Source organism: Panicum virgatum, chromosome 1N, assembly GCF_016808335.1.
Source record: "Panicum virgatum strain AP13 chromosome 1N, P.virgatum_v5, whole genome shotgun sequence".
Classification (NCBI taxonomy): domain Eukaryota; kingdom Viridiplantae; phylum Streptophyta; class Magnoliopsida; order Poales; family Poaceae; genus Panicum; species Panicum virgatum.
In genome coordinates, this window is record NC_053145.1 from 46,423,679 (window position 1) to 46,495,012 (window position 71,334).

A 71,334-nucleotide genomic window follows, 5' to 3' on the forward strand; every position below is an offset into this window, starting at 1 on the left:
ATCTAGCTACAGCAGGCTTCCCAGGAAGCCAAGAAGTGTGCGTGCAGACCAGAGTCGTTTGTAAAGTTATGTAAGAAAAAGAACTTGAGTTGTAATATCGAGTAGTTGTACTGTGTCGAGTATTTTTCCTTGTTCTGAAATGTAATCCCAATTAAGGAAAGGAAAGTCGAGTAGTTGACTAGGGATGTGAGTTTTTTCTTTTTCCAGAATGTAATCTCAGAAAAAGGAATAACTCTTTAAAAATCCCATTTTTTCCGTGATTTGCAATGGACTGTTGGCCTGTTTGGGTGTTTTTACCATGCTGTCATCGCCATTATAAAATGAAACGGTAACTTAGGTTTTACCCCACCGGCCGCCATTTGCTTTTACTGGCTTTAGATCTGACTTTTGCTCTCCATCCCCCAAATCTAGAGTTCTTGCTCCCCTTTGCTCCCCACTTTCGCCCTAGGGTTTCCGCCAGTTTATGCGCGTGAAGCGGTCCATGGATTTTCGAATGACACCCAAGAAGGCGACCAAGGGGAAGGGTGCGGCCGCAGAGCCAAGCCGCGATGAAGGCTGGAACACAAGTGCTCCCAATCTGACCTTGAAGCTCTAGTGTCGCACAATCTTTTGGTTCCCAGATCTACTATCCAATGACATCCTGCCTTGGGGAGAGATCATCCGTATGAAAATACGGGGGAAATCGTTGCTTTCACCCCTTTCTTGGAGTGAAGATTGGGGTTTCCCTGTTCTTCTTTCTTGTCTGGGCTCTTGCGCTACTACAGGATCCAGTTACATCATCTGACCCCCAATTCCTTTGTTCATATGTCTATCTTTGTCCATTTGTGCGAAGCTTCTTTCTTGTCTGGGCTCCTGCGCTACTACAGGATCTAGTTACATCATCTGACCCCCAATTCCTTTGTTCATATGTCTATCTTTGTCCATTTGTGCGAAGCTTTTATGGGCATCGAGCCCCATTTTGAGCTCTTTCGCTATCTTTTCCATTTGAAGCCGCAGCCCGACTCCTTTGTTTTAGCTGTAGTAGGAGGTGCGGGTCTCCAACTTAGGCAAAGAAAGGATAGAGAATACATTTCTTATAGTCTTAGCAATAAAGTAATCGAATGGAAGCCCAAGTGGTTTTATGTTGAGAACCTATCGGGAAGATTTCCACCCATTACTCCAGGCCCTCCTATCCAATGGCCTGAATAGAATAAGAAACCAGTCGACGAGAGTCAGGTCTCTGAACTACTCGAGCGAATTGCCGTTTTAAGGCAAAATATGTTGACTGGAGAAGCAGTCGTACTCGACTGGATGAGGAGAAGGATCCAGCCGTTACAGGCTCGGGAAATGCTTGGATTTAAGTACCAAGGGACAGCTGATCCGTCAAGATACTCGAAGGAAAAGATCTCGGATGATGTAGCTTTTAGTCGAGTACAACGACTGATGAGGAACGTAAAGAAAATTCCAATTGTCCCTGATACTTTTTCTGCTGCGAATCCACCGAAGCAGGTACTTGTCAAAAGTAGTCGATGCATAGAAATCGAGTACTGTACCATAGCACAAATCTGATAGGATTTTGCTTTCTGTAGGAGGACGTGGAGCACTTTAAAAGTAGTCCTTCACTACCAGGCATTTATTCGCCCTTTTGATCTTCCAAGCCTTTCGATCTGCTAACCAAGTCTGAGTATGTTCATATGAAGTTTCATACAAGCAATACTTATGCCTAATTTTGGTTGTGCAGATGAAGAAGAAGCTGGGGGGAGGAGTGATAGGGAGCTCAGCCCTACTCGAAGTACCGATACCCAATACTGGGCATCCCAGGGGTACTCGATCTGCGGCGAGGAAGCGTCGTAGCTCCTCCCAGACTACTAGCAATAGGTAAGTAGCTAGTTGTTTTTTTTAGAATCGAGTACTTTTGATATCGATTTGCTGATTTGTGTTTTCCTTTTCAAGTCCGGTGGCCAAAGTGCCACGGATATCCTCATCTAGGGATGATACTGCGGTGGGGCAGACTGTCCCCTTCACCACAGTGGACCCGTCAAGTGGGGCCGGGGCTACTCCTTCGGCGAGTAGTTCCGATGTAAATGTTGCCGGTGATGCGGGTAAGCAGGCTATGATTGTAAAGCCTGCCCGCAAATTTGGCATCAAGGGGCTTACTCTGATAAGAGCTCCTATGTAAGTTCCTTGGAACTTGTATGTATAGGATCTGTTTTTGTGTCTAGTAGTTTTTAACTACTTTGTCTTTGCAGAGATGCAATCTTGGATGAGAACGTGGAGGCTGAGAGCCACTCAGCTTCCCAATCGGGGGAGGAGAAGCCCCCGAGCACTCCAGACATAAGTGCTCAAGATGCGGAGGCGATGGCCAACTCCATGCTTCGGGATTCTCCTTTGCCCAATCCTGAGAGGGCCAATGAGGAGATCCCAGAGGATGGCGGAAGTGGCAAGCTTCCAGAAGGAGGAGAAGGCAAGAAGCTTCCTGAGGGAGGCAATGATAAACAGCCCGAGAAGCCCCCTGCAGGTAAGCTTGTAACACCTTGTAGGAAAGGTATTTTTTTGTTGCACTTAATGTGATTAAGTAGCATGTACTTCCTTTAGATTCCCAAATCGCAGGAAATATTGTAGGGAGGATTGGAGATGTGCCCAAGAGGGCCGTAGCTGAGGTGCTGGCGAGTACTTCCTAGGTCACGTCGGGAAGTGTCTTGCCATGAGAGAAGGTGGAGCTTGCTGCCAAACTGCTTGATGTAAGTAGTCGAATACTTCGAGTACTTTTTGTAGTAGATCGAGTAGTATACTGATCTTTTTGTTTTTGTAGAAAGCGCTGTGACGGAAGGGTGGCCAGTCCCAGGATGAGGCAGAGCTGAATGCCCTGAAAGAGAGGGTTAAGACGCTCTCGTCTGAGAAGACTGCTCTTGAGGGGAAGCTGAAGAAGCTTTCCCAGTCTAAGAAAGGTTAGTCTTTTAGCATTTGGTATGCATTCGACTAGTAGATCTGCTTAGTGTTTATAAGATTTTCTTTCTATCGAGTACACAACTTGTGCAGAATCTTTAAAGATTCAAGAAAGCTTGGTACTAGATCTAAAGATTCTTATGTACCGCAACGCAGATAAAATAGAGAAGCTCAAGAAGATCAAGGAGGACTCTGATCGGGAGGCGGCGTCGACTCTCCAGCAGCTCAAGACCCTGTCGGAGTCACGAGACTCGATGCATCGAGAACTCGTGGGGCTGAGAGAGGTCAGGGATGCCGCCCTAGAGGTGGCCGAGGCCATGGAAATCCTACAAAAGGATGGAGATGAACCGCTCACGCTGGCTGGGAGGCTTTGCAGAGTGCCCGGGGCCTTTGAGAGGTTTGTCTCCACCATCACCCGCCAGTACGTAGGTCACGTACTTGGTCTACTGAAATCTTAATGGCCAACCACTCGCCTGGACGCGCTTGGACAAGGGGCCAAAGCTGAGTGTACGGATGATCAATTCCGTCAGTATTTGGCGGAGACTTCGCGAGTGGCCAATCAAATTTTGGAGTCCTTGAGCAAGGCATAGTCTCCTTGAACTTTTCTTGTAATTGAGTTGTCTTGTGGGCTAGGAGTATGATGAGGACATGACCAATACGCATATGACCAAGGCCCAAGCGAAGATAGAGTTCAAAGCCCAATCCACATTGAAGTCCGATTTATTCGCGAGTCCGGTTCGGACTGCAGGAGCAGGCCTCACGAAAATGGACGCCCAGGCCACATATGGTCTCCGTTTTGGGCGTTCTATACATCGTTGGAAATCTAAGGAGATAAGCTTTCCAACCCAACTGATCCCATATCAAAATATGCTCAGAGTCGATGGAAATCGTCGAAACAACAAGATGACCAGAATCTGCCTGGATGCAGCGACACCAGTTTTTTGGCCCGAAGGCCTTGTACTCCCTAGGGTTGCCCGGCCACCCCCTTGGCCACCCCCCTAGCCTCTCTCTTCTATATACACAGTAGCTGCCATTAGGTTACTGGGGTTTTGCTTAGATTATTCTGTCGAGAACAGTTTCGCCGCCGTGTCGGTTTGTGAGACCCCAATTTTGAGATTAATCTTTCATCTGCAGAGTCACTTCAATTGAGCTGCGTTCTTTCGAGTTCTTGCTTGTGTTTTTCATTACGCTTGCAGGGATTAGCCTTCTTGGCGAGGTCAACCGGGTTGTGACACGGTTGATAACCAGAGGAGTTGTGGTGCTAAGATTGCTAGATTCGGGTCTTAGGATATGAAGCCGAATCGGTGTGTCTCGCTCCGCCTACAACGAGAGTTATCCAGAACCTGACGGAAGATCGGGAACCCACGTCCCCATTATTTGGTATTCAGAGACTCAGGTTTACTGTTAGGTTTCACATCTATCTTTAGTTTCATCAATTTCGCCATTGTCCCACAGTCCACCAAAAAGCCCTAGAAAATTTTGTGTTTGTGCTGTTTTCCCATCCCGTTAGCCCTTTTAAGCCATTGCATATTTTGATATCGGAGTCCGCATCATTGAGTTTGTGTCCATAGTCGTGGTCTTGTTGCTGGTTTAGATCGAGTTCTTAGATTGGTTTGAGTTTTGCATCGTGTCACCGTGTCCTTTTCCATCCCATCATCACGTCCGGTTCGGACTTGTCTCTGTCCAGTTCGGTATTTTATTGATATCTCTCGCATACGAACTCAGATTTTTGTGTTCTAGTACTTTCTGGAAAGCTTGTGAAATTATCTACAACTTTATCAATTGTGAGAATTCCATAAAACGTAGTTATCTGCGCCTAATCTGTATTGGAAGTCAATCTGTTGGTGACCCAGAAATTTCTGAGTAGTCTGTATTTTGGGGTCAATATCTTCTACTTCCTTTATCCAAAAGAGACTTTCCATATATCGCAAAGAAAGAGAAAAGGAGGATCTACAACTTTCGTGTTGTAAGTTTTCGTGTTTGAGGTCTCTAAATTTGTCAAACAGCCTGTATAAGTTTGTGTAGCAAATCTGTAATTTACAGACAATAATTTTGTGATAGTGTGGAGTTGTCTCTTGCTCTTGTGGCACTTTTGAATAGAAAAAGAAAGAAAGAAAAAGGCAAGTGCATAAAAAAGAGCCGCAAAAAAAAAACAATAAGAAGTGCTTGCATCCTTTTGTGTCCTTTGTGCTTGGTATACGTCGCTTGCTTGCTTGAACTAGTTCTAGGAACACGTTTAGGCCAGCAACATTGATAAGTACTTTGGATATTTATTCAATTTTTGCTATCTGATTTTCAATTGTTCTAATCCTTGCTACTAAATAAAGCCCCCGAAGCTCCACATATTACTTCAGATCAGTACACCCAGAGGATCTTGCAATCTTGGTACCACTTCCTCACAGGTATCACGAACCAGCCACCGGTTGTACCATCCTCTGCTTTGCATTGGTAAGAACACTTGTAAGAGCTTGATAAGACGTGCGAGATTGTGTTTCCCCCATCCACATCCACATATAGTAGTTGATAGGGATAACCTTTTGTGTTTTATCTTGTCTACTTACTAACAATGTCAGAAAACACTGAGATTGCTCAACGAGTGTTGAGTTCTCAAATGGAGAAAGTGGAGCAAAATCAATTCAACAATTTGTTCCAGACTTTCTTTGCCGTGATGGAACGACGTTGCCGAGTCATCATTGATGGTGAGACTTGCAACAACCTTGCAAGTTTAGAGCTGGTCGAGAAGCTTGGTCTGACCACAAAGCCACATCCACATCCATACTACATGCAATGGGTAAATTCTTACGATAAGATTAAGGTAACTGAATTTGCACATATTGAATTTAGCATTGGTTTTTACAAGAGTAGTGCTGATTTTTATATAGTACCCATGCAAGCATGTCATTTATTGCTAGGAACGCCATGGATTAATATAAATGATGTGGTACATAAAAAGGTTGCAAATAGATATTCTTTCAACTACAATGAAAGAAAAATTACAATTAAATCTATGACCGCAACTGAAATTTTAGAAGCCGATCTTGAAAGAGCAGAGAGAAGAAAGTATGAGCCTTTTAGAACAGAATGGTTTATTTCAGATGTTACAGTGCCTTCCTCTAAATCTGATTTTGTACAAATTAAAGATATCGCTTTGTCTTCTGTTGGACCTCATATTTTGCAGCATGTATCTAAAACAGAAGACAAGGTGATAGAGAATGAACATGTAATTGTCTCAGGTAAGAGCTCTCTTGATGTGTTGAAATTGTTCACCACTCATGCTATAATAGAGCAACATTTAGTGGACACCAAATCTGAATTGACTTTGTCACATGATAAATATTCTACTGATTTTTGTGATAAAGAAGAGTTGTGTGATAGTTCTATGTTTATCCATGTGCCACAACTTGTGAAGGAAACTGATCCTTTTGTTTTGGAACCAAAGACTTATGCTAAAAATAAACATTTGATTCCAATTGCTACAGAAAAGGATGAAAGGAAATTGGTGTCTTCTTTAAATACTTTGGGTTATATAGAGTTTGATACTTTGTGTGCACTTAGTAGTTTGGAGGAGAAATTTAAATGTGTTAGATTGCCATGGTTATCTCGGTGTACATATCACTTTATTGGCAATTATAATTGTAAAGGAGAGTACATGGTGCATCGTGTTTATATGTGTTCAAATCTGAAATCTCCTTTTGTTGTGCAACAATTTGATGAAAAAGAGGGCTATTTTAAGACTAATCCTATCACGCAGAGTTCCTCTTGTTCTTCTTTGTTTGTTTTGTCACAACATGTTCAATTTCAAGAAGGGGAGCAACGCAGGATCATGTCAAGAATGAGAACAACTACTTCCGCAAGCATCAGCGACTTTGTGTCGAGGAAGACTCAAAACCAAGAAGGGGAGAATGATGAGGACATGACCAATACGCATATGACCAAGGCCCAAGCGAAGATAGAGTTCAAAGCCCAATCCACATTGAAGTCCGATTTATTCGCGAGTCCGGTTCGGACTGCAGGAGCAGGCCTCACGAAAACGGACGCCCAGGCCACATACGGTCTCCGTTTTGGGCGTTCTATACATCGTTGGAAAGCTAAGGAGATAAGATTTCCAACCCAACTGATCCCATATCAAAATACGCTCGGAGTCGATGGGAATCGTCAAAACAACAAGACGACCAGAATCTGCCTAGATGCAGCGATGCCAGTTTTTGGCCCGAAGGCCTTGTACTCCCTAGGGTTGCCCGGCCACCCCCTTGGCCGCCCCCCTAGCCTCTCTCTTCTATATACACAGCAGCCGCCATTACGTTACTGGGGTTTTGCTTAGATTATTCTGTCGAGAACAGTTTCGCCGCCGTGTCGGTTTGTGAGACCCCAATTTTGAGATTAATCTTTCATCTGCAGAGTCACTTCAATTGAGCTGCATTCTTTCGAGTTCTTGCTTGTGTTTTTCGTTGCGCTTGCAGGGATTAGCCTTCTTGGCGAGGTCAACCGGGTTGTGACATGGTTGATAACCAGAGGAGTTGTGGTGCTAAGATTGCTGGATTCGGGTCTTAGGATCTGAAGCCGGATCGGTGTGTCTCGCTCCGCCTACAACGAGAGTTATCCAGAACTTGACGGAAGATCGGGAACCCACGTCCCCATTAGAGTACTTTTGAACAAATATTGAATATTTGTGTAATGTTAAGTACCCATTTTATATTTGGATTTGTGGAATCCTTTGATATGTCGAGTAGTTGTACTCGAAGATCCTGAGTGTAGGCAGCATCGGGCCCACTCAGTCAGGGTAGTATATACAAGAAATTGTATCCGTAAGTGCCTTAGGAGGCAGAGTATTCTCGAATAAAGTCGAGTTTGAATGGTTCTGAATTATAACCATAGTGCTGACTGGTTAGGATTGAATCCCGTAGGATTAACCGAGTGGGAATAGCACTACAAGGGTGTAAAAGCCGTAGCTTATTGTAGATTTCCTTTATGAAGGAAATTCTTTGTTAGCGCACAGCTGCTATGGATTTTGTTGTCCAATCGGAGGAAGAACTCTTGTCGAGTATTTAGAGGCTATAAGATGTTTCTTGATAGATAGGAGGATAGTCAGCTCTCGACAACTACTCAGAGTGCTAAGGGAAAACAGAACTTCTTTTTGTATCTCGAGCAAGCGAGTAGCACCCGTCAAGTACTCGAGGCAAAAAGATTCTGTAGCAAAAATTCCCATAGTAAACTGGGCAAGCGGGAAACTTGTGTCAACCTATTTTATAGTATCAAGAACTTATCTGTACTCCTTGAGGGGTTTTCATAGTTGACCAGTTAGGATAGACCTTGTTTGGTCACCCAGATAGTATGCCACTGTTTGCGAAAATATCCCAAACTACTCGATCGTATCGAGTAATATGTCCTATTAATGGACTGGATTGATTTCTAGAATAGGACTATTAGAATTGAACTCCGTCGAGTTAACCAAGATGTGAATATTCTAAAAACATCCCAAACTTACTCGAGCAAGGTGAGTAAGGTGTCCTACCTGAGGACTGGAGTAACTCTGGGGCAAGTCTATTAGGTACTAACCCCGTCGGGTTGTCCAAGACGAAGGTGCCGAAAGAGTATCCAAAACCTACTCGAGCTGGCGAGTAGGGTGTCCTTTAACAAGGACTAGAGTCATCTTTAAGACTGAACTGTTAGGTACGAACCCTGTCGGGTTGCCCAAGACGTAAATGTCGGAAAGATATCCAAAACTTACTCGAGCGAGGCGAGTAAGGTATCCTCTTAACCAAGGACTGGAGTAATCCGTAAGACATAACTGTTAGGTACGAACCTGGTCGGGTTGCCCAAGACATAAATGTCGAAGGGATATTCAAAACTTACTCAAGCGAGGCGAGTAAGGTGTCCTTTTAACCAAGGACTGGAGTAATCCGTAAGACAGAACGGTTAGGTACGAATCCCGTTGGGTTACCCAAGACGTAAATGTCGAAGGGATACCCAAAACTTACTTGAGCGAGGCGAGTAAGGTGTCCTTTTAACTAAGGACTGGAGTAATCTGTAAGACAGAACTGTTAGGTACGAACCCTGTCGGGTTGCCCAAGACGTAAATGTCGAAGGGATATCCAAGACCTACTCGAGCAGGGCGAGTAGGGCGTCCATAACGTGGACTGGAGTGACTTTTAGGACAGAACTGTTAGGTACGAGCCCCGTTGAGTTGCCCAAGACGTAAATGTCAAAGAAGCACTCGAGTGTAAACCGTGAAAACTACTCGATAGTTGCTCTAATGCTGAGCGTAACTGTCGAGACGGGGTTTTGGTCGTGTGAGCGAAAGCCAAGTAGTCTATTTATAGGAGAAATCAACTTTTATTTGGATATGTCGAAATTACATAACTGTAAGGTGACAGACTCTGACTCTCAAGATCTACCCCTTGCTCGTTGGACGTGAGCAATGGTTTACAAGACTGAATAAAACTTATTCGAAGAAGAAACTTAGTCGATGTGATGGTCGACTAAATTCGAGGTAGAACTAGTCGGTGCAAGGGTCGACTAGATTATTGGTAAGGTCTCCTTCAGGAGAGGTGCCCCAAGGGACTTGCGGAGTGAGTCACACTGAAAGATCGTGTGAGAGCTCTTTGGGTGGATGAAGCACTTGCGTAGCAGTACTTTGTTGATCCTGTTTCTGCTCTGAGACGATTCTCCTTGATGCGGGGTGCGCGGTTTACCCTGAGGACGGGTACCGATGGTTGCCGGCTTGTGCTTTTTGAAGGATGCAGAAGCCTTTGGCGGGATGCAGTAGTTGGAAGAAGGGTTGTAAGCCTCGACTTCCTTGCATTCCTTTCTCCTTGAGATGATGATATTGCGCGCCTCGCGCCCAACATTGATTACGCTGCGGAGGTCGCTGTTGGAGTAGTCATAGTTGTCACCCTGTTGTTCTTGTAGGTTGTTAGTGAGGCGCTGGTGCCTGAACGCCCTTTTCTGATTGAACAGGCGACGATGCTCATAGAGGTCTTCCGGTGGATGCTGCTCTTCCAGTTGGACAGTATCTGTCACTGCTGGAGGAGGAGCGGGTGTGTCCTCCTTGGTGGTAGCTTGGGCTTCGGTGATTGTGGGAGGAGTAGTTTCCATGTTGTCGGAAAGGTACTCGTCGAAATTATCAGAGCTGTAGTCGTAAGGTTGAGACGCTCCGTGGGATCACCCTCAGGTTCTTCGGAGATGCGAACCATGAGGATTTCACGGCAAAGATCTTGAACTTCTTGGTCGTGTTTGCTTGAGGACGGGTGTAGTGGAGTGCTTTGTTGGTAAGGCAGATCCGCTAGTTTGGAACCGGAGGTGTTGGGATCTTGTTTCTTCCCTAGGTGCACTGTCCGTCCTTGCGGGGTTGCATATATGACCAAGTTAGGGAAGGAGTTCTGATCGGACTTGGAGTTCTTGGCCGAGTTGAACTCGACTTGCTTGCTGTACGGGATTGGATTATCCAGCTCACGCTCCGAGTTGGAAGAGTACTCAGATTCGGAATCGGTTAGTCCACCAATTTTGGAATATGTATGCTTTGGGTGAGCAAGAAGCGGGATGCCCATCTCTACATGGAGGGCATTCTCGTTCATCCAATGTAGCCATGATTGGGTGGGAGTCAGCCCATCAGGCTCGTTGATCCAGGGTTTGTCAAAAATTGAATCGCTGGATTGTTCTGGAGCCTTGGCTTTTCCCTTTTTAAGCTTGGTCGGTTCCCAAAGAGCGTCAGCATGTTCGGTTGGTTTGGCCAAAGCTTTCATGAACAGTTCGACGTTATCAGACCAATCCTTGAGATCATCGAAAGGTTCAGAGTTCTCGAGGCCGTTCATGAAGTGATCAAAGTCCTGATCAAATGAGGACTCGACCGTTTCCGGAGTCCGAATGTGGGCAGGTTTCGGTGAAGGGCACTGGGGTATCTTGGAGATAGACGGTCCCATCCGAACAATCCAGGGGTTTATCTTACCAGATCCCCTGCAGATTCCTCCTCCCATTTTCTGCCCTTTGTTTTGCAGAGTGCTTTCGGCTACTTTGATGCAGTCGGCGATCTTTGAATTTACCTGATCGATCCCTGAAAGCATATTAACCGACCTTTCTTGTGGTGGGCTTAACGCTTTAGAGTTCTGCTGTGTCGCGGATGAACCGAGAGCAGTTTCTGCAAGCTTGATACAACCCTCAATTGATCGTGAAACTTGATCCACTCCTGCGAGTAATTCTAAATTTTTGATCGTAGGGCGTTTGATGGTCTTGAGATGAGTCAAGTATTTTCCAAGAGTTTTGGAAAAGTGAGGTTTTTTGGAGTTAAAATTTGTGTCGAACTCGACTGAACCGAGAGTTCGGGTCGGAGTTGACACATTTCTTGGGTTATCCGAGTCGAGTTCGGGTAGAACTCTTTCTTCGTCGAGATCCATAGAATTGCGGGTGTCGGCGACTTGGGAGCTGGTTTTTGGTTTAGGCGAATTAGGCGTGACAAGGTGGCTGGAGAAGCCTCCCGTTCCGTCAGCCGTGCAAGTCTAGGAACCAAAAACGAGGGTTGTGCCTTCCGGCACATTGTTGGCGTCGCTTGATCCGGCCATCGAATTCGTTGGTGAACTCACCGAATCCCCTACCTGGCGCGCCAGCTATCGTTGTTTACCGCCAAGCCTACTCAGGGATACCCTTAGCAATAGGGTTTGTAAGTAGGGATCGACTGCTCTAGAACTCGATGGTACAAGGAACAAAGATTTAGACAGGTTCGGACTGCGAGTTTGCGTAATACCCTACGTCCTGTGTAGTTTGTATTGCCTTAGGTGTTGATGATTGTTTTGGAGGGGGTCCCTGCCCGCCCTTATATATCCGGGTGGACAGGGTTACATGGACTAGCTGAGTACAGTTGGAATCCTACTACAACATAATCGGGTAGTTTCCTTTGTACTGAAGCTAGTTCTACACCTATGCGAGTAGTTATAAAAGAGGCAAGGTACATCCATGAACTATCCCTTACTAACATTCTATGCCTATAAGCAGTCCCGCTGCCCCGGGTCTAACAGAAAGTACTCTTGTATTGCCCGGCATCTTGAGGAGCAGGTACACATAGTGTGGTACTTGTGTCAGAACCACCTGAATTATCCCGGCTCAAGTGCGCAGGGCATCACCATAAAGGCAACACTAGCTCAAACGCACTTCAAACGGAACAATTCTTGGTCTGTCGGGTAACGTCCCGATACAACCACCGGTTCTCGGATCGAACAAGCATACCCCGCACGAAGGCGAGTCCAGAGATATTACAACCACAAGTTTTGCATCACAGGCATAAAAGTTATTACAAACTAGTTCTAAAACATTATTACAAGTACAAACTTTAAAAAGCCGTTATACAAACCATAACTTTAACTTCAGAGTTTGAAAGCAGCGGAAAGAGACAACGACGGCTACAACACATCGCAAAAGTATACCAAGCTAGCCCAAGCAAGGTATCACTCGTCATGGTCATTGCCGGCCGAAGACAAATCCCACTCTACAGACCAGCCAGGAGGCAAAGAGCAGGGATAGGTCAAACTAGCGACCTGGTTCTCAAGACTCATACCTGAAAAAGGGGTTTCAACAGCAAGGCTGAGTATTCTAATACTCAGCAAGACTTAACCGTCAACGGTATAAGTAGCCCACCTTAACTAGACTATGCAAGGATTTGTGAGGCTCTGGTTTTCCTTTTTGCTGAAAAGCAATAAAGAGTAGATCCTTACTTTCAAGTTTTAGCTTTCAAGATTCTAGTTGATTAACCATTCTATGTAAGCAACTACTATCCAATCATGGTAGAACTCTAAGCAAACATCAAGATTGATCATAATATTGTTGCTCTTATTACTCTGTGTGGCAAAGAGATCAAGCAGTCTCATTTCATCGTGAGAGGCAGACGATTCTGAATCGAAATTCAACCTTGCAAGGATAAACCTAACACACACGCTTGAAGCACCATCGAGTCACTTCCAAGCAACCGTTGACCTTTCTTTCCGGCTTGTGGATAGGATCACTCTCCCCGACTACAGGGCTCCAAGGTCCACCCGTGCCCGGTCCACCCTTGTCCCTTGAAGTCGTAGCATTGATCAACAATAACATTTAAAAACCTACCTCTAAAGAGAGAGTGAAAGGTATATCCACTCCCCGGTCCAATCGGCTACTAGGCTTGCCGCGTACCATATTTACGGCATGTGGCTAGTACTTTCAAAAACTTAACCAGCACTACCACACACCGTGACCTTAGCAAGTTCATCGACACAAACGGGGTCTCACCAAAGGTCATGATATCGAACATGACCCCGTCCGTCGTCCTTATATTGATAACAGAAAGTAAACAAGCAATTCCTATAAAGCTCGCGAATGACAGGCAATCACTCGACTTTTACCGGTCCTATAAGCTTAGCAAGTAGTCGAACATAGATCTAGTGTTCATTACATAGGTTCCTAGGATCATGCATCTAGGGTTTCAATTCAAATCCTAAGAACTGTAAATGCACAAGTAAGTAATAACAGTAAATGGTAATAATTTGAAATATAGGTTATGTCCGGGGCTTGCCTTCTCGGTAGTTGCTAACTATTTCAGCTCTAGGCTCTTCCGAACTTTGGTTCGGGGCTTCAGTTAGTTCAGCTGCGCTCACCTGGACTTCTGGATCACCTCTGTCAGACTCCGGGATCAACTCGTACGTCCCGTCCGTCAAAGTAGTCGTATCTATATGAAATGCAAGAGGTGACAATATAAATACACTCAGATCATGGTAAAGTTGTAGGCTAACAACTGGCAAACAAACATATCACATGGGCAATCGTTTATAGAGTAGCTAACTAACAAATCTAACTACACAAGACATCATGATCAACAGCACAAATGAAGTGAACTACTCCATAAACAAGTGGGGGTGGTTTTCTATAACAAACAAAACATAGTTTGCCAATAAATCAACTACTCAGAATACAAATAGTAATAAATTCTGCCAAAATTACACTAAACAGAACATGAACAAAGTAATCTACCCTATAAAAATAATGCCATAACATCTAACCATTTATTCAGAATAATTCATTCACTCAGATAACATCTAGAATAAGCATGAATTACACAGGTCAAACTAAAGCAAAGAAGAAGCACAAAATTTAACATTAGGTTGAAACAGAGACGAGCTAGCTACTGTGAATTTTTCATTATTTATCTACACAGAAATAATTATGAAAAAATAAACAAAACAGAACAACAGATTAGAAAGATTCATTTTTAACTCCTATTCTAGTCATGAACTGATGCTCAAACTGCATGGACAAGCTAAGATACTCAATAAGAACATGCAGAAATATTTTCATGAAATATTATGAAGAGAAACTATTTACCATAATTAAAGTCTATTAAACAAGGATTAAATCAAAGAAAAATCTACACATGAGAACTGATCACAAAATTTTTATATCAAAGCTAGTGGCACATGAGTAAACTACCATAATAATTTCAGAGCAAGACAAGTTTCCAATCATCAGATAAGAAAAAGATTAAATAACTAGTCTTTATTTACCTAGCGACACAAAACAACTTGTACAGCAAAAACTTGCAACAAACACCTAGCTTATTATGATTCTACTGAAAAGAGCTACTCTCAAGGATTACAAAACATCCAAGTTTACATTTTTCTGAATTTCCTATGATTTTCTATGGAATTTCAAAGTTCACTGCAAAAATTACAAAGGAGTCCTTAGTGGCACTATTCATATGAGTCACAGTCTATTCACATAACCCCCTGGGCTTTCTTTTCTTTCCACCCGAGGTCCTTGGCCACAGGGGAAGGACAGGGGTGGCTCGGCGGGCCTAAATCCGGCAAGGGGGCTCACCGGAGTTTGGGGGAAAGTGGTGGAGAAGCACCACGGCGTCGAGAGGAACCCGTAGGTGGCTTTGGTTGGAGCAGGGACGGCCGGTGGTGGCTCGTCGGTGTGATAGTGGCGGCGGCGGAGGGGTGGCTCAGCGGTGGCGGCGCTCCGGCGATGGATTGGCGGGGAGAAAGGTCTGCGGAGCTAGAGCGGCTCCTGGCGCACCAGAAGGTGCCCGAATTCGGGGTAGGGGTAGCCCGTAGCGGCCTGTCCGTGGCGGCCAAAGCACGCCGGCGGCGAGTGGTGACCAGGGGCGGTGGTCCGGTGAGGGGGAGTGGAAGGTGTGGGGCCGAGGAGACTCAGGGGACCAAGGGGGATCAATTCAAGGGTCTAATTGGGGAAGTGGAGGTCCGAGGTGGGCGCTCCACGGCGGCCGGCGAGCGGCGGCACAAATGGAGGGAAGGGGCGGCGGGATGCTGAAGTAAGGCTCTGCTGAGCGATTGGTTAGGCCGAGAGTGGAAGGAATAGCAAGGAAAAGGGCTCGGGGATGAGCTCGGCCGAGGAGAAGGAGAAATCGGGGACGGCGACGTGCTCACGTGGGTGGCCGGCGAGGTGGCTCTGCGTGGGCGGTTCTGGGTGGCGTGGCGAGAGGAGAGGGCACCAGCGCGAGGGGTAGAGCGGCGGGGAACTCAGGCGCGACGCGTGGAAGCCACGAGGAGCAGGAGGTGGCGCGGGGGCGGCCCTCCACGGCGGGCGGCGCCGCGCTGTCGGTCGGCGGGGGTGAAACAGAGAAACAGGCAGGAGGAAGGAGAAAGAGGATTAGTTTGCAATTTCAGAAAATTCCAGGGACCTGAATGTAAACCAGTGATAACTTTTAATATAGGGCTCAAATAAAAAAGTGTCCAACATGAAAGTTGTTCCATTTTTCAAGATCTACAACTTTGATGTTGTGCAAAAATTTATTTGATCAAAGGATAGAGAGCTAATTTTGAAAACATGGAAAGGATTTTGAATTCCAGGAATTTTGTCAAATTCAAGATAATTTCAATTTAACTTTAGACTTAAAAGCAAAATTTGCTGCCATGTAATAAATGCACTGAATTTTACAAAAACACCCTCCACAAAAGCGATAATTGCACACCCTATTCAAATTAACTTTAGAAAGGACCTTGCATAAAATCATAATTACACATATAACCTTTATATTTACAAAAAGATCCTTTTTCAAGCAATTCAAGCACATGATGCATAATTTGGTTCTAATTACCCTAAATTGGCTATTTAAAAAACCTAGGCCGTCACAGTACTGCCATGAACTTAGCCAGTGCAGGTCTTCTCAGTATGGCGTGGTATGAAGATTCGAAGTCGGCTACCTCGAACTTGATGTACTCTGTCCGAAAGTTTTGTTCTGTGCCAAATGTGACCGGCAGGGTGACCGAGCCAATTGGTGTGGAAGAGTTTTCGGGAATGATGCCGTAGAAAGGAGCCTTGCTTGGGGTGAGCAGACTCATGTAGTTGAGACCCATCTTCGCCAATGTACTTGCGAAGATCAAATTGAGCCCACTTCCGCCATCAATGAGTACTCGAGTGAGCTTGGATCCTTGGACAACTGGATCGAGTACTAGCGGGAACTTTTCAGGCTCAGAGAAGCTGGTCCATTGATCCTCCCAAGAGAAGGTGATGGGGACCTCGCTATATTTTAAGGGCCTCTGAATTGCTGGCTCAACTGAGAGAATTTCTCTGAGTAGAAGCTTCTGGGCTCGCTTGGAGAAGCTGGGATCTCCTCCAAATATGGCGTTGACAACATTTTCTGCTGTTGGAACCCGTCGGGGTCTTTCTTGTCGTCTTCGTCATCCTTGTTTTTCTTTTTCTTAGGAGCGTCTGGCGGTCTTGATTGGAAGGATTTGCGCAGGATCATGCACTCCCACATCGAGTGGTTGCTCTTGGGGTGTATTGGGCACCTCTTGTTATGAAAGATCTTGACGAACTGATCCTGCAGCTTCTCATTCTTCTTACCACGCGGGGTACGATCCATAGTACCGACAGTATCATCAGGCTTGCGCTTGCGCGCCGGATCCCGCTGGTTGCTTGGCCCTCCACGGTCGTTATGACGCTTTCCATTGTTGTTGTTGTTACGACATGGGAAGCGTCTTCGTTCTTGCTCCTCTTCGTCTGCCCAACACTACAGCATATCACGTAGCTCCACTACCATTTTGGGGCGGTTGCGCCCGAAATCACGGTATAGAGATTGGACGGTGATGCCACTCTGGAAGTAGTCGATGATGTCATCGGCGGTGACATTGGGGATGGTGGCTCTTGTGTCGAAGAAGCACTTGACGTAGGATCTGATCGATTCGCCTTGTTCCTGCTTGCACATCGACAAGGCGTGTCGGGTAGCTACTCGATGTAGCGACCCTTGGAAGTTGTCGATGAAGGCCTTCCTAAGATCATCCCATGAGTGTATGGACTCACGTGTCAAGCTCTCTAGTCACGTGAGGGGTGAGGGCTCCAGGGCCATCGAAAAGTAGAGGACCCTGGTGTTGGTGTCTCCTCCTGCAACACTAACAGCGGTCGAATATAAATGTAACCATTGAGTAGGGTCTTGCTTGCCGTCGTACTTCTGTATGTTCGTTGGTTTGAAGTCCTTCGGGTACTCGACGCTGTCGAAGACTCTGTTGAGGGCTTGGAAGCGATCAGAATTGTCTGCAAGCTGCGATCTACGTCTTGCGTTGATGATGTCCCGTGCGTCCACTATGGAATCGGGTACTTCTTCCCTGTTGTGGCCGCGGTTGTTGTTGCGACTTGGTTGAGGCCCAGGAGCTTGGTTTGCTGGTGGTTGACCACCCCTGGGGCGATGGATACTTGCGACTTCTTGATCCTCTTGATTTCTTTGATTTTGGTGCTCCAGCTATTGTTGACGATGATGGCCTCCAGGAGTACAGCTTGCTTGAGGTATGACTGTTGCGGTGGCCCTCGACCGGGTGCCTTGAAGCGAGCACAACGGGTTTTGTCTCTCGAGTTGCTCAACAGCGTTTTTGGCAAGGTTTATGACACGTTCCATCTCCGGGTTTTGAGGCATCTGCATGAGTCGCAGGGTTGCTTCTATCTTCGCGGCGATTGGGGTCCTAAAGACTGGATCCGCGGCGTTGTTGAATTCGTTGTTGAGGTTGTGCGGGAGAAGGCGAGCACGCTCGGCAGCTCGAGTCCTGCGTTCTCCTTTACATTGATTTCTTGCCCTGCGAGCTGTGCGAGTAGCTGCGTCCTCATCTTGTGGAGCGTCTTGGATCAAGTTGTCTTCTGAAATCTGATCCAAAGCTTCGTTGGGATCATGCTGACTTGGAGCACCTCTGGCTTGTTGGATGATCACCGGAACCGGACGTTCGGGGGTGAAGCTTTCTAGATCTGACTCGCAATCAGCTAGGACAATTTCCTCGGAACCCGTTTCCCTCTCGATTGCAAGGGGAGTACCGTGTTGAAATGGGAGATCATCGATGCTGGCGACTTCTCGAAGGTTATCGAGTAGTTCTGTGAGAGTATGACTCTGGCAGGACTTGAGTTAGATTTTTGTCAGCGCATTGGTGATGAAATCCAAGCTGTCTTGAGATGACTCGACTGGATTTTGGTATACGTCGAAAACGGGTGCCTCCTGGCTAGCAGTGACTGAGTGGTTTTCAACGTAGAGGAGATGATCCAAGTTATTTTCATAGATGGATCTGATCATCTATTTGTAAGTAGATGATGAATTACGCAACCCAAAGAGAGGTTGAGCAAGGGGAGTCTCAATCTGAGTAGAAATTGGTTTGAGATCCATCTGAGTCCGAGTAGAACCCGAGTTGTCTTCGAGTTTCATCTCGATCTCCTTGGCGAGGTCGGGAAGCAGCATGACGCCTTGATCATCTGATCCGACGAGCTTGCTGAGACTTTCCGGCGTGGCTGCCTTTTGCGTGGGTGAATTGGTTAGGTAGCTGTCAAAGCCGCCCGAACTGTTGGCGATACAGACCCACGAGCCGAAGACGAAAGCGGCGCCTTGAGGAAGTGCCATGGTGTTGAAAGCGAAGGTGGCCATCGAACTCGCCGATGAACTCGCCGAGTCCCCTACCTAGCGCGCTAGCTGTCGGTGTTTACCACCAAGCTTGCTCAGGGATACCCTTAGCAGTAAGGTTTGTAGGTAGGGATCGACTGCTCTGGAACTCGATGGTATAAAGAACACAAAGATTTAGATAGGTTCGGGCCGCGAGTTGTGTAATACCCTACCCGCCCGCCCTTATATATCCGGGAGTTTATATTACCTTAGGTGTTGATGTGCCTCGAGGGGGTCCCTGCCCACCCTTATATATCCGGGAGGACAGGGTTACATGGAAAATCCTAGCCGAGTACAGTTGGAGTCCTACTACAACACAATCGGGTAGTTTCCTTTGTACTGCAGCTAGTTCTACGCCTATTCGTGTAGTTACAAGAGAAGTAAGGTACATCCATGAGCTATTCCTTACTCTAGAACATTCTATCCCTTCCTTTGTCTGACAGAAGCCATGTCTTCTAATTCATCCCGCAACCCCCGGTTGATTGCCTGTGAAGTGTGGAGCCTTCGTTTCCAGTTGAAGCTGTGTATCTCTGATAGACCTTTTAGTCGTTATAAGTTCTTTTACATGACATTGTTGCTCATTATTCCATTATGATGTCGCTATATGTATGAAACTTGATCCTAGCATACATATAGTTATATATTCGATTTTCTTTTAAAAACCGGGCGTGACAGTGGTTCGCCTCCATTTCCCTGTTTCCAACAACATAGCTGAGTACGAAGCGCTCATCAATGGCTTACGCATCGCAATCAAGCTGGGTATCCGATGGCTTGAGATCCAGGGCAACTCGGTTGGTCATTGATCAAGTCATGATGGAGTCCAGCTACCTCAACACCAAGATGGCCGCATACTATCAGGAAGTCCACAACTTGGAAAACAAGTTTGACAGGCTCGAGCTCCATCACATTCCGAGACGACTCAAAGAAGTAGCCGATACTCTAGCGAAGATGGCATTGGGAGCCCATTCCGACCGAAATCTTCATTAACGATCAGCACAAGCCCTCAATCCACATCGAGGAGACGAAGCAGGCTGGCAGTGAGCTGTCGGCCCAAGGCTCGGGGGCTTCTCCATGGACAATCCCCTCTGACCCCGAGGTCATGGGGATTGACAAAGAACCGAAGGCAGGGCCTGATGCTCCATACGACTTGAGAACGCCATACCACGACTACCTCCTCCGCAAGATGCTCCCGGCTGACAAGATGGAGGCCTGACGGCTCGCACGCCACACCAAGTCCTTCACCGTGATCAACGGGGAGCTCTACAAACAAAGTCACACGAAGATCCTGCAATGTTGCTTACCGATCGAATAGGAGAAACAACTGTTAAAGGATATCTACGGCAAGGTGTGCAGAAACTGTATCGTACTAATGACCCTGGATGGGAACTCATTCCGATAGGTGTTCTATTAGCCATTCACGGTCTGGGGGCTTGATCTTGTCAGGCCCCTTAAGAAAGCGCTCGGGGGCTACACGCATGCGCTTGTCGCCATGGACAAATTCACGAAATGGATCGAGGCTCATCCAATTGCGATGATAAAATCCAAGCAGGCCGTCGAATTCTTCCTTGACATCATCAATCAATTGGGGTCACGAACTCCATTATCACAGATAGTGATATGCCGTTCATGGGAAAAATATTCCTCAAGTTTTGCGACAATTACCACAGTAGAGTCGATTGGGCTGCTGTGGAGCATCCCCGCACAAATGGGCAGGTCAAGCGTGCAAATGGTATGATTCTGCAGCGGCTCAAGCCCAGAATCTTTGATCGACTATAAAGGTTCGACGAACAATGGGCCGCTGAACTCCCCGTGGTTTCTGGAGCCTAAGGATGCCCCCTAGTTGGGAGACGGGGTTCACGCCTAAGGACAATCCCTAGTCGGGTTATACATAAAAAAAATTATAACCATTTTTAGATGTGGATAATGCCATCACCTATCTTGAAAATGTATTTACAGGGCGGCGCCCCTAAAAATATATTTTCAATGGCGGGTGAATTGCTACAGTAACTCCACTTTGGAGCGGGTTATTTTTTGGACTGCTCCTAGAAAAAAATAGAGCGTCATTACCAATGGTTTTAGTTGCGGTGCGTGGTTTGACTTTCATACGCATGCATGTAACGCTACAATTTTTGCCTGTACGTTTTTGTTTCAATTTTTTTTTTTGCCTCCACGCGTTCGTCGTGTGCAGAGCAATAATGCGCATGTACGAGTGGCAACCCATGTTCTGCATGCAATCTGCATCGTTGACTAGCCACACCCCGTGTGTGGACTGTTGGCGCTCGCCTGGGAAGCCCTCTCCTCCAGCTGCAGACAGTAGCATCATCAGGTCTCCCGATGATTTCGCATGGATCGATTTTTTTTTTTTTTGCGAAGGGATCGATTTTGTATTGGACTGGGCCGATCCATCCTTTAATTTGCTTGAGTTTGATTGTACAAGCCCCAACCGGCTGGCCGTGTCGGTGTCGCATAGTCAACACCTCGTGGATGGACTAGTAATAGTATTGCATTGGTACTCTTCCATTCAGTGCCGACATGCGCGTGTGCGCAGACCTGTATATATACCGGCGCAATAGCTTGTGATCTCAGAGCAGTACCGGTGTTCTCTTTAACGGTTGTTCTATTGTGTATTCAGTACCCAGAGAGAGAGAGGGAGGGGGGGGGAGAGAGAGAGAGAGAATGCAGGGCTTACTAACAGCACCCGCTGCTGCGTGCCCGGTCGCAGCGGCATTCCTCCGACGACGGACTGCCGGGACACAGCAGGTTCAGCATGCCCTGCCCAGGCGTGCTTCGTGCTGGCGACGGCAGCGATCTCATCTGGGTAACTTTTTATCTGCCATTGTGATAAATTAAGGTTTTTACCTTGGCTTCTTTCAGCATGCCTACATGGTAGCTGCTGGCCATCTGACCCATGGACCTCGCAACATCCTCCTCTCCTCGTGCCTCTCACCACCTCACCAACTCACCAATACGGGACAAGTAATATCCACTATTATAGTTTCAGGTTTTGATTCTTTACATTTGTCCCCATTAATATTAGACCCAGAACTAATATGAATATTAGTCCCGATTCTAATAGCTAGGGGATGAAAAGGCTCTTTAGTCCTGTTTGGAGCCACAACCGGAACTAAAAATCTATCTTTAGTTCCGGTTGGTGGCTCCAAACAGTACTAAAGGGCCCAACTCTTTAGTCTGGTTGGTACCACCAATCCGAACTAAAGACAAGTAACCCTTTAGTCCCGGTTGGTGGTATCAATGGGACTAAAGGACCCTTTAGTTTCGGTTAGTACCACCAACCTGGACTAAAGGGTTCTTCATATGTAGTTCAAAAGGAAGGCATTCTATATAGAGTCACATGTCTTGCGTAAGTCGGGTGGCAAGGAAGCTGTGTGCAAGGCAAGAGACTTGGGTTCAATTCCTGTCCGACACAATATATTTTTTTTACCCTAGCAACCGGGACTAAAGCGCTTTGTAGTTAGGGATGGCAATTTCACCCGTGGGTGTGGGTACTCGCAGGTACCCGACCCGATAGGTGAGAGTATGGGTATTGAAATTTTACCCGCGGTATGAATACGGGTATAGAATTTTACCTGCGGGTAGAACACAAGTAAGAATTATTACCCGTGGGTACCCACTGGATACCCGAAATGCAATAGTAATAACATAGTGAACTCATTCATCCTCAAAGGGTATACCTCATTTTCTTGTGATTGTATGAACTATATAGATTAATAATAGATTGTGTGTCTGTTCAAAAATAATAATAGATTGTGTGAACTAACAGATGTGATAGTGACATTGATATTTTGCTTATAGTTTGTAGTGAAGTGTATGCATCATTATTGCATTTTTTAGATAAAATACTTAGCTAGAATTGAATGCATTTACTTTACAACTAAAAAAGATGTTGAAGACAAGAAAATAAACGTGCAGGAATGAACCGTTCAGTTCACTATTTTACTATTGCTTTGTATTCACTTGTATGAGCGATACTTTAAAATGTGCATAGCCTATACGACCAAATGACATATTATTTATGCTATCATTTGTAGACCTGATAGTTACTCGAAATCTGACCCATACCCGGTGGGTACAGGTACGGGTATAAAAATCTACCCTCTATATACCTTAGAGATTTGGATATTGTCACGGACGGGTATTTACTCTACCCACACCATACCCAACCCGTTGCCGTCCCCAAGCTAGCTATTAGCTCTGGTGGGGTCCAGTGTTTTAGTTAAGACTCAAGTTCATTATTAATTTGGGGCACATTACCACGGTTCATATTGGAATAATATCGGATGATTGTATTTTGGCAAAGCACTTGTCCCGCGGTCCAAACTTCCTGGACTTCAAACAAATTTCATCTTTGACGTCTTGGGTGTTCTCTTTATCTTCTAATGTTTCCAACATAGCATGTTCAACCTCTCAAGTCCATTATTCCTTGAATCTATTTAGGACTGAATCGTTGTGCAGCCATTCGCCCCCCCCCCCCCCCCCCCCCCCCCCCCCCCGCGCCAGCTCCCTAGGCGTCAGCACCCCTGCCCCCCCCCCCCACCCACCCCACCCCACCCACACACACACATGAGATGAAGAGACCAAAAAAGTGGATTTTCTACACTGGTTTTTCGCAATAATTTTTCACTTAGATATCCAATTCGCAAACGGTTTTCACCACTAGATTACTGACGTTGTTTTGCATCATATGAGATCCATTTTGAATATATTTTTGAAAAAAAATTGAAATTTGAATCTAGGCATCATAGATACCCATAATTATAGTCAGATGCATCCATTCTGGAAACATGGCATAGAAACATATGTGTGCAGTCATAGAAACATATGTGCAGAGGCACAAAATTCTCTGTAGAATTTGAAAATTGAACTATAGAAACAAATATCTAGCATGTCATAGAAATCTGTGCATACACCCACAGAACCGCATATAGCAGCTTGGGGATGGGAAAATTTGAATATTGAATCTAATTGGCTCATAGAAATCACAGTAGCAATTCATTAAATTGAACGCCGAATCTTCTTGATCCATAGAAATCACACTGCCGTACAGGTATAATTTATGAATTAAACAATAATAAATATATTCACAGTGGATCTCAAAATTGTACATAAAAATCTCACAGATCTTGTGACAAAAACTGTTTGCGAGTTGGATCCTCGGGTGAAGAAACTACTATAAGTATGCTCATGTCGTTTGGTTTCTATGCCCGAACATATTCTATGCCCGTATCCCTATGTTTCTATGCTCGTGCTAGTATATTACTATGCTCGAAACATTTTCGATGCTCATGTCCCAATATTTCTATGCTTGTGCCCATATATTTCTATACGCGAACAGATTCTATGCCCTATGTCCCTATGTTTCTATGTTCAAAATTTTTTTATGCTCATGTTCATATATTTCTATGCTCGTGCACGTATCTTTCTATGTTTGAAAATATTCCATGATCATGTCCCTATGTTTCCACATACTTGTGCCTGTATGTTTCTACTTGTGTCTGTATGTTTCTATGCTTTGTGCCCATATGTTTCTATGCTCGAACATATTTTATGCTCGTGTCCTAATGTTTCTATGCTCATGTTCGTATGTTTCAATGCATGTGCCCTTATATTTCTATGCTTGAACATAATCTATGCTTGTGTCCCTAGGCTTCTTTGCTCGTACCCTTATGTTTCTACGTTTGAAACATTTTCTATGCTCCTGTTTCTATGTTTCTATGCTCGCGTAAATTTTGAATTTAAAAAATTTCAGAAAATATATTCACAATGGATCTCAAATTGTACATAAAATGTCATGAATCTTATGGTGGAAACCGTTTGTGAGTTGATTTTCAAGTGAAGAATTATAATGAAAAAACTAAAAAAAGGTGGGTTTGCATGCATGCGCAGGTGGGAGGTGGGAGACGGGGGATTGGAGGCTTGCTGGTTGGGATGCGTCACGTGGCAAGTTCGGTTGGCCGGAGCTTCCAATTGTTATTGGAAGAAGGCTCCTACTATACGGATATACTCCCTCCGTCCCAAAAAACAAGTCATCCTAAGAATTCTAGGACAAATTAACAAGAAGGCAAAATGACCTTGTTTACCCTTATTTATTTTCCATATTTGGCACCAATTGATTCTTACATGCACATGCACTTTCTAAATAGGGTAAGGTGACTTATTTTTTGGGATAAGTTTTGAATCCTAGAGTGACTTGTTTTTTGGGATGGAGGGAGTAGCATAGAAACATAGAGGCACAAGCACAGAAACATACGGACATGAGCATAGAAATATTTGGACGCGAGCATAGAACATCCAAGAGCATAGAATCATACAGGCACAATCGTAGAAATATACAGATAGGAGCTCAGACATTTTTTCGAGCATAGAAACATAGACACACGAGTATGGAAACATAGGGGCACAGGCACAGAATATGTTCGAGCATAGAAACATACAGGCATAGAAATATAAAGACATGCACATGGAAAATATTTCGAGCATAGAAACATACGGATACGAACATAGAAATACAGGGATACGAGCATAGAAACCCTAAACCCTAAGGCCCTAAAACCTCATACCATAAAACCCTAAACCCTAAACCCCAAACAACGGACCCTAAAACCCTAAACCGTAAACCCCGAACAGTAAACCCCAGACCCTAAAACCTCAAACCCTAAAACCCTAAACCCTAAACCCCGAACAGTAAATCCCGGACCCCAAAATCCCAAACCTTAAACCCTAAACCCAAAACCCCTAAACCCCGGCGCCTAAACTCCGGCCCCTAAAACCCCGAGCCCTAAAACCCTAAACCCTAAACCACCGATATTTAAACCCTAAACCCTAAAACCCCGTACCCTAAACTCTGCACCCTAAACCCTAAACCCTAAACCCTAAACCCTAAACCCTAAACCCTAAACCCTAAACCCTAAACCCCAGCCCCTAAAATCCCGACCCTAAACCCTAAAACCCTTATCCCCGAACACTAAACCCCGACTTTAAACCCTAAACCTTAAAACCCCACACCCTAAACCCTACACTAAACCCTAAATTCCGAACCCTAAACACTAAACCCTAAACCTAAATCATAAACCCTAAACTTGGAGCTCGTAGCAACAAATAATTAACAACAGTAGTAGGTGACTATGCATGCATGAACATTGGCATATAATCAGACAGGTCCCGGGGCTGTAGAAAAATTGCAATATCATACAGGTCATAGAAAGAGTGATACATATCATAGAAGATCATAGATGGCAGTTTATACTATATACATGTCATAGAACGCATCGATATGGGTCATAGAGACATATGTGTGCAATCATATAAATCATACTACAAATCATAAATAGCATGAATAATGCCCATACTGCACAATCATAAAATAGCGTGACTAATGCCTAGGGCTTCCAATATCTTATTTCTCTCAAAATTTTGAATGTGGCTGAGGCATAAAAATATGTATATACACGCACAGAAACTGCCATATATGTAAGTCATAGAAATCTAGACATACATGTATAGAAACGGACATATATACAAGTCATAGAAATCTGTACATACACCCATAGAACTGCATATAACAACTAGGGGATGGGGAAATCTGAATTTGAATCTAATTGGCTCATAAAAATCACAATAGCATGTCGTAGAATTGGACCTTCGAGTCCTCTTGACCCATAGAAGTCATGTTGTCATACAGGTCATAGAATGCAGCAATACAGATCAAAGAAGATCATAGATGTCAGTTTGTATGATATACAAGTCATAAGCGGCAGCAATATGGGTCATAAGCGGCAGCGGCGATGCAGGTCATAGAAAGCAAGTCATAGAAGGTCTTAGAAAATGCAATTTATACTCTATACATGTCATAGGAGGTAGCGATACAGATCATATAAGATATATCATAGAAAGACAAGGGGAGCAACCCATTGTTTATTATCAAAGGCATGCTAAAAAGACGAGTAATGTGCTTAAATTTATGTTTCTATGATTGCACGCATATGTTTCTATGCCATGTTTCTAGGACGGATATGTCTATGATTATAAATATGGGTTTCTATGATGCCTAGATTCAAATTTCAATTTTTTCAAAAAAAATATTCAAAATTGATCTCATATGATGTAAAAAATGCCAGTAATCTAGTGGTGGAAACCGTTTGGGAACTGGACATCCGAGTGAAAAGTTATCGCGAAAAAACAAAATGTGGTTTGCATGCAACCCACCCCTCTCTCATCTTGTTGGCCACTGCGGGAGGAGGGGAAGCAACACATGCGGTCTGGTGTAGGGACCAGCGCTGGGCTGCGGGAGGAAGGAGCTTGTTCGATTGGATTGGGTGGCTAGGGCTCCCTAGGGAGCTCAGGGCTCCCAGTAGCATACACACACACCTTAGCTATAGCGTTTATTCTACACCCAGCAGTCAAATTATACTGACCGAACTGACCAAGAATTACTGAAATAAATTAATGAATCATGTTCGATAAAATGGTGTTTAGTAACTGTACGTTGCGGTTATTACTGAAAATTTATTCAATAATTAGTTGGGTGTAGATACACCTAGGGTGTATATATCTGCGTAAGGTCTCTCCAGCGCGGTTGGAGGGCGGTCCTTACATATAATGGATGGCACTGATCCGATTCTCACGCTTACAATGACGCTTACAAATTCATCATTCTTATCTCGCGCATCTTTCATTTTACCATATTTGCGTATGCGGCATGTCACACGGGCTTGACACACTGGCGCCTAGTCAACTTGGATGTGCTAAATGTCCTCCCTACCCCCCGTCTGCCCCCCCCCCCTCTCTCTCTCTCTCTCTCTCTCTTTCTCTCTCTGACAGCCAGGTCTACCCCTCACATGCTCCTCTCTCTCTTCCTCTCTGACAACCAGGTCCCGCAGCTCTTCTCGCTGCCAGGTGAGCCCCACTCGTCAACTTCATCTCCCACCTCCAGCGCCATGGCCAGCTCGGCTCTACCAGGCACGGTGGCGGCGGAGGGGGGGGTTCCTGTCGGTGCATGGCTAGCGATGGAGGCGCAGGGGCGGTGGGGCTTGCCCGCGGCCAGGGTGGCCTGTTAGCATCGGCGCGCGCGGCGGCACCGTGCGGGCTCGCGCAGGGGGGCAGCCGCGATGAAGGTGCAGGGGCGGTGGGCCGAACTGTGGCGTTCTGGTGGCGGCGGCGCCAGGCCAGGGAGAGCACGCGAGGAAGCTCACAGTGGGCTCCAATCAGCGGGGAAGTGGCCGGAGGAAGGGCATCGACGTGCGGTCTGAGCTCCGGTGAGGTTCCAATGGCGGCCGGCCTGAGCGGAGGTTGATTCGGCCGAGGAAATGCGCGGCCGGGGTGGGGAATGTGCGGCCGAGGTGGACGATGAGGTTGGAGATGCATTGCCGCGTGGAATTGGAGCGGGAGCAACGTGGATGGTGGGGGCGCCGGTGGTGCGCCTCTACTCATCTTTGCTTTGGCTCGAGCAAGAAGAAGAAGAAAGGGGACGGAACCAAAGCAGGGCACCGGGAGAGGATAAGGGTGCGCCCGTGCAGAGAGTGAGGATCGCTAGTAGCGACGTGTGGGGATCGATGGCATGGGCGCACGGCTTGGGCGCCGGGGTAGGTGAAACAAGGTGTGGCCGGAGGTGGGAGATGAAGCTAATGAGGGGGGCTCACCTGGCAGTGAGAGTAGCTGCAGGATCCGGCTGTCGCAGTGGGAGAGACAGGAGCAGGTGAGAGGTAGGGAGGACATTTCACACATCTGAGCTAACTGGGCGCCAGCGTGTCAAGCTGTCATGGCGTGCCACATACGCAAATGTGGTAAAATCGAAAGACGCGCAAGACAAGAACTGCGAATTTTTAAGCGTCATCATAAGAGTGAAAATTGGATGAGTGCCATCCATTATAATCATAAATATGTAAAAACCCTGGCCCGAGGCGGGTGAGTTGAGGATGTGGCGCGGCAAGGGGAGACTAATACCAGGACGGCAGGAGGACGCGAGTCGGCACCCGGCACGGACATCTGCAACTAGACACACAAGTATGGAAACATAGGGGCACAGGCACAGAATATGTTCGAGCATAGAAACATACAAGCATAGAAATATACGGATATGCACATGGAAAATATTTCGAGCATAGAAACATACGGATACGAACATAGAAATATAGGGATACAAGCATAGAAACCCTAAACCCTAAGCCCCTATAACCCCAGACCCTAAAACCCTAAACCCCAAAAAACAGAACCTAAAACCCTAAACCGTAAACCCCGAACAGTAAACCCCAAACCCTAAACCCCGGCCCCTAAAACCCAAAACCCAAAACCCCGAACAGTAAATCCCGGACCCCAAAACCCCAAACCTTAAACCCTAAACCCAAAACCCCTAATCCTCGGCGCCTAAACTCCGGCCCCTAAAACCCCGAGCCCTAAAACCCTAAACCCTAAACCACCGACCTTTAAACCCTAAACCCTAAAACCCCGTACCCTAAACTCTGCACCCTAAACCCTACACCCTAAACCGCCCGAACCCACCTTTCGCCGCACGCACCTAGCTCGCACTGTGCCAACCTCCTGCCAGCGCTTGCGCGCCGCCACACCACAGCTCATGGGGGCGAATGTCCTCGTCGAGGCGGTACGGGAGACGACGGCACAGCGCTTCGCCAGGACGGCGCAAGGGTCACTGCCGGGAGGCCGAGATGCACCAGGATGAGGGTGGTGCAGCGTCGGGATTGGGGGCCGGTGGGAGGGTCATCACCGATGAGAGGCTGAGACGCGCCGGAAAGAGGGTGGTGCAGCGCCGGGATTGGGGGCATGTCTGGGGGAGGAGGGAGCGGCGACGACAGAAATCCGAGCTGGGCACGATGATTGGGGGCGCGTCTGGGGGAGGGAGCGGCGGCGGCAGGGATCCGAGCGGGCCAGTATTGGTTGTGCGGCACGGGGAGAGAGTTGGGCGTCGTGGGTTTCCGGGGGGAGGGGGTTAGGCAAACCGGGGGGGACCGGATGCGGAAGATCTGATGGAAAAGATCAGGAGCTGCGGATCGGGTGCGCAAGGAGGCTCCGGTATGAAATAGGAATAGCTTATTCCATACCCAGGTACTATATTAATCTTATTGATCATGTTGCTGTCACCAACCACGAAGAAGTCACCCAATAACTTTATACCAATAGATATAGTCTATTTTTGTATAGGGTCTTTGGCGTTTTTGCCCCTGTTTCGAAGTGAAATGGTGATTTTGCCTCTATTTTTTTAACTTTGCAAATTTACCCCTACTTTTTGGAAACGAAGGTAGAGTTTGCCCCTATTCCGTGAAAGGCAGCTAACGGTGTTAAAATAGCTTTGAAAAGACTAATTTGCTCTTGCGGATTTGACCTACTATTATCTGAATTTGGTGATTTTACCCTAGTTTTGAATATAACAACATTTTTACAGGTCTGAAACGAATTTTCTCTAACAAATTCAAACCAGATTTTTATATCTTGCAAAAATGACCAAAATTTGATAAATTCTTCAAAATTTTGGCAGCAACATAATGCAACATAATAAGTTTAAGTTCACATAACTTGCATAACACACATATATGTCCATCAAAAGCGACACATGACATTACACCATGTCCAAAAGGAGGTACCATCATCTGTGTGATTCAACCTACAAATCACGGTACGCAAATATAAAGTTAGCTGAACCTGTCTTGAGGCCACATCTAATTCGTCCTAGAAACCGATTTCAATCCAAATGATTTAAATCACATCATTGATATTACCTTGATTCTTCCATGATGCCTGCTGCTGTCTGCTACGACTACGAGTGCACTGCTGCCTCTCCTCCCCTACTGCTGCTATCGCTGGTTCTATTGCTCCGCTCCGCACGCGCAGGCCCGCATTGCCCCCCATGCACGGCCGCCCTCGAGCCACTCCGCACGCGCACTCACTCAGGCAGCTGCGGGCCCACGTCGCCCCCACCGCGCCTGCGGGCCTGCGTCGCCGCCAGCCTGGCGCTGCGCTCGCGCACCCCCACCGCGCCTACGGGCCCTCGTTGCGCCGGCCTGGCGCTGCGCCTGCCGCGCCCGCGGGGTCGAGCCGAGCTGCAAATCCGCCCGCCTCCTCCCCTTCCCACTCGGGTTCCATGCCCGGGATTGGAAAGAGGTGTCTGGCTGTGAAGAGAAAGAACAGAGGCGATGATAGAGTTAAGGGTAGAAACGTTTTTTTCCATAGCTATCAGTTTTCCTTTGATTTATTTTAAATGTTTTACTGAACATACACCTAACGGTGTTAAAAGGAGGGGTAAACGGAGCCTTCGTTTCAATAAAGCAGGGGTAAAATCGTACAACTCAAAAAATGAGGGCAAAATCACCATTCAAGATTGAAATAGGGGCAAAAACGCCAAATTTATCTCTAGCAACAGATATAGTGGAGACAGTATCAACGTTGCAATGAACTAATGTTTATTTGACACCATCATTTTTTTTTGTATATCAAGAGGGGATAGTAGTGGATTGAAACCTAAATCAATTGTCTCACTAAAAAAAGCCTTTTTCTTTGAAAAATATTTCTCGTATTTGGTATTGCATTCTTCCCCTTTGTATATATTTGAAGGCTATATAGATGTCCAAAATAACAAGTAATAGCTTTTTATGTATGCAAATATTCAAAGTGTGCATACTCCATAATAACCGTTTATCAATCTGGTTTAGGACTCAATAGATTCTTTTTTAGTGAAATTACTATCTATTTCTTGACTTCAAAAAGCATCATTTTTACCACGTGTGAATTCATGATTTGTGTGCATATTTGTACTCTGTCGTATTCGCGTACCAATAAAATTATACTTTCATAAACATACATCAAAAGAAAAATATAATAACTATATATATACTAATGGCCAAACATTTGAAATTCTAACCACGCGGAATAAAGACATGAAATCAGATGACCCCTCAAAAACAAAATAAGAGCACTAGAAATAACAAGGGACATTCTTGGCATGTCTACTTTGCAGGGTTCATCGTGGAGGCACTACAGAGCGAAGCACATGCGGAAGCACAAGAATCAGTTGTTGAGATGACACAGCAGCATAAGGTGAATACATACTACAAACTCATGCTTAATAAGGGAATCTGATATCTAATTTACACACAAATAGCAGAAAGGTGCACATCTCTGAAATAGCACTAATCTTCACTGCATATATAAAGGGTGCGCCAATACACATCGACGAAATGATCGGCACCGTCAGAGCTGCGCTGAGGTCGGCGGCAGGCGGCGATCTCGATTTCTCACCATACGACACCGCGTGGGTCGCGCTTGTGAGAAAGCTGGACGGTGGAGAAGGCCCGGAGTTCCCCTCGTGCATCAACTGTATCGCTAGGAACCAGCTCCCAGATGGCTCATGGGGCGATGACGCCATCTTTGTAGTCCAAGACCGGCTCATCAACACCTTGGCTTGCGTCATTGCTCTGACAACTTGGAATGTTCATAGTGACAAGTGCAACAAAGGTACAGTTTTTAATTGTTTGTCTAATTAATAATAAGTAATAAAGAGTCACCCACAAGTAACGGCATGAACTTGATATGTTGTTTTAGGCTTGTCGTTTATCCATGAAAATATGAAGAGACTACATGAGGACGATGAGAATTGGATGATGGTCGGTTTTGAGATGACCTTCCCAACGCTGCTAGAGATGGCCAAGGATGTAGGCCTTGACATGCCTTATGATGAGCCCGCGTTGCAAGACATATATACGAAAAGAGAACTGAAACTCGCTAAGTACGATAACTACGTCTGCTTGTTTGTCAATATATTTTGGATTCTTTTTGGTAGAGTTTTTATGCAAAAAGAGGGTGCCCCAGTAACCAGAAAACAATATTTAACTGGTGCTTTTCATATTTATGTAATTTCCACATTATAGGACCCATCGTGTTTAAGGGCGTTTGGTAGGAATTTTGAAGAAACATTCACCTACAAGGTTTCTCATAGCACAAAACACCACTATTTATTAGTGGTATTGGTATATAGTACTGGGAGATCTAACCCTTGATTAGTAGAGGTAATTTTATAATGATATGGAACTGATAATACAGTCCAAATAAAATGAATCCTGAAGTTATTAATATTGTTTCCCATACCCTTATACTACCTATAATACTCACGTATACTACCTATATATACCACTACTAAACTTTTCAGTAGTATATAATTAATCTGAATCGTTGGATATTTCCAATACCATCAGTAGTATGGTGTACCATAAAAGATCTCCCACCTACTGAACTAGGTACTCTCTCGAAAAAAATTTGTTGTGGGAATCCTACATCTATATTTTGGTTTTCAAGCAGCATGAATAATATAATTCTGGTTTTCTAGCGCTAACCAAAATGTTCGGCTATCTGACTTGTAGGATTCCTATAGATGTACTGCACTCCGTACCAACAACTTTGCTTTTTAGCTTAGAGGGAATGCCAGGTTTATTAGACTGGGACAAGTTATTCAAACTCCAGGCTTCAGATGGCTCCTTCTTGTCTTCACCAGCTGCGACAGCTTATGCTCTTATGCAAACAGGCAACAAGAAATGCCTCGAGTACCTTACCGACGTCGTCGACAAGTTCGACGGGGGAGGTGTGTAGAGTGAACGAATAAAGACATCTCTTATTGCTTATTAGCTACAGCCTGCAAGTACGAATAAAAGCAGTAGTAATATAATTGATTTTCTCTTCTGATCCATGACTTCATTTTCAGCACCCTTTATCTACCCCTTGGAGCTGTTCGAGCGCTTATGGGTTGTCGATCGGTTGGAGCGGTTGGGCTTATCCTCCTACTTTAGGAGCGAAATTGACAGTTATTTAGACTACGTTTACAGGTAACATAAACTCAAATGGCCTCTGCTGTGATCATTATTTCGATTCTACCCAACCGGGTAACTAAGAATTCACCCCCTATCTTGAACAGGCACTGGAGTGTTGAAGGCATAGGTTTTACGTGGGGCTGCTCGGTGCCGGACATCGATATCACGGCCATGGGTTTCCGTCTCCTTAGGCAGCACGGCTACCACGTCTCTACTGGTATGCAGGCTGTGCATTACAGATTTAATTGTACTATTATTCGGCAGCTAGAATTTCTAATCCTTATTATTCTGATTTGGATTATTGATGTACGTACATATATAAAGAGGCCTTAAAGTGTTTCGAGATGAAGGATGGTGAGTTCGTTGTGTACCCGGGGCAGTCCAGCCAGTCGGTGACCGCGATGTACAACCTGTACCTCGCTGCCGACCAGGCCGCCATCCCCGGTGATGACGGTGTTGTCCAGCGGGCCAAGGCCTACAGCTACGCGTTCCTCCAGGAGAGGCGCGCCACCGGTGACCTCAACGACAAGTGGTTCATCTCCCCAGGCCTGCCCAGTGAGCTCGCCTACGGCCTCGAATTCCCCTGGAAGGCAAATCTGCCGCGCATCCAGACGAGGATGTATCTGGAGCAGTACGGTGGCAGTGAAAATGTGTGGATCGGGAAGAACCTTTACAGGTGTACTACTTATATTTCCCAACTCTGCACTTCTGCAAATCATTCCACATGCACACTTGATTAACTCTGTATGTTTGTTTTAGGATGCATCTGTTCAAGAACGATCTGTTACTCAGATTGGCAAAGGCCGATTTCAGCAACTTCCAGAGACAGTGCCGGCTTGAGTGGCAGGGCCTCAAAAGGTAATGAAACTCCTCCGATCCAATCCAGCTCTGTCCCCAATCTATCTACTTACGTGGCAATCAATCCTTCCTGTATGTACGCAGGTGGTGTGAGAAAAACAATCTTGAACTGTATGGGGTGACTCCACAGAGCGCTATGAGAGCCTACTTCCTAGCAGCAGCCAACATCTTCGAACCATACCGAGCGGCGGAGCGGCTGGGATGGGCGCGCACAGCGGTGATTGCCCAGGCCATCTTTTCGTGCTTCCTGAGCAGCAATGCTTATGTTACTGAAACCATGCTGGAAGGGCTCAATAATGAACTCACTAGTGCCGGCCACAATCTTGCAAGGTTTGAGCATAGCACTGTACTTTGTTTTTTATTTTGGGAATTCCGAGGCAACCCAGGCGACGTGTAGGTGTAGCTAGTAAATTTGTTGTAAATTCTGCTGATCCCAAATCTGAATCCAGTGGACAATGTACATGTGTTGGATGCAGGCGTGGAGAGAAGTATTCGACGACAGAGAATGGCCTCCTCAATGCACTTCATGAGCTGATCAATCTCTTTGCACCTGGAGAAGATGCTTCCAACGATCTCCGTGAAGCTGTAAATTTCGACACATCATCTCTAATTATTACTTCATGATAAGGATTTTTTAAATAATTGTCAAATGATGGAAAAGTGATGAATTCATCTATTTTTTGCTATTGCAGTGGAAGACATGGCTAACAGAATTGACCACGAACGATGTCCAAGAATCATGTGAAGGAAGCACAGCACTGTTGTTAGTTCGCACAGTGGAGATCTGCTCAGGGAGACACTGTTCAGCTAACCTGAACCTGAAGCTTTCCGAGTATTCCCAGCTTGAGAAGCTTACGTCTTCCATCTGCAGCAAAGTTGGCTCTAGGACTCTTTCTCAGGTATGCGCGTGCATTATCACAAAATTATTACTCACGTCCTTTCGTAAACTCTACTAATCCACTTTTGTTTTTTTGAAAATAAAACATTTAAGGTCAATCAGAATGGAACAACAACGGAGAGCACTGAGAATTTAGAACAGCAAGTAGATCAGGAGATGAAAGTGCTGGTTCAATTGGTTTATCAGAGCTGTGACGCTATAACCAGGGCGACCAAGCAGACATTTTTCCATGTGACTAGGAGCTGCTGCTACGTTACTCATTCTTCACCTGAAACAATCGATAGTCACATCTCCAAGGTCATATTCGAGGATGTCATTTAGGGCATTTCCAACCAAGAAACTATACCACGTAGTAGTGTCGATGACATGCCATGTTACATAGACACCGCCTAAGAAACTATAGCTCCCAATGCATAATTTGTAATTGTGGTTACTCCCTCCATTCATGGATGATAGTCTTGTTTGGAATGGGCACAATAACCAGAGTAAAAAAACATTGCTTATCAATCCTACTTATCTCATCATTATTTACCTAGTGAAAAGAAACGCTCTTTAATGCTTAAACCTCCTGAAAAACAAATGGTATTTAATACCCCTCCTGCATGCAGTCTATTTTTATCTACTACACGTGAAGTCGAAATATTAAGGCTACATTTGGAAGTCGATATTGGAAGGCTGGATATTGAACCGTGTCCAATGCCAATTAAGCCATGATATTGAATTGAGTCCAATATAAATTCTGTTGTTTGGACGAGTATTGCATTGTGTTTTGGAATCTTGGGAAGCACCCCAATTCAATACCCGTTTGGATGTGCAAAAGGGTGAAATTGGAATTCCCTACGCCTGAGCCCCTCCTTGAGCTCCTTCGACCATTGCCGCTGAGATCCTCCGGCCATGACCCTTGAGCTCCTCTGGCCGCCATGACACAGTGGGGGAGGCACGCGCCACGGTGCCAGCCACCGCTCCTCCGCCTAGCCCATCAGGGAGGCGCACACGCCGATCGCCGCTCCTCTGCCGCCAGGCCCGTCGGGGAGGCGCACGCGCCGGATGCCTCTCCTCCGCCCGGCCACGCACTACTAGAATACCCCTGTAGATACACAATTTTTAGAGTTTGACACGCTATATTGCATCTCTATGGCACCGTAGACACACTTTCATAAAGGGTGTTAGAAGCATCTTCGTATGGACCGTTGCAGGCTTTGTAGAAATGATTTCTTGAATCTTATCTATGTAAGCAAGAGACGTTTCATAGACATGTTATGTGCATATGTACACACATTGATACATCTTCGTATACATAGAAATAAAGCGTTTCTAATAGTACAGATACATCGTATAGTAACACTTCATTGTCTGTGAACTGTAGAGACAATCTTTTGGAAACAATTATATTACATGTCTATTAACATAGAGATGATTTGCTTGATACATTTTTACAACACATCTTGCGGGCCGCGGGCGTTCGGCCGCAGCTGGTTCCGCGCGTGCTTCGGAGGCGGTGCCGGCGTCCTTTGCCGGCGGCGGTGGGCCGCAGTCGGCCACAGCTGGCGGTGCAGGCATCCTCTGGCGGGGGCGTGGGTGCCCTCCGTCGGCTGAAGCGGCCGTTAAACAGCGGCAGAGCGTGTCGCCTCGGACGGCCGTCGCGGTCGATCACTGGCGGCGGCGCTGGTGAGGTCCGGTGGTGGGGTTCATGAGTGAGGAAGACGAAAGGGGCCGCGGCGACGATGAAGGAAGTGAGGGCAAATTTTCGCGCGCCTGGAGGTTTGCCCTCATCTGAAAATCGAAAAAAAAGCCGGGGAGCCCAGGAATCGAACCTGCGCCGTCACGCGTGTGAGGGGGCGGGGGAGTGGAGCGGGGGCGGGGCCGTGCGTTGAGTTGGGAGATCCGAGCGATCCTGACTGTAGATTTGCATTGAAGCCTTTGAGGTTTCGGTCCTGTTTGGTTCTTCTAGATCTAGATTTTAGATCAAAGAATCTTGTCATTTGAAGTACTAAATAAAGTCTAATTATAAAATTAATTGCATAACTCTAGGGCTACTTTACGAGACAATCTAACGAAGTATATTAATCCACGATTAGTGGATGGTTTCTGTAGCACCACTGTAGTAAATCATGACTTAATTAGGCTAATTAGATTCGTCGCACCAAATTATACTCATATGTGAAAAGGTTTCGCAAATAAATTTTATTTAATATATCATGCATGTGAGATTCCTTGATCCAAAAATTTGAATCCAAACTTCCAAACAGGGCCTTAATCCCAGTCGTCCATTTCAATGGTGCAGTAATGCTGTGTACAAATTTCTGGGTACACAACGTGGTGGGCATCTCAACGGGGGACGATTTTGTCGGATGGCTTTAGCGTAATTTAATCCGTGCTTTAAGGGATGGATTAGCTGCGCCTTTCGTCACCACATGATGCATGTGGAGGCCCGAGGAGCGTTTGTATGTGGGGCACATGCTGGCCCAAAAGGAGAACTGGGCTGCATGCAATTCTAAACAAGCTCATGATTTGGGTTGCGTTTGGATTTCGAGACAAGCCAGGGTGACCCGACCCGGCCCAGTCAGCATCTACTGTAGATGTTAGAGCGATGGCACCGTGTTTTTTGTGAGTGCGGTCGCTTTAGCATCGCCAGAACGGCACAGCAAGCAGACGCGCACGATGAGGCTATGCAGATGTACAAGCCCATCCACGGGTGACGAAAAGCGTGCGACTTTGACCCAAGCGAAAAACTATATACCATGCCGAGAGTTACCGACTGACTTTTTGTTCCAGAGTTGATTTCTTGAATTCTTGTTATATACTGTATAAGATTTGTTTAGTTCTTTCTCCGTGTTGGCGAGTCGTCGGATTTGCTGGTGACGATTTATCTACACCTCTCTCTACTTGCTTGTGCCATCACGGTTGCATGGCTGCAAGGCCCAAACCATTTTCGCATGCGTCATCATCGTCCGCAAAGAAAAGGGAGGAGTCACTCACACAATGTAAGGAGATTACCTTGGTGCCCCTGCCGGTGGTCTCCCTAGCTCACACACTCGCTGCAGTCAGTCCACGGCACGGTGTGGTGGTGTAGCCTTCACACGCCGGCCTTATTACTCTCTACAGCAACCGGCAGCCACTGTACACGCAGACTAGCTAGACACATCCGGATCAAAAAAGTCCCGAAACGCGCGTACGTGCTCGGCTCGTTTTCCTCCGTTCGCGTAAGGGCTTCTCTAGTGGTGATTCGATTCCTGCCAAAAAAAAGAACACGTGTAGTTGGACTCTGGATGATTCTTTGATCTCCAGAATCACCCCCATCCTCCCCACCTCATCGCTCGTGCGAGGAGCCGGAAGGTTCCGTTCCCCTTTCTCCCTCATCCCGTTCTTCCTCAACTCGATTCCCTTCTTCCTCAACTTAATCCCGTATTCTTTCCTAAAAATTTGATTTACAAGTCTGCAGATCGATGTTGCTACAAGCGATTTGGCGGCGCTCGAAGATCTTCGGCAATAGATCCGTTGCAAAAGAAAGAGATCGGCTAGCGGCGGCCGCCGCACAGTGGGAGGTGGCGGAGCGGAAGGTGCTGCTGGCGCGGAAGCCCCGCTTCGGGCTCCGCCCGCCTGCCCCAACAGCGTGCTCGTGCTCCTATACCTCCGCTTGGCACAGGTCAATGTCCTTTTCGGCGCTAGCTAGTGCTGCTTCACTCGCCGGCGCAAAACGGCAGAATCTTTGGCCGCCAGCACGCAGCAAGAGAACGGGTGCCATGGTTGGCTGGAGCGGGAGACAGGTGCAACTCTTTTTTTACTTGGATTTATTCTGGTACAATTGATTTACACATTTAGCTAGGTCTTGCCTTCTGCGCTGTCATGTATTCACCGTTTCTTCCAAAACAGTATCAACAATGCTGAATACGGCAACAGAAAGTAGAGAATGGAAATTAAATGAGACAATACACTTTATTTTTCATCTTGGAAACATGCGTACACAATATGATGGAGAAAAATAATTTTTGTGTTACAGAATACATAAAAGAAACAAGTGTTACAAAAACTAAACTTATTTGGTGACAGACTAATCAGTATCCTGATCTTGATTACTTCCGAATCGTTGCCATATATGCTCTGTCAAGTCAGCCTTCAGGCTGCGGTGCTTGGACTGATCATGAATTGCAGTGTTTATCTCGAGCATCCTAGCAAACTCATTAATTGGACCATGATGATAATTGACCAAGGCTGCAGAGTTTGTCTGATCATAGTCATAATCATTTCTTTTCCCATAAGAATCCCGCTCATCCTCTACTATCATATTATGCAAGATAATACAAGCATACATAATTTGAGAAAGTGCTTCCCTTTCCCACATACGTGCTGGGTTCGTATTATAGCAAAACGAGCTTGTAGGACACCAAATGCACATTCCACATCTTTTCTTACCCCAGCCTGTTTATCTGCAAATAATTTATCCTTCGCACTTAATGGCCTAGGCACTGATTTCACAAATGTCGCCCACTCTGGATAAATTCCATCTGTTAGGTAGTAGCCCATATTGTACTGATTGCCATTAACCATGAACTGAACTTCAGGAGCTCTTCCTTGCAGAACTTCTGTGAACAATGTTGATTGGTTCAACACATGCACTTACTAGTCGTAAATTCTCTGCTTCACTCCAATATCTACGCCCATATTTATTATTTTCTTTCTTAGGACTGCTATCACTTTCTTCAATAATGACAGGGACTCCATGTATGGGCTGAGGCATAGAGATTGGAGAAGCCGATTCATCACCACGGGAACCACTAGTGCCCATACCTCCATAGCAGGTAGCAGATCCAACCGGAGATGATGGATCACCACTCATACCAACTCCAAAAGCTCTTTGCTGGTATTGCCCCAAGCCATCATGGTAAGGGAAGCCATGGCTTGATGGTGGGGCACGCAATTGTTGATAACCTTGATAGCCTGGTTGAACTCCAAATGGATTGAAATGTTGTGGAAAATGAGGCTGCTAACTAGGTCCATATGGTGGTGGCCTGAAATTTGTAGAAAAATGAGGTGGAGGGAAACTCTGGTATTGTTAGAAGTCTGGACTTGCTGTTGATGCGGAGTTCACCAAGCTTGTGAAGCTGGCGGATGAAGATGACTCCATGCTTCTATTTTTTTGTCAAATGGAGATGAGAGCTGAGCAGTTTTGCTCTTTGTTTGTTGATGTGTAGACTGTAGGCTTGTAAATTTTGAAGTGTGAATGGATTGTTAAATAGAGTTGGAGAGCAACGGATATATGGGCAACGGTCGGTAGTTGAGACGTTGAAAGTATTGTGCATCTATAGTTTTTAATTGCTCTTGCATCGACTCCTCTTTGGAGTTCGAATCGTGGCACTGTACAAAGATTCTGAGTACTGCAGCGGTGATGGTTCGAATCTTGGGATGCCAGCCAGCACAGAGTTCGCTTTTCAAAGGCCACTGGAGAAGGCCTAACACCCCAGGTGTTAATCATCTATAATTAAATCTGATCACAGAATTAACATGATTATTAGCACTAAACCTACATGAACAAAACCACTAAATAAATTTTTGCTAGCAGTTTAACCAATGTGATGAGAAAATTTCTTCTAAAACAATTTCTAATAATAGGTTCGAGCCATTTTTGAAATCAAATAATATTAAAATGCACAAACATGGGGAGAAGTAAATTTTAGTCGAAGATATAGTTGCGAATGCCAAAAGACTCAATTTCGATAGTTAAACAAGTTGTCGAAAGAAATCAAATCGAATCCTAGTTTAAACATCTAAACACATGAAATAATGAATTCAAGTATGGTTAAAAATTACGTTTCAGTTTTCAAATGATAAAAATATGAATTCGCAAAGATTGGAACAAAGAGTATAAAAGTTTGGGTTGCTTCAGACCGGTTGTTCAAAAGTTGAGTTGCGAACGGTCCGGCCTTTTTGCGTGGACAGTCCGCCACGGTTAGTTTCGGATGTCCGAACCCCTTTTAACAGCGGACGGTCCGCAGAATGGTCCACAAGTATCGGTGATCGGATGTCCAAACATTTTGAACTGCGGACGGTCCGCGGGACGGTCTGCCGGTCAGCTGTTCGAATGTGCGAACATTTTCAACTGTGGACTGTTAGCCGGACGGTCCGCGGGACAGTCCGCTAGTCACGTTCCTAGTTCACCTGCTCCTCTGCTCACCATTAAGACGCCCATACCGTGACTGAGCGCCAGTCGTCGCCACGTGTTGGCCATCGAGCTTTTCCCGGCCATCCTCATACAATGCATTGAATTCATTCATCTCCCCGAGCCCATTCCCTGTGCTCTCTCACTCTCTCACTCGTTCAGTTTCTTCTTCTTCCTCCAACAGCCATGGACGCAGCTTGAGCGGGTACGCTAGATGTACAACGTGTGGACGGGAAGCACGCGATGTTGGAGCCGAACCACGAGGCGGTGTTTGGTGGACATCTCTAGAAGATGGAAGGAACCGCTAAAGCAACCGAAGACCCGGCCCAAGGTCGGAAGGGCCCAAAGCCGTGATAGTATTAACACTAACTTAGTGTTACCCCTAGGCAAGACCCGGTGCATAACTCCTATTTTAAATTATGAAACATTATATATCTATTACTTATGCATTATGTTTCAAGAATTATTTGAAAACTTAGTTGCATGATCCCTAGATTTCCTTGGGTCTTATACTAGTATGTGTAGGTCGATAGCACTGTCATGCTAATTAGAACTAGGTAGAAGTCGAGTAATTTTCTGTTACTCGCGAGATATAGGATATAATTATATTTCAGTACATGGGGATCGTATTCATGATGTAATGAATGGAAATTAGAGACCGGACGGGGAATGGTGATGAGATGTAGGTGTGGCATCAGGACAGGGTTCCTGATGTCTAGCCCCGTCTGTGTGAGGACCGTACCGTTGTTGGCCCCGCTGATCGAGTTTGAATTGTACTAACCGCATGCCGGAAGTATAAGGTAGTCGAAACCGGTAAGCCTAGTACTTCTTTGTTTCGAAAGTACAGGAACCCGCACCCAACTCCTAGGGTAGTCGAGTGGCCGCGGAGAAATGGGTTGCATGTATTTACTTTTGATGGTCTCTCGTAGGGCTCGACTGACTATATGTCGTTGGGCTGGTTCCTGTAGTTCGAGGCGGAAAGGGAAATGGTTGGAGCATGTGGTCCGACGGGACATATGCGTACTGTGTTGGTTAGATCCACATTGCAAGGTTAAATCGGATCGATTCGCCGCGACCCACGATTATCTGAACCTTGATCTCTGCGCCACATCGTAGTAAAATGATATGGAATATGAAAAATGTAAGTTGATAGTTGATCTGAATTATTAATTAATGACTTACCATGTTTGCTCTAGATATGCAAATATTAGTTGATGGTTAAGCTATAAAGAATCTTGAGCTAAAATGTTGAAAATATGATCCACTTTTAGTAGCTTTTCCCTTACAATGGAAGGGAACAAAGAGGAGCAGCTGGGACCCCTGGGTCCTAATTGAGTAACTTATTTTGGGCTGGGCTAGGCTGCTTCATTCACCGCGGATCCGGTAGAGCTTCTCTCTCTATTGATTTTGGAAAAAGTCATTTTTACAACCTTCAACTATCGCGCTGGTTCGATTTTTATCCTCGATGTACAAAACCAGAAATCTTGCAACCTCCAACTATCAAAACCCGTTTAGGAAGGCTTTTATCGGCTTTGGTTTCACCTGTTTTGAGCAGATCGAGATACTATAGTGTGAAGCAGTTTTGTAAGCAAGGTAAAATAAACTAAAAGTCAGGTGAATTCACTTCTTTTTTACTTCGTCGGCTTCGGCTTCATTGGCGAAGCCATTTTAAAAAAGCTTTCCGAAATATCCGCTTAGTCTTTTTTTGTGTTTTTGGAAAAACTCACATTGAATCACTGACGCTGATCTAATCCATATTGTCGGTCGCGGGTCGTCAGCCACCGCTCGGCAAACCCAGTCAGCACCCGCCACAAGACCGAACCCCTGGCAGCGCCAACTTAGTATGCAAAATGACAAGTTGGCCATGGGACCCGTGCCTTCCGTTGCACACTCTTTCTCTTCCATGACGCACTTTCCTTCGACTCTGCTTGCTCCCTCCACTCTTGCGGTTAGCAATTTTGGTCGTCAACAGTTTAGTTGGATTTGTAATTCTGTGCCTTAATGTACAACGGAGATCAGTTAAGAAATAATGTGGACGTGTCATTTGTAATCCTTAGTGCTGTTGTATTGTTTTATATGTAGTTTATAATTGAAGAACTAAAATCCCTTGTGGCACGCTTTGGAATGAAGTTTTGATCGGAATTTTTGGGGACAAAATTCTTGTGTTCTGAATGGGGCCTCACTGTTTTCCCTACTCGTTCATGTGTAATCTGCCAAGTTTATCCGCAGTAATATTTCCGAAGCCTGTAGCATCGATGTGATGTTTCAGTTTCATAGGAATATATTTCTGACTGTTAGATCCATCTTTTTTTTAATTTAGGCTGTTTTTTTTTAGCAATTTTAATTTAGGCTGTTTTGCTAACGGAAGATTAACTTGAGAAAATCACTGCATAAACTTTGATTGCATAGTACTGTACATATGTGTAGGATGTTTTTTCCTTGAGTTTTGTAAGTTTAGCGTTCATGTTTTCTCTTGAGGTATTCTGTTAAGCGGCACTTTCAGTTTCAGTAGCGGTAGTGCTGAGATTCTTATATCTTTCACAACTACCAAAATTATCAGACATGAAAACCCTCATAATAGCCAGGTGCAGACTGCACATCCAGAGTTTTTCCTCCAACAAACCGGTGCATTTCACTACGGATCTCACAAATTGGAAGCTGCTCCGTCAGTCCATTTTATTTTTGCAGCAAACATTCGTTGTCAGCAGGCTGGTCCACGTACGTACATAACCTGAATCATATTTCGGTAGATCCTTGCAACGAATATTTGGACGGCTCCCGAACACTCGCAATTGCTGCGGCCATCAGCACCTGAAGCAAGAGGAAGCCGTCCCCCTGCAAGTAGAACAGGTGCGCGACCTGTTCGAGAAGAGCTCCCTGCACGGCCTCGGGATGGCCCCACCCTCGCTGAGCACCGGCCTCAGCAGGTCCCTCCGGTAGGCCACGATGTCCCTCCTGATCTCAGCCTTCGCTACCTCGATGGACGCTGATGATGTCGAGCCGCCATGGCGGAGAGCGTACAGCGAGCGGCACGCTATTGACACACCCTTGCTCGCGCTCCTTCTCGTTGGTCTGAAGATCGTTGAGCAGACGGGCGCAGTTTGAGTTCAACGACTTGTGCAGCTCCAATGGGGAGTACTGAAACGGATCGATGGCAGTCTTACGATTTCCGCGATTTGGTCGACGACGCGACGGTTCTGTACCTCCTCAGCCTTCGCTGCAATCTGGTTGCTTGTGTTGTAAACAGCGTAGAACAAATCCTGAGGACCAATGATGGTCACTCTAGCATGATAAGTGATTGACAATATTGTGTGGATTTGATATATCTCTTGACTCGTGATGTGCAGATGTAGGGTGTGATGTGACAGTCGACGGTATGCGGTGAAGGTCAAGCGAAAGATAAGGTTCGTACCAATGGACCAAGGATGGTGAAGGGTAAATGTTGGGGATGCCACCTTCGTCTAACAGCGAAGCCCGTCGTCGAAGACCTTCAGCTCCGAGCAAAAGAGAGGACGAGCGGCGAAGAACACCACGAAGGTGAAGAAGAACGTAAGCGAAGGGCTTGGAACGAAGGCTTGAGTCACCCGAAGCCGTCCAAATGGGAGCGAAGAGGCGTGTGACGAAGGTACAGGTTGACCCGTTGTGCGGAGCGGCGAAGACCCTCGGTCGCGAAGAGACGCGAAGTGAAGCGGCCCCACTGTCAGAATTCTGTACGGGATGTACAGCTATAATTCTACTACGTTGTGTCGGATGTTGTAACATTACTTTTTTGTCCATAGAATATTCCAGGATGCCGGTTGTAACACCCCGGGTGTTTACACAGTGATTAAATAGGTGTCTGCACAGTAATTGTGTTTGTTGCTATGCATCTTGTGCTTGAAATGCGTAAAAAGGATCTTTTTGTAATTATGAAAGGTTATATGTGTAATTATGATTTTTATGCGAGGTCCTTTATAAAGTTATTTGTGTAATTATAGTTTTAGTGGAGGGTGTTTGTGCAAAATTTCAGTGCATTTAATGCATGGTAGTCATTTTGCTTGTAAGTCTACATTTGAAGTGATTTTGCATTGAAAAAGACAAAATTCCTAGAGTTTAAAATCCCTCTTGTGTTTTCAAATTTAGCTCTCTATCCTTTGGTCAAATAAATTTTTGCACAACATCAAAGTTGTAGCTTTTGAAAAATTGAACAACTTTCATGTTGGGCACTTTTTCATTTGAGCTTTGGTTTAAAAGTTATCGCTGTTTTACAGTGGGGTCCCTGGAACTTTTGGTAATTGCAAAACGAACCTTTTCTTCCACCTCAACCCCCTGCTCTGCTTCTCGCCGCCGGCCACCGACAGCGCCGCCGTGGAGCGCCTTCCCGGCTTTCCCGGCCATTACTTCGCCGTGCGCTGGCTCCCACGCGTCGCCGGCGAGCTCCTCCCCCTCCTGTTGCCTCGCGCTGGAGCCCCCACCCCTCGCCACGCACCCCCGCCGCGCCCAGAACCTCCCCGGCGGCCGCCACCGCGACGCCGCCGTGGAGAGCCCAAACCAGAGACCCAGCTCTCGATCTTTCGCGCGCCTGAGCACTACAAGAACCCCAGGATTCGATTTCACTCGCTCCTTTGCTCTCTCCTCGCTCCCACGCTGCAGAACACCACCGCCGCCCCGCTTGAACCCCGGCGAGCTCCACCCCGCCGCGGAGCCGCCAACCCAGACCCGCTCCACCCCTACATCCCCCACCATTAGCACCGCCTCGACCTCGCGCAGCTCCCAGGCCATTTTCCCTCACCCGAACACCACTGGAGCCACCCCGCCGCCGTGCTCCGAGCCCGCAAGCCGCCGCTCGCCGTCGACACCCCCTCTCCGACCGCCCTAGCTTCGATTCCAAGCACCCAGAGGTGCGCCTTGAACCCGTGAGGCTCACGCACCCCTCCACCCTCGCCGCCGGTGAGCCCCTCGCCGGGAAACCGCCAGTCAAACCTCGCCTCCCCCTCTGACCCGACCCGAGGACCTCGGTTTTGAATTTGAGAAAGCTCAGGGGGTTGTCTGCGATGTCACTGACTCAGAGGAATAGTGCTCTAAGGACTTGTTTGAAATAGTTTGCTGTGATCTTTGAAATTCAATATCAATTTGTAGAAAATTCGTAAAATAGAAAATCTTGATGTTTTGGAATCCTCTTGAAGAGCTCTATGCAGTAGAACCATAATATGTTAGGTTTTAGTTGCAAGTTTTTGCTGTATAAATGGTTTTGTGTCACTAGGTAAATAAATACTAGTTATTTAATCTTTTTCTTATCTGATGCTTGGAAGCTGATATTGCTATGAAATTTTGGTGGTAGTTTACTCATGTAACACTAGATTTGCTATAAAAATTTCATGATCAGTTCTTTGTTGTAGCTATTTATTTGATTTAATCTTTGTTTAATAGACTTTATTCATGGTAAATAGTTTCTGTTCTTAATAAATCATGAAAATATTCCTGAGTGTTCTTCTGGAGTATGTTAGCTTGTCCAGGAAGTTTGAGCCTTAGTTCATGGCTATATCAGGGGCTAAAATATAAATCTTGCTAATCTGTTGTCTGTTTTATTTATTTTCTCAGATTTATTTCGGTGCAGATAAAATCATGAAAAATTCACAGTAGATAGATCATACCTGTGTAGATCTCCTGTTAAATTTTGAGCTTCTGTTTTGATCTATTTTGATCTGTATAATTCAAGCTTGTACTAGTTGTTGCCGGCATAAATGATTTATTGTGATTAAATGATTACATGTCTTGACATGATTTTTGTAGGGTAGATTACTTTGTTCATGTTCTGTTTAGAGTAATTTTGGTAGAGTTTATTACTGTTTGTACTCTAATTTGTTGATTTATTTACAAACCATGACTTAGTGGTATAGTAAATCACCACCACTCATTTTATGAAGTTAGTTAACTTCTTTTGTGCTGTTGATCATGATGCCTTGTGTAGTTAAATTTGTTATTTAACTACTCTATAAACGATTGCCCATGTTTGTTTATAATGTTGTTCTTGCATTACATATAGATACGACTACTTTGTCAGACGGGACGTACGAGTTGATTCCGGAGTCTGACGGAGGTGATCTCGAAGCTCAAGTAAACACTGCGGAACTAACTGAAGCCCCGGACCAAAGTTCGGAAGAGCCTAGGGCTGAAATAGTTAGCAACTACCGAGAAGGCAAGCCCCGAACATAACCTATACTTCAAATTAATTTCATTTACTGTAATATTTTACTTGTGCATTTACAGTTCATAGGAGTTGAATTGAAACTCTAGATGCATGATCCTAGGAACCTATGTACTGAACACTAGACTTGAGTTCGAATAATTGCTAAGCTTATAGGACCGGTAAAAGTCGAGTGACTGCCTGTCACTCGCGAGCTTCATAGGAATTTCCTGTTTACTTTCTGTTATCAATATAAGGACTACGGACGGGGTTGTGTTCGATATCATGACCTTATGTGATACCCCGTCTGTGTTGATGAACTTGCTAAGGTCGCGGTGTGTGGTAGTGCTGGTTAAGTTTTTGAAAGTACTAGTCACATGCCGTAAATATGGTACGCGGCAAGCCTAGTAGCCGATTGGACCGGGGAGTGGATATACCTGACACTCTCTCTTAGAGATAGGTTTTATTTTATGTTGCGCAACACCACGACTTCTAGGGACAAGGGTGGACCGAGCACGGGTGGACCTTGGAGCCCTGTAGTCGGGGAGAGTGTTCCTATCCACAAGCCGGAAAGAAAGGTCAACGGTTGTTTGGGAATGACCCGACGGTATTCCAGACGTGTGTGCTAGGTTACCCTTGCAAGGTTGAATTTCGATTCAGAATCGTCCGCCTCTCACGATGAAATGAGACTGCTTGATCTCTTTGCCACACAGAGTAATAAGAGCAACAATATTCTTATTAATCTTGATGTTTGCTTAGAAGTTCCACCATGTTTGGTTAGTAGATGCGTACATAGAATGGTTAATCAACTAGAATCTTGAAGCTAAAACTTGAAAGTAAGGACCTACTCTTTATTGCTTTTCAGCAAAGGAAAAACCAGAGCCTTACAAAGCCTTGCATAGTCTAGCTAAGGTGGGCTACTTATACCCGTTGTCGGTTAAGTCTTGCTGAGTATTAGAATACTCAGCCTTGCTGTTGAAACCCTTTTTCAGGTATGAGTTTTGAGGATCAGATCGCTAGCTTAACCTATCCTTGCTCGTTGCCTCCTGGCTGGTCCGTAGAGTGGGATACGTCTTCGGCCGGCAATGACTATGACGAGTGATACCATGCCTGGGCTAGCCTGGTATCCTTTTTGCGACGTGTTGTAGCCGTCGTGTTTTATCTTCCGCTGTTTTAAACTCTGATTCTACACTTATGTTTTTGTATAACTGTATTACTTAAGTTGGTTTTGTAATAATCTTTTGAACTGGTTTGTAATCTTTAATATGCCTGTGTTGTAAATTTGTGGTTGTAATATCTCTGAACTCGCCTTCGTGCGGGGTATGCTTGTTCGATCCGAGAATCGGTGGTTGTATCGGGACGTTACCCGACAGACCAAAAATTGTTCCGTTTGAAGTGCGTTTAAGCTAATGTTGCCTTTATGGTGATGGTTTACGCACTTGAGCCGGGATAATTTAGGCGGTTCTGCCACACTGGTGGTTAGAGGGCAGCAAGGGGATTTCGGCCAGAGAGTTGTTGAGTTCCTAGGCTATAAATACCCCCTTGTAACTGTTGAAGATTATTATGAAACAGAGAGCAAATACTGTCACTTTGATTTTTGTGCCATTTGTTGTGTCCTTACCATTTCCTCGCGGACTTCACCCTTCGTTACCCGAATTGTTGTGACCTCTTCGTCCCGGAGTGTCCTACACCAACAGTTTTGGCGCCCACCCGCGGTTCGTCCTCGACACGGCCACATGGCAGCAAAGAAGAAACCAAACCCCAGTGCTTCGGAGGCCAACGCTTCGACCGAAGCCTAGCCTTCGAACAACATCATCGTCCCAACCAACGCCGACGACCATCACGGCGAAGACCTCGAGGTCAAAGACCTCGCTGACGGAGGCCTTGAGGTCGACCTCCATGACCTCGGCATCTCCGTCGAAGACATCCAAGTCAAGAAGAGAATCGACGCACGCCTCACGGAGAGGCAACTTCAAGCGCAGCAAGCACAAGCCGGCACATCCAATGTGGCAGCTGCAACAGCAAAGGGAAAAGGGCACCAGCTATCCGCCGAAGAGATGGAAGACCAACTAAACAAGTTAAGGGAACAGGAGCTTTGCTGCAAAGCGATGCGTCAAGCCATTCGTGATCGTTTGGTGATGATGAAGCCCCCTCGTCAAGACCCAAGACTAGTGCAACAAGTGCCTCAGACTCAAGGGCTTCGCATGCAACCCCCCTTCATCGAAGACCAGTACTCGGACGAAGAGAAAGGCGAGTACATGATACCAAACCAGCTTCGCCCACAACAGCATTACCCACAGCAAAATCCCACCACATCCCTCTCCGTAGAATTCGAAGAGATCCCGTGGCCTCCACGTTTCAACCCAACTATCCTCCCACAGTTCGATGGGGACTCCGATCCAAGAGATTTCCTACTCAAGTACGAAGCGGCCATCGAAGCGTCTGGAGGCGGAGCAGCTTGCAAAGTAAAAGTGTTTGTTCTCTCGCTGAAGGGCCTCGCTCAGCATTGGTACTCCAATCTCCCGGCTGGTCACATCCATACTTGGGACCAGCTCAGAAAAGAGCTCACCGCTGCCTTCAGGGCGCCGAAGCCTGAAGAAGTCAACTCATGTGCTTTCCACAACTTGAAGCAAGAGGGGTCTTCGCTGCAAGAATATCTGCACAGTCTTGTTAGGCTTCGTGCAAGAGCTCCAAATGTAGACGAGAAGACCATCATCAATGCCGCAATCGCCGGTTTGAGTCTCGGAGTACCTCGAACGCCGCAGGCCGAAGACTCTAAGTAAACTCTTCGAGATTACGCAAGAGTACTGCGTTTCTGACATAGGAAAGCATCGGAGAATAGAAGAGATGAATGAGAAGAGGGGGCGCAACCGCGACCGACAAAACTAGTATCAGTCCGATCAAGCGAAGACATCAAAGGCTGTGAACACGGTCTCCAGCGACGAAGCCCGCGACTCCTGGCCTCAGAACAACAGAGGAGGGAGGAGCGATCGAAGCAATTCTAGTCGTGGTCGGAAAGAAAATTCCGGCCGGAAACAAAAGGTACCCTACTGCTGTATTCACGGCAGAGACAAAGGCCATTGGACTAATGAGTGCCCCCTCATCAAGGAGAAAAAAGAATTGGAGCGAGCCACAAACAACGACCAGCCACCGAAGCCCGTTAATTCTACCCACACAAACCAGCCGCAAGGTCCACCTTCGCAAATTCAGTGGCAGCCTTCGCATCAGCCCCATTGGACTTCGACATACCCCACCCTCTCACCATCCTTCCCAACATTCCACTACAACCCCACATATACCCCTCCAGCCCTACCAGCGCCTTCGGCTCCACATTTTCCACAAATCCAAAACCCTTCGGCGCAACATCAAGGGTGGCGCCCTCAACTCCAGCCACAAACTCCCAATTGCCTCCCTCCACCTTCTAAGCTAGAGTTCGGCACAATCCCAAAGAGAGCCAATGATCCAGTCGAAGGCACGGTGAATGTCATCAACACCATCTCCGGCGGATCAAACGAACCAGTGCATGAGACGGAGCGTCAGAGGAAAGAATACCTCCGCTCAGACTCGCACGTCTGCGAAGGAAAACATTTCCGCACCACCTGGTCTCATGTCCCAATTACCTTCTCCGAAGCTGATCTTAGGCTTCAACATTACCCTCACAATGATCCCCTCGTCATTCGTGCAAACATAGGAAGAAATTCCGTTCACTTCGCGGGAAACAACGTCGGTCGGATCCTCATCGACAACGGTAGCTCTGCGGACGTCCTCACCTGGCAGTGCTTCTTAAAGATGGGGTTCACAGAGAAGAACCTGCACAAGTCCAAATACCCACTCATTTGCTTCGGTGGAAAAAGAATCGAAGCCCTCGGCAAAATAGAACTAAACGTGACCTTCGGCGAAGGCAACACCCAGAGAACAGAGATCATAACTTTCGATGTGGTGGACATCGCCTACCCGTACAATGCCATCTTCGGCCGCAACAGCATCATCAAGTTTGCGGCAGTCATCAACCAAGCCTACTTATGCATGAAAATCCCAACAGCCGGAGGAGTCATCACGATCCTCGGCAACCAAGAGGAAGCCAGAAGGTGCGAAGACAATGCAGCGTGCACCATGAAAAATGTGCATGCCATCGAAGCCAGTAACAATGACATCGAAGAGGAGGAAGCGAAGCCACTCAATTCCGGGCGGACCGAAAAAGAAGGGGTTACGTCGGCAGAACACACAAAAAAAGTCTTGCTCTGTGAAGATGTACCAGACCGCACAGTGACAATTGGCAAAGGCCTCGAAGAAGCCGAAGAGTCCAGATTGATACAGTTTCTGAGAAACAATCAAGACGTCTTTGCATGGTCCTCTTCGGACCTGCGAGGAGTCAGTCGGGAAATCATGGAACACGAACTGAAAGTCGATCCGAAGGTCAAGCCACGCAAGCAGCGTCTTCGCACTATGTCCGAAGACCGCAAGAAAGCCGCACAAAGTGAGGTTCAGAAGTTCCTTGATGCGGGGGTAATCCGCGAAGTGCAGTATCCAGAATGGCTGGCTAACGTAGTCATGGTCCCAAAAAAGAATGGCAATTGGAGAATGTGCATCGACTTCACCACTCTGAACAAGTTTTGCCCGAAGGATGAGTTTCCTTTGCCCCGCATAGACACCTTGGTAGATGCGGTTGCTGGGTCGTAAATGCTAAGCATGCTAGATTGCTTTTCCGGCTATCATCAGATATTCATGAAGAAATCAGATGAGGAGAAGACCAGTTTTACCACTCCCTTCGGCACTTGCTGCTATGTAAGAATGCCTGAGGGACTTCGCAACGCTGGGTGCACGTTTAACAGAACCATTGCAGCAGTACTTGACACTCAGCTGGACAGGAACATTTCCGCGTACGTCGACGATGTCGTCGTGCGAAGCAAAAAACGCGAAGACCATATAGAGGACCTTCGAGAAACCTTTGCCAACCTTCGCAAACATGGGCTAAAATTGAATCCAGAGAAGTGTGTCTTCGGTGTCAGAAGGGGAAAGCTTCTAGGATGCATGATCACTGAGAGGGGCATAGAGGCAAATCCGGTAAAGATCGAAGCCATAAGAAGAATGCGACCACCTTCGACCAAGAAGGATGTGCAGAAGTTGACAGGCCGCCTAGCTTCGCTCAACAGATTTATTTCGCGGTCAATTGAGAAATCTCTTCCTTTCTTCAAGGTATTGAAGGGCTCGGAAAATTTCTATTGGGGTCCTGAGCAAGCCAAAGCCTTCGAAGATCTTAAAAAGTACTTAGAAAACTTGGCAGTAATGACAAGCCCAACTCCCGGAGCAGAGCTTTTGTTGTACATCGCAACTTCAAGCTCCGCGGTGAGTTCAGCTTTAGTCGAAGAAAGAATGATCGAAGGTACCTTAAAGTAGTTACCAATCTACTTTGTATCCGAAGCTCTAAACGGATCGAAGCTCCTCTACTCAGAAATAGAGAAGATGGCCTATGCAGTGGTAATGGTGGCCAGGTAGCTTCGCCATTATTTCCAGAGTTTCAAGATCAAAGTCCCAACAACTTTTCCCCTTCGGGATATGTTTGAAAATAGAGAGGCTTCAGGCAGAATTGGGAAATGGGCAACACTATTAGCTTCAAACACCATTGATTTTATCCCACGAAGCGCAATTAAGTCTCAAGTCTTGGTAGATTTTGTCGCTGATTGGACACCAGCAACACCTTCATAGATCCCTCCAGTAATCGAAGCCATTTGGATGTTGGAATATGACGGAGCCTATTGCAAGAATGGGTCAGGAGCTTCGGCAATTCTCACGGCACCTTCGGGATCTCAGTTGAAATATGCGGCAAGACTGGATTTTCTGGGGTGTACAAACAATGTTGCAGAATACGAAGGTCTGCTTCTCGGCCTTCGCAAGGCAAGGGCACTCGGCGCGAGGAGACTGTCGATCAAGTCTGACTCTGAACTAATCACAAACCACATTGGCAAAACATATAGAGCACTCAACCCAGAATTAGCGAAGTACCTGGCAACTGTCTGCAGCATGGAAAAATATTTCTTGGGTTTCAGCGTGCGAAGCTTCCCCAGAACACAGAACAAGCAGGCAGATGTCCTAGCGAAGGTAGCAGCAAAGAATGACCCATTGTCTCTGGATGTATTCTTCGAAACAGTCAAGAGCGGTTTGGTAAATTGTGCTGAAGACCTAGCAAAGTTCGTCAATGCTATTTAAAGCGAAGACTGGAGGTCAAAAATCATGGCTTACCTTCGGGGACATTTTGTTCCGAAAGATGAAAAGGAGGAAAAATAACTTGCCCTTCGGGCGCAAAGCTACTCAATAATCAATGACGCATTGTATCGTGGGGGTGTTTGTGCTCCGTTGTTGAAATGCATCTCACAAGCCGAAGGCAGACAATTATTGCAAGAGATACACACTGGAATGTGTTCTTCGCACATCGGAACAAGAGCCCTGGTGGGAAATGCTTTCCGCGAATGGTTTTATTGGCCTTCGGCCGTGGCCGACGCACATGAAATCATGCACACTTGCCCAAACTGCCAGAAGCATGCCCACTACAGCAAATTCCCACCCGAAAAAGTCTGCCTCATACCCCTAGTCTGGTCCATCGCGCGATGGGGCATATATATAGTGGGACCCTTGCCAACAGCTCCAGGCAATTTCAAGTACGCAACAGTCGCTGTGGAGTACTTCTCAAAGTGGATCGAAGCCAAAGCTCTTCACGACATCACAGCCGCCACATTGCAAAAAAATTTCTGGCAAAACATCGTATGCCGCTTCAGGGTACCCAAAGAAGTCACAGTGGACAACGACAAACAATTTAACTGCACAACATTCAGAGAATTCTGTCAGCACTTGGGCACCAAGCTATGCTTCGCCTTAGTATACCACCCGCAGTCGAACGGGGTAGTTGAAAGGGCAAATGGGATCATCTTCACAGGGATCAAAAAGAATATCACAGAGCAGCCGAAGGGCAAGTGGGTTGATGAGCTACCAAAAGTAATCTGGTCTCACAACACAACGGAGTTGAGGGCCACAAAATTCACACCCTTCAAGCTCCTCTATGGCGAAGAGGCCATGACTCCAGAAGAACTTCGCCATGGGTCTTATAGGACAGAAGAACCTGACGAAGACATCAAGCCAACAATTGACATAATCGAAGCTATCAAAACCCAAGCGGCAATTAACCTCGGCAAATACTAGGAGGAAACCCGAAGGTGGCGCAATAAAAAAGTAAGACCTCGAGAAATCAAGGAGGGCGACCTTGTTCTTCGACGCATCCTGAAGAGCAAGCAACAAGGGAAAATGCATAGCAAATGGGAAGGACCATTCTTAGTCGCTTCGATGGCAAAACCCGAAGCCTACAGGCTTCTCACACTCGAAGGAGTCGAAGAGCCATACTCCTGGAACAAGGATATGCTCCAGCGCTACTTTGTCTAGTTCCACGATGTCTTCTTTTTTGTAATAATTTGTAATATTATTTCAGTTTATTTGAACAATGTATTCAAGGGCCCGTACTCTTTTCCTCACATGGGAAGCCTTCGCGCAATCGCTTTGGTTGCTGAAGTTGTGAGGTTTTTAATGAGGCGGCAACCCAATGTAACCTCTTGTGAAATATAAACAAGGTCCCCATAAAAATCTAGCCTGTAAAAAGGCACCGAAGCATCTTTCCCCCTCCGTCGCAGCGAAGGGGGGAGTCATCGGTGCGGTGTGCGTGGTTAACACTTCTATAAATGAGCCCAGGGCTCGCGGAGCTGAGCGGCCCGCAGCACCCTTGAGCCTAAGTTTTTATTTTTTTCTCAATTAAAAAAGACCTTCCGCCAAGGGCATGGAAAAGACCTTCCGCGCAGAAGCGCCGAAGGCATCGGAAAGTCCCTCTGCGCCGAAGTGCCAAGGGCATGAAAAAGACCTTCCACGCAGAAGCGTCGAAGGCATCGGAAAGTCCCTCCGCGCCGAAGCGCCAAGGGCATGGAAAAGACCTTCCGCGCGAAGCGCCGAAGGCATCGGAAAGTCCCTCCGCGCCGAAGCGCCAAGGGCATGGAAAAGACCTTCCGCGCAGAAGCGCCAAAGGCATCGGAAAGTCCCTCCGCGCCGAAGCGCCGAGGGCATAGAAAAGACCTTCCGCGCAGAAGCGCCAAAGGCATGGAAAGTCCTATCGCGCAGAAGCCGAAAGCTAGGGCCACCTAATCGAGCAAAAGTGCCGAATGCCCCCCTAAGAAAGCCCTTCGGAACATAGTTCCCAAGGCACCCACAAGTATAACGTGCCCCACTCCCCCAAGAACGCAAAAAGGGGGGTGGCGCTTCGCAAGAAAACATGTTGCGATCTTGTAGTCGTGTGTCACCCCAAGAAACAAAAAGGGCGGGGTGGCGCTTCGAAAATAAAATACGTCCTCGAAGGGACAACAACCATGATAGTTTTCACATTACAAAACAATCAGGTCTTCGCATATACGAAGACTTTTACACAAATCAAAATGTGTCACCCTCCAAGAACAACAAGGGGGGGTGGCGCTTCGCTTACAAAGTAAAAATTGTCCTCGAAGGGATCCACCTTTCAACCAAACAGCGAGTATATTTACAAAAAGGCCTAAGCCCATAAATTCAATTACATCGTTACACTCGACGTTTCCTCTTCGAAAACAGTGCGGTCCACATCTTCGATGACAATACGGACCGCACGATCAAATATTTCTTCGATCGTCTTTTGCAGGTATGCTTCGAAGTCCAGGCCTGAAAACGAGCGAAGCCCGCCATGAGTCTCATTCGGACATAATGTCCCCTTGCAGACGATATGCGAAGCATCCAACATCAGAGGCTTCGTCCACGGGTTTGGATTTAGGCTCAAGCAGGCCCCTCGCGGGCATATAAGGACGTTCCGTGTCTAAAATAAGCCTCGTCTCGCGACGAAGCAACCTATCAGTAAGAATCTTCGCTTGTCTCTCCGGATCAGGCGAAAACTCAGCCCAAAATAGTTTGGCCTTCGCATTATCCCTATCATATTTTTGCTCCAAGTGCTCCAACCACTCCGCAAACGAACCCCACGGATGTTCATAATGATATTTAGCCCAGACCTGACCGGCAACATGAAAAGAACCAAAACGCATCCACAAAGGCAAAGTACCTTCGGTGACCCATGCAGGCTCGAACGCAGGGTCCTGCGCAATCACCGAAGGCATTAGTTTCTTACAAAAATCATTTGTCCGCAGCATTTACTTCGTCGATAGGGTGAGCGCCATGTCCACCTTCGCCCCCGGCAGCCGCTGCAGCACCGCTTGCCGTAGCACCGCGAAGGTTCCCGGCGTCGGTAGGTCCATGGAAGGCACGTGCGAAGGCTTCTGCGTTGTCTTGTAACTGAAAGAAACCTAATTTAGTGCAATTTCAAAACAAAGCAAAACTTCGCGAAGAGGATGCCAACTAACCTGTCTCCAAAGTCATTCTGCTTCGCCCCGGACAAGCTCCCTCCCATGTGTCTTGAAAAAGCTCGAAGTAAAGTTCTTCGCAATATTTTTGGGAAGGGCATGCAGAGCGTCAGGCCGAACTTCGTCTGGTGAAGGCCACACAAAGGTTGGATCGCACATTGTGCGCAGCTGAGCCTTCGTCAGAGAAGCTTCGGCACCACCACCTTCGGGGAGCATTTTACACACGGCAGCGCTGAGCGAACGCATGGCCACCGCGGCGCTCAAGTCGCCCATCGCGCGATTGCCGCATGTAGCCATGGACACACAAGCGCGAAGCTACCAGAACAGCTCAGAAATCGAGATAGAATTGGCCGTTGGAGAAAGATCAGGGGGCGAAAGGCTCAATGTCTCAAGGAAAGCGGCAATGTCGCGCTGCAGGGGCTCAGCACCAGCTCAAACAGCCTCGCGGTAGGCACTAACCGCCTGCTTCGCAGCCTGCTCATTGCACTCCGCATCCTTCAGCTCTTTGACCTTCGTTTCAAGCGATCGCCGAAGCTCAGCTGCCTCAGCTTTGGCATTTTTTGCTTCGAGACGTGTGGCCTGCAGCTCCTTTTCAGCACTGGCGCGAGCAGCAGCTAGCTCAGCTTCTAGCGAAGCCTTCTCCTCTTCTAGGCCACGAGCCTTCTGTTCCAGGCTGGTGATGTGGAGGGGTTGATCACGTTCCGCATCCAACAAACGACTTGCACATCTTGCCGCAACATAAGATTTCAAGGCAAGGTCCTCGGCACATTGCACAGTGTTCCTTGCACCGGTAAGCATAAGCCTTCGCTCCATGAGAGGGAAGCAAAATGAGCCACCAGCTTCGGCAAGATAATCCTGCTCGTGTCGGCCGCTCTCGAAGCGGATTTTCCCGACCACTTGGCCACCGATCAGCTTCGCATGACTCATCCCAAGGGCCTCCACAATCTCAGAAGGCACAGACTGGCTGATCAAGTACGTGCTACTGTCCGAAGAGTCCGAGTCGCCCGTGTTACCCTCGGCCGCAACTTGCTTCCCCTTCTCAGGCACATCAGAATCCATAACCTTGACATTAACGTCATCCTCTTCCTCTCCGCCCGAAGAAGACGAAGCCGTCTTCTCGGCATGTTTCTCAGCCTCCGTGGCCGAACCAGCGGCAGCATGGGTCTTCGGGACGGTTTCATCATCGCTTTCTGTTTCCGGCTCGCTGAATTACACTGAAAAGGCGAGCATCGCACGCTCTGAAACTGCTTTGGCCGGGGCAGCGGGGCTTCGCGGCGCCGCAGCGCTGTCACCACTCGACTCCACCTTGTCCTCGGAGCCCCCCTTACTCTGAAGAGGTGACAGCGCAGGCGCAAGGACAGCATCGATAAGGCGGGAACGTTTCTTAGCAAGCACCCCCGCACCTTTCGTCTTGCATTTTTTCCTCTCCAGGGCACCGGCGCTGCCGATGCCCTTGGACGCTGTCTTGCGCTTGCCTCCGGCAGCACCCGAAGGATCCACCTTCGCCTTTTTCTTCTCCTCGGCTTCAGCGAGCCGAACGTCGGCCGCGCGCCGGGGGGCCTCGATCTCAAAGAAAGCGAACACCCGGTTGTTTCGAGTGCCCCCCAGCCGGGACTCAAGAAGAGTCCGCTCCTTGGCAGCCTCCACCCCAATGGCTTCATCAGCAAGCATCTCCACAGCCATGGGATCAACACTTGCGCACAATGTGCGAAGGATGTTAAAAAAATGCGAAGTGGGACCAGGGGCTAACCGTCCTTCGTGATCCCAAAAGATGTAGAGAAGTTGGGCATTGGGAGACCACCAATACGCTTCTCTCTTCCCGCCCACGAGGTTATAGACCAACCTTCGCGAACGGGAAAACATTTGCAAGCGACATATTCCTCAACAATATCTCATGTCGAAAACAACTTCGACACCTCGCGTAGCATCACGATGTGAGTCTTCACCTCTTCCGTCCCTTCGTCAACCTCCACGGACGGAGGCTGCTCCGGAAGAAAACCAAACTCCTTCACCACCAAAGGATGAGTCCCGGACGGTCCTTCGAGGGGAACCTTGTGGTAGAACCACATCGTCCGCCACACGCCCCACCTGTTGCGGTAAGCGACAACCGAGCTTGGCAGTTGGGTGTAGAAAGCGAAAGTGTAAACGCCGAATTGAGGATCCGCCTCCGTAGCTTCAGCATCCTCGCTGGGCTTCACAAACACCGTCTTCGGCTGATAGTGGCACCGGAAGAGGCGGGCGAAGCCTGTGGCGGAAGGCTTCAGTTTGTAGGTCTTCGATAGCCACATGTACAGGTTCAGCCGAACGAAGCGTGTCGGCGTCATCTGGTGGGTGTACACGTCGAAGAGCTTGAATATCTCCACCACCACCGGGTCCAGCGGGAAACGAAGACCAGCAATGAAGAAGTCGCGAAAGACAACGACCTCGTCATGGTTAGGCTTCGCTTCAATCTCTCCTTCTGGAGGAGGCCGCGCCATGCCAACTCCGAGTGCACCCCGCCTCTCCAGGTCTTCGATCATTTCACGGGTCATATAGCTCTTGCCAATGATCTTCGTCGGAGGAAAACGAGACCTGTCGCGAGACACCATGTCTTCCGAAGAGTCCGTCGCGCCCGAAGAATGTGAACGAAGCAAGTCAGCCAGCTTGAGCCTCGCGAAGGTCTCTTAGAGCAAGAGCAAAGGAAAGGCCAGGGGCTGGGGGCTGAAAAGCGGGGGGGATGAGCTCTCGCCCCCCCCCCCCCCCCCGGGGGGGGTCGACTTATATAGTGCCAGACCCCCAGCCGCGACACCTCGGAGAGCGCGCTGCTGGTGAGGAAAGACAAGTTTGCCCCTGCACGAAACGAATAGAATCCGAAGGGCCGCAGGACAACAACGTCTTTAACATAAAAACTTATCTTTTCCTTTTTATCCAATGAAAATATCTTACCGAAAATTATTAAAAATGCATAAACATTGCATGTCTTCAGCGACTTGTATTCCTTTTTGCCTTTTCTGTTGACTCCGCAGGTTCAGGGCGTCCGCGCAAGCCCGCACGCCCGAAGGGTGGCGCTTGAGGACGCGTTCCGCGACCCGGATGGTCCAGCCTTCGGTTGCCCCGAGGAGCCGCCGAAGACTCGAGGGGCTATTGTTGGGGATGCCACCTTCGCCTGACAGCGAAGCCCGTCGTCGAAGACCTTCAGCTCCGAGCAAAAGAGCGGACGAGCGGCGAAGAACACCACGAAGGTGAAGAAGAACGTAAGTGAAGGGCTTGGAACAAAGACTGCAAAACGAAGGCCTGAGTCTCCCGAAGCCGTCCGAAGGGGAGCGAAGAGGCGTGTGACAAATGTGAAAATAATTTTTAAGTAATTTCGTGAAAAAAATTTGCGTAAAAATTAACTTCGTGAAAATAGCTTAATCCCTAAAAAAATTTAATTTTTTTGCTGCAAAACATTTTTGCGTGCAAAAATTAACTTCGTGAAATTTTTTTCGTTTGCTCCAAATAGCGTAAAAAATAATTTCATAAAAAGATTTTGCGGCAAAATTTCAAAGTGTAAAACATCTTCGCATACGAAAATTAACTTGTGAAAACTTTTTTGTGGTAAGTTTGAAAAAAGAATTTTTTGTTCTTTGCTGCAATAGCGTGCCAAAATTTAATTGATGAAAAAATTTTGTGTTAAACTTTCAAAATATAAATTTTTTAGTTTGCTGCAATAGCGTGCAAAAAAACTTATTGTAATGTTTTGAAATATCAAACTTTTTGCTGGCAATGTATTTAAAAGGAGCAAAAAAAGTTGTTGCGAAAAAATAAAGTACATTATTAACGGAACAACTAAATTTATCATGTAGCGACCATTAAAACATAAAATGTTGCCACAAAAAATATCTGCAGGACATCCCATGGGGGGCATATGCGGAGGGCATAACTTTACAACCTTCTTATGATTTCAGAAATACCTAAAAAAATATGAAAAAAATAATCATGAATAAAGAATCATGTAGCAAAAAAATCACTAAGAATGTGGAAAAAATTGTCCAAAAATTTACAGAAAAAATAGATATTCATGAAAAAAGTAAGGGAAAAAAGAGTAGGAAAAAAAGAAATAAAATATAAAATTTGATGAAAACATTTTGATGACAAAAAGTAATATTAAAAAATTATTTTTTAGCATATATATGTTATGAAGAAAATGCAATTTAGTAGAAAAAATAATAAGACTTTTGTCAAAAATTTGAAAAGAAAAGTTTGAAAAAATTATGTGATTTACCCTAATCAGTTGGACAGGGTACTGGAAAATTGACCTGACTGGCCCTAATTAGTTTCGACGAGTATGGTAGGTTGAAATAAATGGCTCTAATCAATTGGGACAGGTACGACTAGTTGAAAATGACTAACCCTAATCAGTTGTGACGAGTATGATTAGTAGAAAATGACTGACCCTAATCAGTTGGGACGAGTATGATTAGTTGAAAATGACTGACCCTAATCAATTGGGACGAGTATGAAAAGAATTATGTGAATTACACTAATCAGTTGGACAGGGTATTGGCAGATTGACGTGACTGGCCCTAATCAGTTTCAACAAGTGTGTCAAGTAGTAATGAATGGCGCTAATCAGTTGGGACGAGTATGAAAAAGATGACGTGAATTACACTAATCAGTTGGACAAGGTATTGGCAAATTAACGTAACTGGCCCTAATCAGTTTCAACAAGTGTGTCAAGTTGTAATGAATTGCCCTAATCAGTTGGGACGAGTATAATTAGTTGAAAAATAACTGACCCTAATCAGTTGGGACGAGTATGATTAGTTGAAAATGACTGACCCTAATCAATTGGGACGAGTATGGAAAGTATGATGTGATTTACCCTAATCAGTTGGACAGGGTACTGGCAAATTGACGTGACTGGCCCTAATTAGTTTCGATGAGTATGGCAGGTTGAAATGAATGGCCCTAATCAATTGGGACGGGTACTACTAGTTAAAAATGACTAACCCTGACCAGTTGGGCCGAGTATGGAAAAGGATGACGTGATTTACCCTAATCAGTTGGACAGAGTATTGGCTGATTGACGTGACTGGCCCTAATTAGTTTTGACGAGTATGGCAAATTGAAATGAATGGCCATAATCAGTTGGGACGAGTATAACTAGTTGAAATTGACTAACCCTAATCAGTTGGGACAAGTATGGAAAAGGACAACATGACTGGCCCTAATTAGTTTCGACGAGGATGGCAACATGGAAATGACTAGCCCTAATAAGTTGGGTCGAGTATGACTAGTTAAAAATGAATGACCCTAATCAATTGGGTTGAGTATGGTGGAGTTACGAGATTGACCCTAATCAGTTGGGCCGGGTATGACTGATTGAAATCACTGACCCTAATCAATTAAAATGCCCTATACTCTAAAAAGACGTACACACAAGATGAATTGCTATCAGGAATGATATGCTTTAATTGACATGCTATATGTGTTTGAATTACTTAGTTACTTAAGTTGCACGCATGGTTGATGTAGACATAGGAAATTTTGCACAGAAAATTTTTTTGATACCTTTTCCTGCCTTGCACATTGTTTTCCAGAAAAATACCCTGATGAAAAAAAATACATTATAAGAAAAAACAGAGATAAAAACATACTAAAAAAATTGTCCTAATGTTAGAAAGAGAAAAAGAGGGGGTTGGCTTACATGTTGACATGCTATGTTCTTGATATCTAGTAGAACAATCTCATTATCCTCATGCGTGCAAAGATAATAGGTTAGCGATTCTCGGATTGGCTTTGCGTGTTCCTGCATGAGGCGGGTGTGGGGGTGCAGTCATAAATGAATGTAAAGATATAGAGATCGTGCTGAACACATCATGTTTGATACTTACTTGTTTGAAGTGGAAGTGAGTCTTTCCCCTGTATGACAACAGAAGTTGCATCACAAAAACACCACTGTCATTCCTGCGTGAAAAAAAAAGAAAAAGTGAGAGAAAAAATTTAGGGTGTTGGGGTGGGGGTAGCACAAACAAATAGCAGTTCTTTTTCTTAACTGGTTAACCGTGGCAATGAGATCATCAATTTTAGTTGCCTGTCTCGATCCACTTGTGTCCTTGAGAACAATGGACTTTGAATGACTAGATGATTTTGTTGGAACTTTCTTGCCACCAAGGGGGATCCCCAAGATTTGATGAACTGCACTTCCATCAATGCTGAAAGATTTACCACCAAGAAGCTTGACAGACTTAGACCTGGAATCATAATGCTTTGCCAGCCAAATTACTAGATTATTTGGAATAGATGAGCAGTTAAGAGCAACAATCGATCCAAATCCACAATCTGTGACTATCTCTTTCTGCTTTTTTGACAGTCTACCAACCAATCTAGTCATCTTCACAAGTGAAAAGTTGGAGCTGAATTTCAGAAAAAGATCATATATAGACATTAGTAAATATTATAGGGAAAAAAGTTTATGCAGAAAGATCATATAACAAAAAGAAAAAGGTTATGCAGAAAAATTTGTTGATCCAAAAAATATTATAGCGAAAAAGTTATTATATCAAACTTTGACGAAGATAAAACGTTTATGGAAAAATAATGTTTTCTAAAATAATCTTGTATAATAAAAAATTATAGGTAAATAGTTTTTTATTAACAAATTGTATGGAAGATAAAAAAATGTTTAAACAAACAAAGTTATTACAAAAAAAACTTTGAACAAAGATTTTAAAGAAACTTATGATGAAAGGAGTTATGGAGAATAATAAATGATTTTTCATATGCAAAAGCAGGAAGTGAAAAATGTTCGGATCCTGGAGAACCTTAGTAAGACTGCAATGAGGAAAGTGAGCACAGGAGCCATGTTGGTGAAAGTTATAGCGAATATCGCATTCGTGTACTGCAGTCCGTAGAAGAAGGTGTATTGAGAGAGAGCGGCGCTGGAAAGAAGAAACGAAAAGAAATGATTGGCATAAGAATGAAAAGAAATGTTGGTGGTCTAAGAATTAAAAAAGAGCTTACAGAAATAATTGGCATAAGATGCTGCTGCTGGTCTAAGAAGGAAAAAAGAGTTTACAGAAATAATTGGCATAAGATGCTGCTACTAATAAGAAATTATCAAATTGCTATCATCAGTAACATGCATGTAAACATCAAGTTAAATTCATTGAGAAAATGGAACTGTCACGGTATAGGGAACACTCATAATCTATAATAGGGCTAATGTATAGAAGTTTAAACTAATAAAACTCCAAATAATTATAACATCAACGCACTAATGGTATACTAAAAAAATGCAACTTTTATGTGTATGATCAGATTTTATTTTCTCTTCAGTAACTATTGTATGCTTAATCTCTTATGGCAGAAGTAATTGCGTGAGCTAATTTTATACCATCAATTCCACCAGTAACACGATTTAAGTCGGAAACTAGTGAAACAGGGCAAATACGTTGGCCTTACTAGAAGAATGGCCAATCCAATTGTTTCTACAAGCTATTTATATGAACCCAACATCAAACAATAAAAACTTCTCGTAACTAGGCCATCTTATCCATCTGCCATTCATTCAAGGGTTAATTGGTACTATGCCATTACAATTCTTCCACATTTGAACCACACCACTACTTCTTAAGTAACTGTGCAGGTGTCATTACAATTCAACTGATATTGGAAATATGCCACTATGTATGCTAGATACCGGGTTGGGCCCAGTTGCAGGTGTATGGAGACGTCCCCACCCTACCGTATTTCTGTACGGACGATTTTGCCCCCCTCCTCCTCCCCCCGAGTGGATAAGGCCCTCCGGTGCTTCTCTGATCTTTGCCGCGTATCCATTCGAGCGCCCATGGCCGGCGACGCCGGCAAGGTGGGAGCCCACAGCGGCAGCGGGGAAGGCGAGGAGCCGGCCAGCCACGAACCCGATGCCTGCCCCGACCGCAAGCTTCCCGAGCCTCCGCAAGGCCGCCGCGCGCCACCGGCAACTCTCGCCCTCAGAATTCGCCGGCTACGGCCCGGGCAGGCGCCGGAGACCAAGGGGCTCACCCCCGGCGGAGATGATGATGCTTTCCTCGGGACCCAGGGAGCGGTTCGCGGAAGAGCTCGACCGGCCTAGTGGCCTCGGCGGCAGCTTTCCCCACCATCTCTATCTTCTCCATCTCCGGCGGTGGTGGTGCAGTAGCCCCTCCCTCTCTGTCTTCTCTATCTCCGACTTGGCGCCGACCATGCAGCAGCGGCCCACCCGTGCGCTCCCCCGATGGCAATAGCAGCGGCATAGTGGCCCACCCGCGCGCTCGGCCGGTGGCAGCAACAGCGACGCGGTGGCCCACCCACGCGAGATTGTCCGACGGCAGCGCAGCGGCATACGGCAGCATGGCGGCCCGCACATGCGTGCTTGCCGGCCATGGAGGCTGGAGGTTGGGATCGAGCTTGCTCGGCCAGGAGACGGGACTCCGGCCAGCTAGACCGGGGCAGGCAGTCTACAGCACGCTAGGCCCGCATCGTCGCTGCACGACCAGCGAGCGGGATGCGATGGAGGTGGGGGTCGAGCAGAGCAGCGCGCATGGCTGGAGTTACGTTGGCCTGTGGGGACACGGTGGCTCGCGCTGCAGAGCAGAGCAGCGGCTGGAAACAAGGAAGAAAGTGGATGGGAGAGGGATGACAAGTGGGTCTCATGCATCATAGAGTCCGACGGAGGGAGACTAGCATGGGCAAAAGTGTCCATACTAAAGTACATTAGTTTTAGGATGCCTGAAAGTTGGCCCAATACGTCTTGGAGTGTCCATAATGGCATATTTCAAAGAAGCAAACAATTATAATGGCACTAGCACAGTTTCCTGAATAGTAATGTTGTGCTTCAAAAATGACGAAATTATAATGGCACAGCTCCAATTAACCCTTCATTCAAATGAATGCGAAGGTATTTGTAGAGCAAACAAGGCATCCCCACGTGAAAACTGTGTGTACCTTAGCTTGCGAAGTAACTCGCCGGAATGCTGTTCTGCCGGCGGCCGCATCGCGCAGCACTGGGTCCTCTACTCCGACAGATCCGCGGCTCCGATTCTCAGCGGTGCGCGCAAGGATCCGGCGCTTCGGTGAGACGATCCAGCGGCGCCCGCTAGGATCCACCCGTCCGTACTGTGTTCCTGACGCCGCACCCCACGTCACCTCTCTCTCGCTGCTAATCGCCGGACGTCGAGCCGCGCGTCCTTCGCCGTGCTCCAACCACCGCTTCCGACATCAGGACGCTTCCTCGGCTGAACCTCAACACCGCCGCCAAAGAACCGGCACGCATCAGGGCGGGGCCCCAATCCGCTTCCTAGAGGCAAGCGTCGGCGCGGGGCCGAGCTGCCTCGCCGGCGGCGGGCGGCGGACATGGGGGTAGGAAACCCTAGCGCATGCGGAGGGAAGACGGATGGACGAGAGGTGACGCGCACCTCGTAGGGCATAGAGTCATGGCGCGCGCGAACGAGGCAGACTGGGCGGTCTCCTGGCAGAAGGCGGCGGGGCTGAACTGTCTCGGTGGCCGGCGGAGGGAGAAGCCAAATCGTCGTGCGGAATGAAAAGGAATTTGGAAATGAGAATGAGAGAAGCCGATCCCCCCCGTGCCGCGCCACCTCCTCCTCCGGCGCCACGCCATCCCGCCGGCGCTGCCGCACCCCCTCCGTCCCCGGCGCCGTGCCAGCTCCGCCCCCGCCGGATCTGGGAGGAAAGGGGAGAGGGAGGAGAGGAAGGGAAAGGGATAAGGGGAAAAACAAAAAAAAAAAGGTAGAGGGGGAGCCTGTGGGGGATGGCGTGACGCACTGACGCGTGAGGAGGGGAATCAATCGTGAGTTTTGAAACTCACGGGGGACAGCAGAAGCAGCATTGGTCCCCCATATGCCCTGCCGGAGTTGGTCGACCCGACCGTGAGTTTGGAACCTCACAGTCGACTGTAGAATCAGGATTGAGATTTCAGTAGGCTGTTCTTGCGACGGAAGCGCGAAAGATATTGGAGGCGTTGTGGCACTTGACGGGAGGTCGATCACGCCTCGACATCGAAGGTGGCAGGTTTACCGGTTTGGGCCTCAAAATCGAGCGGCGGCAGATTTGCCGGTTTGGGTCTCAAAACTGGGGGCGTGTCCGGTGCAGCTAGATGGCGGTTGTGGAGGGCATGTGGCGTCATCGTAAAACTTGCGTCGAGGCGAAGCGAAGTCATGAAGACGGCGTGTCCGTCCGATGGTCCATCCGATGGTCCAGTAAAAACTTGGATGGTTTTACCCTTGAGGGGTATTTGAGTTGTATATTTAATGGAGGGTATTTTGATCATTGGCTAGGGCGTCTATATATAGAGAGTGGACTGGTTGAGGGAACGCACCTCTGGGCATACAACTTTTGCAATTCTTTGGTGCAGGTCCTCTCATTTATTTAGTGAGAGTTTGGGCTAGAGTTTGAGAGGGAGAGATGAGTGGATCTTTGATTTAATCTTTTTGCCATCTTAGTTTTGAGTTTACTCAAGAATGGCTTGTAATCGGACCTCGAGTAATCGAAAGATCAAATTCGTGTTCAATCTTGTGCTTCCTTGTGTTTTTCTTTTTATGCATTTTCGGATGATTTTTAGGGGAATTTTTGCTCGTCATGATTTCAGCTCGGATTCGTGAAATTGTTTGAGAGGTTTGTTGCTAGGACTTTTGTGAGCAATCTTGATATGGTTCCCCCCCTTAAATCTCAAACGGATTTGGCCCGACAATCCCCCTTCAAATTCCTCGCGAATCGGCTTGAATTTGAAGCTTTCTCAAATCGTGTTCTTCCCGATGTGCTCTCGGTTCATCCCAAAATTCATCATGGTTACTTGAGCTACTTGAGATATTTTTTCTAGATCTGCTAGCTCTTGTTGTGGTGCTGCTGTGGTTCGATTTGCACTTCGAATTGTTGTGCGTGGAAAGAGGAATTTGGATTTGAGATCTCGGACGTTTTCATGTGCCCGTTCTTGTTTCTTGCCTTCTCCTCTTCTTTGTTCTGCTGCAGCGCGGCGCTTGAGCAGGCGAGTGCGCGTGCTGCGCGGCGCAGGTGCGCGCGGCCCGGCGCGAGCAAGCGAACGGCAGCACGCGGAGGTGCGGCAGCGGCGGCGCTAGGCGCTTGTCACTGGCAGCGGTGCGGCCAGCAGGGGGGCTCCTATACATCAAACGGAAGATGGATAGAGTTATTACCTTCCATCCCATTAACGGCCCACTGTTCATCTTCTCCGCCTCCGACGGCGGCCGGCGCCGTTCCCCCACCCGGCCGTCCTCCACCCCGGCCGGCGGCTCTCGCCGCCGCGCCTTCCGCCCACCACCCGCCGCTGCCTTCGAGCTCGCCCTTCCGAACCTTCTTCTCGCCCCCGCCGCTGGCCACCGCCCACCGGAGATCCAACCCCGCGCCAGCCGGCGGTGCTCCCACGCCGCCTCGCCCTCCGCCGCCGGCCGAACTACCACCACCGCCTGTCCTACCGCCGCCCCCCTGACCTCCTCTAGGTCCGCCGGCCATTGGAGCCTCCCCAACCCCCAAAAACCCGGACCCTAAAGGCCGCCGGCCTCGACCACCACCCCGGTCGGCGGCGACCTCGCCGCCGGCCGCTCCCCCAACCTCCCGCCCCCATACCCCAACCCCGAACCCTAATCCTAACACCCAACGGCGACGGCGCTCGGCGGAGGAAGGAGCCGAGCAAGAGGAGAGGAGATCGTGCGGCTCCCTTGGCCCGCACGAATCTTAAACATTGGAAGATCCAACCTCTTCCTACATTCCGAAAGATGGATAGGATTTGCGGCCAGTAGGAGGCGCGTGTGGGCTCGTGGCCAGCGAGCGGCAGGCGCGCAGGCCAGGCGAGTGCATGCGGCCCACAGCGCGGCACTCGGCCCAGGCAGGTTGCAGGGCGCACGGGCCAGGCGTGGCAGGCCATCCTGCTAGCGCGCGGCCCAGCAGGCGGCCTACGCGGGGGCGCCAGGAGCCGGCCCAGCACCAGCGCTAGGCCTGCAGGCCGAGCCCAGGGGCAGGCCATCAGCACTCGGGCCAGCTGGCTGCACTGGGCAGGCAGTCCACACAGCAGCTGGTGAGCGCAAGCAGCCCACGGCGTGGAGGCCAGCGGACCAACGGGGTGAGCAAGCATCGAGTGATCTCTGACTTGCTTTTTCTTCTCGCATGTAATTTAATTCATGCTTTAATTTATTAGTACTTGTTGTTACTAATTCCTAGAGATTTTTTTGCATGCTTAGTTTAGCTCTAGTGCTTGAAAATCTTTACGGATCTTTACATACTTGATTAGAGGACTCTTTTGTAGTGATTAGTTCTAATCTTTTTGGTGAGACCCTTGATCGGCTTGTTGGTCAAGCTTTTGCTTCCGCTTGATTTTGAGCTTTGATAATCATTGTTGAATCGCTGCATGCATAATGAAGAAACTCTTTTGCGAGTCTGATTGGAAAAGCTTTTTGGGCACTTCGTACTTCGGTGCTTCTGCTTCGTGCTGTGTTTGACTCGAGAGATTGCTTTTCACTCGCTTTCGCTTTAGCGTCGAACTTTTCCTAACCGTTCGTAAGGTGAGCTCGTCACGAGTTGGCTTGTGTCACCTTGATGGTGAGAAGATGTCATGGGCAGGAATTAATGTTCGCGGCGTGAATAGTAATCCCTGCCCATGACATCTCCTCCCTCCTTTGAAGACAGCTCGCCCTCGAGCTGTGATGATCTGGTGGAGGCCACGGTTCCAAGCGCATATGTGCCCTCGGTGGCCGACGCTGAGGCGTGGCAGCATGTCCTGGAGACCTTGATTTCTTAGTATGGCCATGCAGATGCATGCCGAGGAGTTGCAGCTGATCTGCCCCCGTGGAAGAAGCGAGCCAAATCATGGAGACGCCATGCGGGGTACGAAGTGGCAACTGCGGCAGCATGGTTCTCAACCGGCTACGGATTCGAGCAGGGGCTGGATCAGCAACAACTAGGGCCTCGTGACAAGCAAGCTGATCAACGGAGACGCTGCCTTGAAGCTGCTGTTGTGCCGCCGCCGCGGAAAGTGGCCATGCCAGCGCTGCCCGTGCCTATCGCCTGGCCAAGAGTCCACGTGCTGCTGCTTGAAGCCGCACTGCCGCCTTGTCTCGCCGCAAGTTCTCCTTCAACTTCAGGAACAAGGCTTTGATCTTTGTGCAGTCTACCAGCATGTTGGCGCACAAATCTTCCATCGATGATGATGGATCACCAGCAGCAGAATGCATGATTGAAACTGAAGCTAGCTGATACCAATTGTTATGGATCTAGATCGGGATGGCCCTGGACCTCTAGGGCGCGGCTTCGACGCTGTGGTGGCGGTGCCGCGCCTCAAGAGACAGGACTTAACCCTAGATAGAGGATAACTGATATTCTCATTGCTTGATTAAAAGGGATACAATCCCACCTTATATAGATGGTTGACTTGACCCTTAAGAAACTTTGACTTAACCCTTAAGAAACTAATCTCTAAATTCAAGGAAATAATAAACCAATCTAATCTATTTTTTCCTAATATCTGAACCTTATTACTGTTCACGGCGTGAGTAGTAATTCCTGCCCATGACAGAAGAGAGGCATATTGGATTGAATTTGGGACATAGACCTTACACTCATCGAGGAGAATTTTTAAAGGGCTTCCATTCACTCCTCCCCTCTTTGGTCGCCCATCCCGGTCCTTCAAATCTCTAGATGTTTAGAGCAGAAGCCAGTTCCAGCATGTGCACTCCACCTGCAAATGGATCAGCTAGGAATAAATTTTGATTGCTGGAGTAAAACCAAAGGAACTGAAGGACAGTGTTGCATACTTCTGAAATAATGCAAGAAGGTTTTCTAGCGCCTCTGTTGATCCTCCACCGTCAAAGAAGTCCTCAACTACAGTTATCAAAAGAGTGTTTTTGATTGATGCGACGCGGGCGTCGGATGATTTCAAAGGGAGCACAGTGGAAGCCATAAAGATCACTATCTCCAAAGGCATTGTTCTTCCAAACTGTATAGATTCGGGAAGGACAAGTATAAAAAATGAGAGATGGATGCACGGTTCTTTACAAATAAAGGCAAATCCAGTGAAAATTGTAAAATGAAAAGAAAGGGAAGCAACATTTGTAGTTTCTGTATTTGAAAATAAACAGGCAATTAGCAAAATCAAGCAATTAATAGTAATAGCCACTCTCTCCCCTTGTCGACTTTTCAAGGTATTCGAGATGTAACTTTGAGTACTACTTTATTCTAACTTTGTTCCTATAGATATTAATAA

At 46.8% G+C, this 71,334-nt stretch overlaps 2 protein-coding genes across 3 annotated transcripts; one reads left to right on the top strand and one right to left on the bottom strand.

Moving 5' to 3' along the window:
- The first annotated feature begins 1,422 nt into the window (after positions 1-1,422).
- On the top strand, positions 1,423-35,906 carry LOC120653586 (ent-copalyl diphosphate synthase 2-like). The gene is made up of 19 exons (XM_039931298.1): positions 1,423-1,488; positions 1,721-1,857; positions 1,933-2,154; positions 2,229-2,497; positions 2,590-2,649; positions 3,082-3,359; positions 9,835-9,934; positions 31,794-31,873; positions 31,990-32,290; positions 32,378-32,561; positions 33,193-33,410; positions 33,531-33,651; positions 33,741-33,853; positions 33,961-34,312; positions 34,396-34,494; positions 34,579-34,824; positions 34,971-35,079; positions 35,187-35,393; positions 35,486-35,906. Exons 1-19 carry the CDS (start codon positions 1,423-1,425, stop codon positions 35,711-35,713), a joined length of 3,390 nt encoding a protein of 1,129 aa, XP_039787232.1. The 3' UTR covers positions 35,714-35,906.
- A 24,966-nt stretch (positions 35,907-60,872) lies between these two features.
- LOC120656151 (WAT1-related protein At5g07050-like) lies at positions 60,873-66,585 on the bottom strand. 2 transcript variants are annotated; one of them, XM_039934176.1, is made up of 7 exons: positions 66,054-66,585; positions 63,911-64,027; positions 63,143-63,340; positions 62,981-63,053; positions 62,794-62,895; positions 62,658-62,695; positions 60,873-61,057 (listed from the first exon to the last, which is right to left on the bottom strand). In XM_039934176.1, the coding sequence occupies exons 1-7, from the start codon at positions 66,101-66,103 to the stop codon at positions 61,048-61,050; spliced, it is 588 nt and encodes a 195-aa protein (XP_039790110.1). In that variant the 5' UTR covers positions 66,104-66,585; the 3' UTR covers positions 60,873-61,047. The 2 variants fall into 2 exon arrangements, with proteins under 2 accessions (XP_039790110.1, XP_039790109.1); XM_039934175.1 differs by having other exon boundaries at positions 63,143-63,502.
- Positions 66,586-71,334: the final 4,749 nt, after the last annotated feature.

What these genes read in the sequence shown, in the direction of transcription:
- LOC120656151 (XM_039934175.1), bottom strand. Translation starts at nt 66,103, where the DNA reads ATGCGGCCGCCGGCAGAACAGCATTCCGGCGAGTTACTTCGCAAGCTA. An exon ending in CTCATTGCAGTCTTACTAAG is followed by an intron (nt 63,503 to 63,910) that starts GTTCTCCAGGAT and finishes TCTGAAATTCAG; the next exon opens with CTCCAACTTTTCACTTGTGA. An exon ending in AGAACATAGCATGTCAACAT is followed by an intron (nt 62,696 to 62,793) that starts GTAAGCCAACCC and finishes TTTTTTCATCAG; the next exon opens with GGTATTTTTCTGGAAAACAA.
- LOC120653586 (XM_039931298.1), top strand. Translation starts at nt 1,423, where the DNA reads ATGAGGAACGTAAAGAAAATTCCAATTGTCCCTGATACTTTTTCTGCT. An exon ending in ACTCTGATAAGAGCTCCTAT is followed by an intron (nt 2,155 to 2,228) that starts GTAAGTTCCTTG and finishes TTGTCTTTGCAG; the next exon opens with AGATGCAATCTTGGATGAGA. An exon ending in GCCCGAGAAGCCCCCTGCAG is followed by an intron (nt 2,498 to 2,589) that starts GTAAGCTTGTAA and finishes CCCAAATCGCAG; the next exon opens with GAAATATTGTAGGGAGGATT.